The 72,089-nt window shown below is 28.0% G+C and overlaps 2 protein-coding genes across 4 annotated transcripts in view; both read right to left on the minus strand.

The window, feature by feature from the left end:
• Positions 1-7,986: 7,986 nt before the first annotated feature.
• Positions 7,987-54,972, minus strand: LOC107436709 (serine/threonine-protein phosphatase 2B catalytic subunit 2). 3 transcript variants are annotated; one of them, XM_016048509.4, is made up of 13 exons: positions 54,324-54,972; positions 45,124-45,327; positions 32,925-33,049; positions 32,734-32,845; positions 30,785-30,930; positions 29,491-29,630; positions 28,332-28,409; positions 28,153-28,247; positions 26,732-26,857; positions 24,624-24,707; positions 14,492-14,579; positions 13,276-13,373; positions 7,987-9,548 (listed from the first exon to the last, which is right to left on the minus strand). In XM_016048509.4, exons 1-13 carry the CDS (start codon positions 54,370-54,372, stop codon positions 9,385-9,387), a joined length of 1,509 nt encoding a protein of 502 aa, XP_015903995.1. In that variant the 5' UTR covers positions 54,373-54,972; the 3' UTR covers positions 7,987-9,384. The 3 variants fall into 3 exon arrangements, with proteins under 3 accessions (XP_015903995.1, XP_071036018.1, XP_015903994.1); XM_071179917.1 differs by having other exon boundaries at positions 14,492-14,567; positions 24,612-24,707; positions 54,324-54,779; XM_016048508.4 differs by having other exon boundaries at positions 24,612-24,707; positions 54,324-54,779.
• A 9,029-nt stretch (positions 54,973-64,001) lies between these two features.
• Positions 64,002-72,089, minus strand: part of LOC107436707 (RNA polymerase III subunit A) — a 45,212-nt gene continuing 37,124 nt past the window's right edge. The window contains exons 34-39 of the mRNA XM_071179916.1: positions 71,593-71,692; positions 70,548-70,620; positions 69,454-69,553; positions 67,423-67,491; positions 65,780-65,915; positions 64,002-64,184 (exon numbers count right to left, since the gene is read on the minus strand). Coding sequence (XP_071036017.1) covers positions 64,102-64,184; positions 65,780-65,915; positions 67,423-67,491; positions 69,454-69,553; positions 70,548-70,620; positions 71,593-71,692 — 561 coding nt within the window. The 3' untranslated portion in view covers positions 64,002-64,101. The remainder of the gene's footprint in view (positions 64,185-65,779; positions 65,916-67,422; positions 67,492-69,453; positions 69,554-70,547; positions 70,621-71,592; positions 71,693-72,089) is intronic.

A 72,089-nucleotide genomic window follows, 5' to 3' on the forward strand; every position in this document is an offset into this window, starting at 1 on the left:
GTAGAAAAGTTCAATCGAAAACCAACAATTTTTTACCAAAATATTTTTCTAAAAAATAACTGATACACAAGTGAATGAATATTTTTTTTTATTAGAAGCTTTTAATTTCATACAGAAATTTCCAATTATTTAGTAAAAGAACTTTACACGTTAGTAATATAACTGCTTTAAGATAAATTTTTTAAAAAAAATACTTGGAAAGAAAAAATTGCAAACAATGATGTTAATCTACTTTGGCATATAAAAATGATAACTTTTTTTATGTAAAAGGTAAAGGTCACTTTATTAATTTAAATAAACAAAGCTTACATTGCATTTATGATACAAATAAATATTAATTTCAGAAATAACTGCTCAAGATTGCAACAGATTTGTTAAAATAAAGAATATTCTTAACCATCTACAGGATAAACAACATCTTTAACTTTTCCAAAAAATAGACTCTACAAGGGCAAAGTGTGTAATTATTTTTAAAAAAATGTGAAAAAAACATTGTAAATTAATTTACGATCAAATGATACTTTAAATAAAATAGGTCTAGGCAAAACTTTTTAACAGCAGAGTAGTTCAAAACACACCATGCCTTTGTAGTTAATTGAGCAAAAACTTTTCGTTACTATAATGATAACACTACTTTCACAAATTCATTGAATACAGTCAACTCCGGATTGTTTGAGAACCAATGAGACATATCTTATCTTAAAGTTTAAAATATTAAAACAAGATTAAATAATTTTAAAATATGCAGAATGCATATAAATTGAAAAAGAAATAGCAGAAACCTTCATAATACAACAGTTATGCTGGCTTTGTAGCGCACAAAAGAAAAAAAAATTGGAACATTTTTTAGAATATTATACATATTCCAGATTACTTTTAAAAAAGGTAAACTAAAAAGATATATAATTTGCTCTACTTAAGCGTAAGAAAAGAAAATTTTATTAAAAAGAATAATAAAATATGTTATTTTTAATTTCAGAATTACTTAGTTTAGAACAGAAAGTTTTAATTATTTCCAGTATAATTGAATCAACACTTAAAAAACTCATTATACTTTCTAGTCAATTAATGGAAAATTTTTATAGTATTGTCTCATTAAAAAGAAAATCAGTATCAATTAGTTAATGTTCCCTCACATAAATATATAATAGAGCTTCATATTTCCTTAATAAAATAATTTCAAAGTATGGTTTCAACAAAAATCTCTAAAGAAAAAGATATAACTAACTTAATATTTTTGTACAAAACTTATTTTAGTAGAAGATACCTTCAGTAAATATTTAAATATATGAAGTAAGAATGTTGATTGAAATTGATCAATTTTAAAAGTGAAATCAATAATTGCAAAACAATATAAATCTACACTACAGAAGTGTTAATGCATTTGCTTAGAATAAAAAAATAAGTATACGATCCCTGAATTCATCACCATAAAAATTTTATGATGTAAAATTATTGATAAACTTTTTTTTTTTAATATAAAAGACTGAACAAAGGTTGAAACAATGTGCTAAGACTATATGCTTGAACTATAGATATAATTAGTTGACAGTCCCCAAATTGGAACACTCGAATTTTGCTATTATTACACGCATTATTAACTAAAATAAAAAGATATTGGATTAAAAATCAAAATTTTTCTGATTGTTCAAATCTATTTTTTAAAAATATGTGTTTGCTCCAAAATGCTCTGAACACACAAAAATAAAGACAAATTTTTAATCTGGTATATCAGGACAACCATGAACCTCGAGTTAAGTTGCTGAAACATTATTAAGACATTAACATTATCTATGTATAAGCTGAGTATGTTTTTTCTTTGAAAATTTACCCAAAATTAAAAACTTGTGTATAAGCAGACTTAAAAAAGACAGAACATGCTAACTTTCGAATTCATTTTTTAAAGACACAGACATCTTAGCTTACTTATTTGTCCTTGTTCAGAAATAAAAATCTATTGAAATTCCAACCGATACCTTCTTTTGTTTTCCTGTTCTCAAGTCTTTCAACTAACTATCCTATATTGACGTTATCAGCAGTACAACTTGATAAAAAGATACAGCATATCAGTTACTGATAGTGAGAGCTATCTGAATTCTGAAGCTAGCACATTTAATTTTTTTTCTGTTCAAATCGTTTGCTGTTTTATGAAAAAACGAACAATAAAAGAACATTTTATCAAATCAAAAAAAAATTCCTTTCAACACATTTATATGTTTCTTTTTTAGTTATTTTTAGACACTTTCACCTCATTTTATGTATGTGAAATTTTGTGATACTCAGTGATCTATTGCTAATGCTTGGTCAATGGAATAGTGTTTTGGATGGCGATGTTCCATAGCATTATGCGAAATCAAGAGATCACATTCTAATAGCTTCATTTTGGCTTACGAAAAGTTTATGAAAAATCACTGCCTACATTTGGAAATATACAGGATTTAGATAAATTCATTAAGAGAAAATATTAAAAAAAAAAACCTAAGTCTCATTTGCTATTGTATTATATGTTGCTACCTTTAATTTCTCAATATAATTAAATTGCTATGTTAGTTCTCTATTAACTATTCTGGAAAATCAGGAGTTGACTGCAATTTTAGAACAAAAATACAAACAACAATAACAAATATCACGAATACCTTTAGTATTTATTTGATTTAGCTTAGATTTTCTTTCTCCTTTAACAAGGTAAATATACAAAAGTATACTAAGATGTTATTTTTTTTAAAAACTCCAACCTTGGAAAATAAGTTAGCCTAAATACTTCATAAATATTTGAGAACATGAAGGGAGAGAATATCTAAATTTTTAAGAAAGATACTAAATTTATATAAAAATGCATATTTAATCTTCTAATAATATTTTTCTAAAGAGAATGCTTGTTTGTTTTTTCACGTTCAAAAGGCTGCCTATTGTTTTAAATTCAATATATAGTAGTTTTGATTGTTTTATCAAAAATTGCAGGACTACTAAGCAATGGCTGAAAGTAGGTTTCAAGTAGTGTGAGAATATTTTAAAGATAATCTATGATATGCAAACAAACATTTAATTGATTTTTCATGTTCAAATTGGTCTCTTAAAGAGAGAGAAGGCAAGGATTTTTTCTTTTTTACAAGTTATAGAAACCTTAAACAGTACTATATTACAACAAACAATTGTGCTACAATAGGGTTAAAGTCATCACATTTTTTTCACCTTTTAAGTTCTGATATATATATACATATTATAACACATACTGCGTGAAAAATACAATTGTGCAAAAGTCTAATTTAAACAAAATAAAATAAAAAGCTGTACAATTCTGACAAATCGATAGAAGCTATCGAAGTAACTAAAACAAATTCAGTAATATATAATAAAATGATTTCAAGGTTTGATTATAAATTTCTCTCTCATAAAAAAATATTTCAAACACATCAAAACAGAATGAAAATGATTTTCCACTATGCCTTGCAGTTACATAACAAGTGCAATTACATTTTATGAGATCAGTCATTGGTTCAATTTTGTTTAAAACATAATCATGTATGGCTAATAAATAAGGAGAAAATAATTAAATATCAGCCTCAAATCTAGTCAACATTCAATCAATTCAAAACAGGCCGATTGCTTGCAACAAAAATCAGATATTGCACTTGTGTTTAAAAAGTTAAACTATATAAAATGAAGAAAACAAATCATTATTCAACAAGTAAATCTAAAATCATGATACATTTAACTACATCAAAATAAAGAAAAAATTTGAGCAGTTTTCAGTTCTATATAAAGAGAAAGAATAATATCCACAAAAGCTGATTCATATATGTATTTTTAACTTTTTTGCATATATTTCAGTATGAGCCACTTTCATTTAAGAACACATAAAACACTGAATGGCTTTTCTCATTACACATTGAGAGAACATGACATGTGCTGAACTTGTTAGTATACATGTAAGGCGAAATGGACAGGCTGGCTTAATACAAAACAGCTAGCTAAATATGTGCACAACATAAAAATAAATAAAAAAGACTCATACAATTCTGAAAAAATGCACACATTTTCTTTTAACTCATTCTCACAAACAGGTATTTAAGAAGAAAAAAATAGTTAATTGGATTGACTAAATTATTTCAAACTTTTAGAGCAAATCAATGAAAGATTCTAAAGTAAAAATTATATACATTTGGCTTTCAAAATAATGAGAAGATGAATATTATAACAGAATGGTGTAAGACAGAAAATAATAAATTTAGTAGCACACTTTAAGGCACTCAAGGCGAATTTCTTAACTGTTGAATTTAGCCAACCAGTCCATGTGCTAAGATTTTGAAGGACAATCAACAATATGTAACACAAATGATGTGTTATTTATTTTTTTACAAGTTTACACAAATTTATAACTTATATGCCTCGTGAGTATATACGATAAAAATGAATGTTCAGAAAAACAAAAACATTCCAACGCAAACAATAAATAAATGGGGTTAAATTTATATATCATTCCATCACATATAACTTCAATTAAATAGAACAGTCCAACACTTTGACAGCAATTTCAAATCTTCTGTTATTTATTTTAGTTATAAAACCATTTAAATAAGATAAGAGCTATTAATACAAGATTTACTTATGATATTTGTAGGATATTCGTCATGTACATAACACAGGAAAGATTTTAGCAAAACCAAAATTGCAATAAATTATTATCAAAGCAAAACTCTTTTCAAAAAGGAAGGAGGGAATAAAACCTCTTATTTATAAAAAAGTGACTAAAAGTAATTAATTTAATAAACAGCATGCTGAATAATCAATATTTTATCTGAAGATCTTAATTTGATAAAAGTGAAGAATTACTGAGATATAAACCACAACTATGCATAAATTATTGATAAGTAAATACAAATGTCAATTTTCTAGAAATTAATAGAAAGGTATTGCATTAAAAAAAAATGTAAAAATAGAGAGCCAGAAAAGTGCACTGGTTTTAAAGTAAAATCTACAAGTCAATTGAATTAATATTTTAAAAATTGTGCTACGTTTGGTTTTTATATTCTATCCAGAGGAGAGCAGAAATATGTACAAGAATACATGATTAATAATTTTAAGATTAATTCAGCATGAGATTATATATTCCTGAAATTACGGGAGAAGAAATTACAAGAGAGGCAAAAAAGCACACAGCAACATTTTGGATGGGCAAAGCTGTACCATGAAAAATCCACGCACAATTTTTGTTGCTATAAATGTTGCAGTGCAAAAATAATATTTCTTACACACATTTCCAACCTCTTAACTAAAAATAATTCTCTAAATATTTAGTTCAATACATTGCATAGAATATGTACGGCTCTATAAAGAGAGATGAACGGGGGAAAAATTTTCACATAAAATAGCAAACGCATCCGTTGTAAAAAAGAGGTATGAAGTTGCGTAATTCCGCCATTGGTTAAAATATAGACAATCCAAGGTTGAGATAAAGCTGACGAGCACCCATGAAAAACAATCAATGTTTCATATTAAATTAATAATTCTATGATATTTATTTCAAAATTGCACCAGCAGAGTGCAAAATAGCTTAGATATCATATTTCGAATTTACCAATAAAATGCTCTATAAATATATTTACATAATCTTGCACAATAGTGCCTATATAACAATATGGAGAGATCATTTTAATACACATCTTCAAACTTAAAAGGTCTAATTATATAGACATCTTTGATTACACAAACATCAAATAACTGATAAGGCAACAAAAATTTTCCAGGAAAGTGTCTATTGCTGTTGTGCTAAGATACACTGAGTTCCAAGTGCCTATAGCCAACCAGAGACAGAATAACATTAACAACACACAAAATAAAAATATTCACACCCTGCATAAAATTATAATTATTTATACAAACAAAAATACATTAACGCTCCATTAAGTCCATTGTTAAATTACCTACTTGCATTACTAAATTAGTAAAATACTCAAACTAAGGCAAAACAAGAATACAAACAAAAAATATGGCATCGTTTTTCAACAAATACTTTTCGGCAAATTGTGAGAGTATTCAAACACAGTAAATGCCAAATATTTATTTTTAGCAGAAAATTACATCCATCCAATTCTCAAAAAAAAAAAAATTACATAAATAAATAAAAATATTTTCTTTCAATTGTTATACATTGGGGGTTACCATTATCTTCCCCCCCCTTCTCTTTCGACCAACGGTGCTTATCATTTTTATGAGAAACTTTTGTAATAATTAACTAAATTTAAGCATTTATTACTTCTAACATATCCTACCTTAATGTTAAAATTTATACCTGTAAAACAATTTCGATAATCATTTAACAAAAAAATATATAAACTAATTTTACTTTTATTTAATGATTAAATTAGTGGCTGCACACATAATTTTAACTAAAAAACTAGTGAAACCAAATGGAAAAAAAAAAGTTTCATATTTTCAATATAATACTAAAAAAATTCATAGAAATTCATATTCTAAAAATTTATAATTCTAGAATAAATATAATATTTAACAATTTTGAAGCAGACTGACATTTTCTTACATTCTAAAATCCTCAATTTTTCAAATAAAATATGTAGTACAAACTTTTAAATATTTCATAAGGTAGCATGCTTTTTCAACAACAAAAAAAATTAATAAATAAATAAACCAAATTAGAATTACATACATACCTTCTGTTAATTTGTTTTCGAAAAGAATGAAATGGCCATTACAATAAAACCTAGTATGCATTTAAATAAAATTTTGAAATTATTTTATTTCTACAAACATAGAAATCTTATGACTACTAAATTTTTATATTTGGCAAAGTAAGGTGCTATCTCACTCATTTGTCCAAAACAAATAATAAATATAGTCAATACAACTTATTTTGCTATAATTGTTAAAAATAATTTATATTAGATAAAATTCAGAATATAAACTACAAATAAATAAAAATGAGGCACATCTAATAGGGAACATAAAAACAAACAAAATAAAAGGTTAAACAATGAACATATCTAAAGTTTCAGGAATGGCACAGGGAGCTTTGTGAACAGGGCAACTGACTAGATTGCATCATTCTGACCATCTTTAAGCTTAATTCTAACCACTCAATCAAAAGGGCAAGGCAACATTTCTGCATTTCTTTTATATTGGTTGAATTGGGTCATTATTATTATTATTTATTTAAATTTAAGTACTTATTGTTGCAGGTAGAGTGATAAGAAATAATTAGAAATAAAATAAATGTCCGACAGATGAAGAAAGTGTAGGGTAAAAAGTTAACAGATCCTTCATTTTTATTACTTTTGATCAGTTTCTTCCAAAAGTCTTAACACTCTAGGAAAAGATACTTAGCTGATAGCTACATCTAGAGTATCATATTTAAAAAACAAAATAAGCACTATAAGCCTTAAAATAAAATAATTAGACTCGTAAAATTTCACTGCTTAAGACATTTTATACATCAAATAGAAAATAAGCAGAACTCAAGATTAAAAATGGGGTGAAATTGCAAAAAAAAAAAANAAAAAAAAAAAAAAAAAAAAAAAAAAGCTGCAACTGTCAGAACCCCTATAATTTAAAATTATTTTAATTTGATTCATATCAGAGGGATACTGCTCAGCAAATTTATTGATATTAAAATTGCCCCACTACAAAATGTAGAATGAGCAAAAAAGAAAATTAACATCTAAATTTTTTTTTGCACTGCATCGAAAACAGTTATCTTAAACAATATAGTTACAAAATATTTTCATAGATATTTTCAAAGTATTTAATGCTTGAGGCAGATAAATAGCAAGGCTATTATATGTATAATTCTAGTTTAAAAATTTGTTTGTAAGAGTTAAAAAAAATGAAAGGAAAAAAAAACAATTAGATTTTTAAAAATATAACCTAGAGGATAGCTAGCAAACCCGGGCCGAAGATGTAATCTGTACAAAATACTCAATGGCCAGGCTCAAATTTCACAGAAGCCAATGGATGCATGCCCTTTAGAGGGTTTGGCAATATTTGTGCAAGAAAACAAAACTAATCCTTTGAACAATCCGTGATTGAAAATACTTGAAATGGAGGTGTCATGGCAGGGCGAACAAACCATTCACATAAGATGAACTTCTTTTATTTTTAGATATGCTTACATACATTTTTTAAGGATTAAGTCTTCCTCAATGTAAACACAGCCATAAAAGCCATGCTAAAACAAATTATTTAAACAAAACATAAACTTCAAATATCATTAAGCAGAACAAAATATTTTAAATCCAGTTATAAAAACATACAAAACAACAAGTGTAAAATGTAACTTGTGATCACTTTTATTTTCATTATTGTCGCACAAGAGAAAATAAATCAATAATAAAGAATAAAGAGAAATAATAAATACTTTGATTAATTTAAATGATAAACATGAAAGAGATTTCAAAGTTTATTATGTAAATGTCACGGTTGCTGAGAACGGCAAAGTTGTAAACAAAAAATACTGCAAATAAAACATTTTTAATGACTGAATGAATCAACATAAAATAGACAATTAAAGGATAAAACACAATTTCGCAAGCATTATAAGTCATAAAGGTTTATAATCACTTGATATATAATCTTTAATATTTTTTTTCTTCTTAGCCTGAAATTCCTTTCCTTGTCTCCAACTGCTTTTGTTTCATCACAGTTTTGTTTTTGAAAATATTAAGCATTTCTTGAAACAATCAAAACAGTAAATTAAATTCACTTACAAGGCTTTCATGGGAGGTTGAAAGACAAAAACCTGGATCTTACTTAGCTTTGCTCCAAACCATTACACAAAATGACACAGCTTTTGGAGTGTTATAAGATTAATAACTAGAAAGCCATGCTGAAGGGGCACTGGAGCATCAGCCCTGGTGAGAAGTGAAGATGTCAAAACATAAATATCAGTTACTTAACAAGCATTTCAACCCGTTTCACAGAAACAAATGCTGAATCGCGAAAGAGACTTAACGATCAAAAATACAAATATTGTAAAACACAGCAAATTAGAAAAAAAAAGTCATAATGTTCACCAGGATTAACAATTCATTAGATATAAAATCAATGACTTTGCAATTACACAAGTTCCAAAAAAAAAAAAAATGTGTACATATATTAACAAAAGCTTGCGCACCAGGAAGAAAGCATCTCGACAGCTCACCAGGTGCCCCCACAAACACTATGTGTATAAGACACCCGAAGCAAAGAATAGGGTATTTTGTTGAGTTTGTAGGGCATTACACCATATTATTGAGTTCCACAGCAACTGCAAAAAAGCACTCAAATGTATATTTGCTTGAAAGAGTGTCGCGGATGACGTAACTGCCCCACAATGAGCCCTCAGAGCATATAGGGATATTGCTAGAGCTCGAAGGCTTATTACAGCTTTCCTCATGAGCTATTCACACCGTGAGACAACCCACCACGATCCTCGCCAGATCCCTGAGGAGTAGGAGGACCATCTTTTCGAGGTGGCATCCTTTCGTTGATCTTATCGAGACCCTTGGCTTCTTCAAAACTAGTAATCTTGTGATGAGGAGAAAATCCAGCAAGTGCTAAATAAAAAAGAATAAGTCAGCACAAAGTTAGAAATATTCAATATTAAAGGAATTTTATGAAATACTAAACAAACGACTCAATAAAACTGAAGTATATCTAAATAGATAAAAAATAAAATTAAAATAAAATGACTAGGAAATTCACTGGACAAAGTTTTAAAAAAAAAATTTTAAATTATGAGTACGAAGGTGATAAAAAAATATATACATATATATAGATAATCTGTTAATAACTGAAATTAAATAGATTTAATCAATGTAAGAATATTATTAAAAACATAAACCGGATAAACAATTATTACAGGGTTCCCACTCTATGATGAGATTGAAATTCAAGGACTTTCCAGGACTTTTCAAGGACCTCAACAAAATTTTCAAGGACCTTAATCTAAGACCAATTTTAAAAATTATTCTCTTCTATTTTACTAGAAGCAACAATGCTTGTTGTGGCAATAATTAATTTCAAATATAATACCTAAATGCTTTGCCTATATAGAGAGAAGAGAGTATATGTATTATGGACTAAAATTTATATTTTTTTAAAAACAACCCTACTGGTTTTACATATTAATTCACAAAATCATTTTCAGCACAATCTATAACTAATGGTAATGAGGTGTTAATGGTGAAATCCTTTAATCCTGTGTATTTCCATGTGAAGGCTGCATGAAAGACAGAGCTAAATCTTAGGTATTCCATATTCCATGACTATTCCATAACCCCCTCCTCTCCTCTATTAAACATCGTTTCTGAAATTATTCATCCATAATTTACACAACCTTCTCTAAATGTTATGCAGCAACAATTCTTTCTGAAAATAAAAATTAGAAGGAACATATCCCATTTTCACCATGTTTAAAAGCATTATTCGTTATGTGTAATCCACAACTGCCAATGAATATGACCTGGTGGGAATATTTCTCTTTTAATTCACACTGAAGCTTCTAATAGAATTTCCAATTGACATAGGGTCCATCCATGGATAATTGAAGTATTTTAGAGAGCTTTTAACCATCATCCATGCATTTGTAAAAAGAGGACAAAATATTTTCTGCAGTTCCATGACCCATAAATTGGGAGGTAAGATACTTAGTGCAAACTTTATTATCAATTCCTTACCATAATGTCCATCTGCTTAGATTGTAGAGACTGATTTAACGTCTCATCAAAGAGTACAGTGTAGCAATCAACATTCTTCAGCTCATTTATAAGAATCCCTTTGAAGTATAGTGCCAATCCAAAGGAGCCCAAATAGGCTCACTTTGTGGCACTACAAAAAAATTGTCTCGCTATACAGCTATCAGCAAACATTTTGGAGAACAATTTACTAATCCCTTCACAGGAGTTACATGAATAATTACTAGTGATGCACTTCAGACTCCAGAGAATTTCAGCATCAAGCACATTCCTTTTGACCAGATAAGAAGACAATGTTACCTCGGCCACTAAAGTTTCTGTTTCACATGGGGCACACGATGTTGAAGGAGTATTTACACCAGATGAATTAGATGTTGATGTCTTTGGAAAAAGAGAACTCAGGGCATGAGACTGCTTTTTTGTTTTACCTTTCTTTCATGTGTGATTTCAGAGCAGATTCTTCCATTTTCGCGATATCGATCTCCTTCATGCATAATCGGCACTTGGCTCTGAACTTCTTTTCGGGCATCGATAAAATCCATTCTTTATAAGCTTGATTATCCATCCATTGGGGATTAAAATAGCACTTCCCAGGCATAACTAGTCTAAACTACATAACACAAATACGAAGCCGTGCCTTTGCGAATACGCTTTACAATAAAGTTTTGAAATGACGCAAACGTAAGGACAAGTGCGGATGGTAAAACGGCAAATTTATTGAAAACTACAAGGTACATATTGTTACGAAATTCGAGAGTATTCCAGTTTCGATAAGAAAAAAGAAGATCTAAGCATATGCGACAGAAGATGAAGTGGAGTCTCGCCCCGAACGCATTGATTGTCTGCTGTGCTCCGCGCGCTTGGCAGACACCAAGACGCTAGGCCCGGTTAGAAACGGTGGCGTTAAAAACCACGTGAGAGAGCTCGGGAACAAAACAGAAAGAACGAGAAAGATCCGCGGGTGTTTTATAAAAAGGGTCGCCGGCAGTATTGGACAAATTCAAGGACCTATCAAGTTTTTCAAGGACCTAAGACGTTTTTCAAGCACTTTCAAGGACCTAAATTTAGCAACAAAAAAAATTCAAGGACTTTCAAGGACCGTGGGACCCTGTATTAGCATCTATTAAAAAACTTAATCATGGAAAAAATAAGAACCGCTAAGATTGCAAAACTTCATTAAGCAATACTAATTTAAAAAGAAAAAAAAATATTTCAACACCAACAAAACCATCTTAAAAAGAAACCAACAAATATATTAACAATCCATATTTAATTAAAATTAATCCATAATTAATAAATTAAGTCGAATAGAATAAATAACTAAAATATAATGCTTTTTATCAAGACGAGCAAAAAATAAATAAGGGATAAAAACCTATTTTTAATTCTTAGCCATAAAATAAATATATAAATTATCCTAAATTATGAAACAAAGTTATTAATCAATAAAACAAAAGAAAATTTTTTCAACAGTCATCCAAAAAAAATAATTAAAAAAAGAAACTAAATTAATAAAAATATTGTACAAATAATCTGTATTTAATTAAAATAAAATCATATTTAATTAACTGATGAATGTTTCGAAAAATAGATGGGGGGGGGACGAGAAAAAATTCTATTTTAAAAAGTTCTTCATAAATAAGATTGATAATTAGATTTTAAAAAAATTACAATTACGATGGCAAAACAAACCACGAAAATTCATAAACAAAATATTTAAAAAAAACTTTTTTTAATGATTAATACTAAGCCAACAAAAAAAAACTAACAAATATAAATATATAAGTTATTTAATGTTATTCATTTGACTGAAGTTAAGCCAAATTATAATATAATAAAAACTAATTATAATAAAGTAAAGATTTATTAAAATCTCCAAATTAACTAATATAAAAAAAATTTCAAAATTGCAATACATTTTATACCTAATCATAAAGAAAAAAAAAAGAAAATGAAGAAATTACTGACAGAAACATTAGTTAAAAGAAGCACTAACATAAATATTAAAACCAGAGTCAAGGCAAGATATAATGAGATCAACTGAATTAATAAAATAAAAGATCTTTATCTTAAAACTCATGAATAAGAACTAATTTATTGCGTACAAAATTTAATGGGAACAGGGGAAAACAAATAAAAAACTCAAAACATAGTGAAATTAGAAAGGCATCACTTGTAAAAAAAGAAATCTGCAATCTTCTTCATAAAAATCATGAAATCTTGCAATTGATCTCCAAATTTTTTTTTTCAAATCTTGTGTTCCCCGACAATTCTGGGTTTTTCTCATGTTTCAGGTGCTTATGTACACTGATGCTGATGTTACCTCTTCTGATACACGCCTGGCGGTTTTGTAGAGTAGCCAACAATAAACATATTTACAAAATGCCTACACTTAACACTCTACATAAAATCCAACATTCTGTTTTTAAGTCTAATTTTTATGTAATTTTTAAAAAGGAAATCTCTATAATTCGTTATGAAACTACTATATAATATTTTTTCTGACAATAAATTCATTCTTTTTATTCATTGTTATAATTAATAACTAGCAATACAAAAATAATACACAATTTTTAAAAAAATTTACCATTTTTGATAGACGTTTTTCCACCTTGAAGCGTCCCTATCGGCAACTGGCCAGTAGGAGTGAGACCCTTCAGTTGCAGCACACTTTCACTCTCCTCTCTAAAAACAAAACATGCATTATATAAAATAGTAGAATTTCTAAGTTAACTAAATAAACAGTACTATTGAAAGTGAAATTAAAATCGATTTATAGTGATAAAAATTAATTTTATTCCAGAAAAAATATAAATAAAAAAGTTGAGTTACAGATTAACTTTTTAATATCAACCTCAATAAATAACTAATAATCAAATACCTTTTTTCTTGTATAAATTAGGGAACTCTAAATTGTTCATTAAATCAAAAAAACTTATATATTAGTTATTATTTTCTTGAAATACATTGTTTTCAGGTAGTGACAACAAGAAAAAAGATGCATCAAATTTTTAATTTTTTGTTTAGAAGATACAGGAAAAGGTACTAGACAAGAAAAACATAGTCATGCTTAATATTAAAACTTATTAAAATTATAATACGCATTTATTTAAGTGAGGGAATGATAATATGGTAAGAGAATAATAATTTTAGCAATAAACATGTTTAAAATAATAATTTTAATGAATGCATGAAATTTTTACTATGGTTCATAAATAGCTTGTTTGATTGTTGCATTGTGATGTTATTTTATTTTTTTGTTCTTGCACAGTATTATTTTATTGTCTACAGTTTTTTTTCTCTAATTGGATATTACAATCTGCATGGTTATCCTACCCAAAACATTATAGCTTTCTAATAAATAGTAACTTAAGCTCTTTAAATTTACTAAAATTTTGACTTGATTTATTCACTTCATACAGAACTGAGCAAAATTATAAGCGTTTTTTTTTCCTTAATAAAATAAAAGATTAAATTTTTAGCTGTTGTTTTTAATAGCATATTCACTTCAGAAGGGAATGAGATTTCATAGGTTTAAAAATTAATAAAAAGTATTTATTTCAAATAATATTTCAAACTACATACTGAACAAATAAATTATTCATTTTTTAATAGAAGAAAAAAAAAGAAATATCTTTCATTTACACTATTTTACCCTAAATGCAGAGACTATATTATAATTACCTTCATACATAGGAAACTGTAGATGTTAATGAAAAGGCTAAGTTGAGAATGCAATAGCAAAAAACAACCATGAGAGAAATTGGTTTTTGTATAGAGTGCAATAAAGCAGTCACAATTACCTGAGCACTGAGAAGACACGGGCCATTTTTCCAATAGCTCTAATTTTATTACGAATGACCTCCTTTCTAGCAGATGCTGAGGCCGCAGCTAAAAGAAAAGTACAAAAGTATTTATTAAAACAGCTCAAACAAAGTTGAATATATCCATAGTTGATATACATGATATATAACAGATAAAAATGGACGCCCTCCCGCTAATACAGTCAATAAACACCAGTTAAATACATATTTTTTTTTATATAATGCATTGATTAAGTTTCAGATCAGACATTATGTATTTAGCCTGACCCTAAACTATCAATAGTTAACGTATTTGGAGGAAATAAAATAAAAATATAAAGTTTAAATTTTTGAAAAACTTTAAGTATACATTAGCTAGCTTATTAAAAAAATTAAAACTTATGACAATTTTTGCAACTGCAATTTTTAATTAACAAAGCTACATAAGAGATAAAAAATAGGGGGGAAAAAGAGAGGGGAAAAAATATTTCTGAAGAATAATTATATAGTCGATACAACAACAAAAAAAAAAAAATGAAGCTACCCTATCTAAATCTTAACTTCCGTTTTCTCGCATGAAATAAAACTCCTTGGTGTCACTTCAGTAAGGTGTTAATAACCAAATTAATCATTACGCCTTTTAGCAAATAACAGTAGTAAGGTTATTTAGAACTGCCTCTTTTAAGTTAATAATGATAGCCCAAAATTTCCATATGAAAATAAATATTAAATTTATTTGAAAACAAAGTGTTGGTGATGTAAAGAATATTCAAAAAGTTCGTCCATTGATTTAATGAAAAAATTGAACATAGCTCCCTTTTCAGGAGCAAATCTTGGTTTTAGTGAGCAATAATTTTGTGATTCATAATATTTCTCTGTACTTCTAACACTCTAGCTCAGCCAGTTTCTTTTTCGAAAAGTTTGTTTCACATTCCAAAAAACAACTAAAGGTTAGTCATGAGTCATAAATCTAGCAAACATAAATTTTTTTCAAAAGGGGTGCAAATGATGATGTTTATCAGGCCGCGAGTCTTATACAAAAAACAATAACAGTGACAATAAGACAATTCAAAGTAAATTAACTAACTTTTTTAGTATAATGCATAAATTAAAAAAATTTAAATACTATAATTATAATTTAGTAAGTATGTATGAGCTTTTATGATTTCTTTACAAGCACTCAGTTATAACAAGCAAATATTGCAGTCTCTTCACGTTTGTTATGAGCTAGTTAAACTGTATAGCCAAAATTCCGATTTCTTAATTTTAAGGTAGATTTTTGAAGGTTCATTTGTTGTCCTATGAAATAAAGCTTTTCATTGAATAATATACTATTTTTATAGATGTTGAGAATTTATGACTGCAAAATTAAGCTTTGTAGATCTTGAGCCAGAAATTCAAATACTAATTATGAAAATGAAAAGCATTTGTGATCTAATTATTTAAAAATGAAAAATATGCTTTATACTTAGTGAATTAAATCAAATTATCCTTTAATCATCTACCTACACACAATCTTGATGCATAAAAAAAATTTAAAGATTGCAGTACTAATAAGGCAGCTGAAATTACTTTTATGTACAGCCCATCTTGCCAAAGCTCCTCTGAAACTCAGAAGACTACTTTAAAAAATGGCTAATGAAATGCTTTTTTAGGTTTTGTAAATAGGACAATATATAATTGGAAAAAAATTTCAAATTTTAAATAGATTTCATAAAAACGTTTAGGAACTTAAAAACTATCAAACATCACATCTACAGAAAGAAAAAATTAAAAAAAAAGTAATCTTAGAATTCTAAATTATTCATGATTTGATATTTTTTACATAAAGCACAACATGATTTTGTACTTCTAAAAATTATCTCTGATTTCTTGCAAACTATTTTTAGAAACTAACTACAAGTATTATATAAACAAACAAATTGAACAATGCACAAAAAAATACATTTAAATCATACTAGATATACTAAATGCAATTCACAAAATACACAATGAAGCTTAGTCATTAGACCTGTTAAATTGCCATATAGAACATGGAAAATTTAACATATTTGTCATAATAAAACACACTAACATCTATAATTTGCACAATATATTTAATTCTCAATTCTTAATTGCAACTTTTTAGGCTGCAATTAAGAATACATAAAAAAAATAGTTCAAAATCTTAAAAGAAGTCAAAAATCACAAAAAAAGAGACATTTTAACAATTTGTAAACAAGCAAACATTGCTAAAATAATAAATCATAAAACAAGCAAAAAGTACTTCATGCTTATAAGATTCACAACAAGCAGAAAAGATGTTTGAAAATTTGGGTACAAGCTTATCTTCACCACATACTAAATGTTTTCTAAGAATTTTTAATTATTATATTCTTTATATCATCTTAATACCTAAATTAGCCATTAAGGAAAAAATAAAATTATTTCTGTCTTACACATCATTTTAAGCAGGAATTTACACTAAAATATACCAGCCAGGGCAGTGGATTCAAAGTTGAGCATACTGACTAGCTAAAATTAGTTGGGATCTTAGGTTTAAAGAAGGAATTATGTAATTGATTACATGAAAATTATTTTTAAAAAATATTTATAATTATGTGAACAAGAATATTTTCAAATGAACAAGAGGGCATTTAATTCAATTTGTATATGAATAGGGAAAAATACGATTAAAAAAGCATGTGAATCCATGATACGAAAATAAGGCAATAAAATAAATTTCAATATCTATTTTGTAAATTATGTCAATAAAAATCTAGATAAATCTTGATATGCAATTCCCATTGATAATTGAATAAAAATCTGAAAAATTAAATGTTACCAATTACTGATAAAAATTATTCATCGGAAATTGAAACAGAAATGAAAAAAAAAAAAAAAAAAAAAAAAAAAACATTAATCTCATATTTTAATAAAATTAAAATTACAAATAGCTAATTAAGGATAATAAATTCAATGCAAAGAATGAAAGAAAATGAAATCCATAGATAAAAATGATGATTGCGAGAAGTGACACTAGTGAAGGGCATTAATGCAACGAAAGAAAATGTTTTATACAGTGACCATATTGCACAACCCCAAGGAGAATATTTCACTTTCCCTTCTTTTCATACCTTGTTATTCTTTAAAAAATCACCTTATAGAAATAAATAGGTAAAACCAAAGTTTCCTTACAGAAGTTGAATTTGTAATTTTTTCTTAAAATGCTCGTTAGGGCTGAAATTACCAAATTTTCGGTATTGAGATTTTGTGTTTCAATGAAAAGACTGGTGGAGTGCCTTTATAATTTTTCCCTGGCCAGTGAGCCAATTCAGAAACAAAAAATTACCGGACTATTTCCTGTTTTTACGGATCTCTGTTTACTTGCCACCATATATTTATAGAAAAAAAGCCACAAAAAAAAACTGTCATTAATGAAGCATAAAATATTTCACATTTTAATTTTTAAGACTGTGTTTACTCATCATCACCATAGTTGGCTAGATAGCCTAATGTGAGCCAATGCCTTTCTCTGAAGATTTCTCCATGATAAATTCCGATCTATCTTTGATCTCCAAATTTTTTCATTAATTGCTGAGAAAAACAGACTCCACTGAGTCAGCCCATCTCAACCACGGCCTTTCCCGCTTTCTTTTTCCAGTGAATCTAAAATGCTGTATCTTTTTTATTGTGTTGTCGTCACTCATTCGAATCACGTGGGCGATACAATTCATTCTATTTATTTTTATGTATTTAATAATATCAGGTTGTTTATAAATATTGTATAGATCAAAGTTAAATCTCCTTCTCCAGTTATTGCTTTTATTTACACCACGAAGTATACCCCACAAAATCCATGACTGTGTTTACTATCAGTTTAAATAATTTCATTATTTAACACATTGTAAAAGTTGTATTGGTACTTATCCTATTGTAGTTCAAATGTTAATGAAATTTTAATTTGCTTACAAAAAGAAAAAATTAAATCTACCATTAATTATGCATTTATTTACATTACTTATAGGCTATGCTCACCAACCCTTGTAATTTATTCACATTCATCATTGTTCATTTCTTCTTACATATTAAAATCTTTCCCAACAACACCAATCGTTTTGGTTTCAAAGAATGCAATTATTGCAGGGAACATTTTGTTAATGTGTTAATCGGAAAAAATTAACAATTACTCAGATTTGAAAAATAATCTTCTGTATTTGAAATGAAATTAACCTAAGGAAAACAGATAGTGAGACTCAATGAGAGGAAATAAATGAGAAGTTATTTTACAAGTTATCGCATTTCAGTGGATAGTAGATCGATGAACATGTTTTGTTTTTTTTACTACCACTTTCACAGTTAATAGTTCTCAAACTAATAATAAAGTTGTGATTTTTTTTTTATTATTATTCCATTGAACTCCTTGCATTGTTTTCTACTAACCTTCCTAATCTCAGGTTAGCAGCAAAGATAGATTTATATAGATTTAAGTTAGCAAATAAGATAAATCTTAGATTCTGAACAGCAAAACAGAACATATCAATAGCAATAAAAAGCACTTAAAATTGCAATTACTTTCAAACAAATTGGAATTTTGAAGAAAAAAAATATGTCTTAAATTTCTTAACAAATATTTCCTTTTCAGCATGCCAAATTTTAACTCTGAAGCCCATAGAACAGTCCATATGGTATTTTTTTTAAACAAGTTTAACAGTTAATAATTCTCAAACAAATTATCGAATGTTGATTTTTTTTGTATTCATTGTAATCCTTATACACGTTTCTACACACCTCAGTGAATTCAAGTTTCTAAGACTAACAGTTTTTGCATAGCAAGAACACACAAAACAGTGGCAGCAGTCATAATTTTTTAATATAGATTTTTTTTTAAAAAAAAGTCATGTTAAACAGACAAAGTACTTCACAGTGGTTGAATCGCAATTTTTTACTTTTTACGTATAGTTTCTTTAGACCATAACAACAGGTTTTTTTTATTCATACTATTTAATGAAAATGTGTTGAGGGAAATATTTAGAAGGTTAAAAATGAATCCTTTATTCTATTAAGTTATTAACTAATTTTTAAATATTGAAATTACAAAATATTAAAAATTATATTCACAGCTTTAATGACTTTGCTTCAGACACGACAAAACACCAAACAAATGACACCACAAAGCACCACTAAATATATATATAAGCACATCCACAATTGAACAGTGCACACCAATACTACCTACAGCACACATACAGGAGGAATTAAGTGCACTTACACATTGCAGTGGATGAAAAATGAAAGAGAAAAAATTACATGTCAGTTTATTCAAGTAACAAAATAGCAAAAAATTCATTATATCAAATTCTCATAAAATCAATAAACACAACACAAGCTCTATACATTGACTCTGCCTACCTATTAGCAAAGTAATGCTTGGTTTCTGCAAGCAGAAAGAAGCAAGCTAAATAATATCTGAAAAAGAATGCTTAAAAATATTTCAATTTTCAGGCAAAAAATTGGCTTTAAATAGGCAGCATTTGCATTACTCTTTAGAGCTGCACATTCTCCAGCAAAAGTATCAAAACTAAATGCTTATATAAAACTCAAAATATATATTTTTTTTGCATAATTCAAATAACAGTATACTTATTAAAAAGGTAATGGATGCAAATTGTTCATCAATATATAAACATAAATATATTCTTTTTTTTTAAACTTTAGCTTAACTATTAAACAAATTTTAGTAATTTATTCATTTTTCTTTTTTTTATATAAAATAATGCTAAATAGAATTTTAGATTTTGTAAACAAACACAGAAAAAAGTGTAACATAAAAAAATAATTTTTACATCTATTCACTATTAGTTTGATGTTCTTATTAAATATTAGTATGATAGCAATATAAAGTTTGAGAAATAGCAATTAAATAAAAGAAATCTATTAATTAATTCATTCATCAAAAAAAAAAACTTTACAGGAAAAATAATATGTAGCAATGAATTTCTTTAAAAGACAACAATTAGTAATACAAAACAATTTAAAATAACAGATTAAAGTTTGATTTAGAATTTAAATGTAGAAATAAAATTATAAAATTTCACATTGTTTATTTGAACCAAGTTTTATTCACTTTTACACTACAGCCTTCTTTATCATAATTAGTTTGATGCAAAAAAGTAGAATCATTATTTTTTCCCCTTTTCATTGCTAAGCTAAAATTAAGAGTTAAATGCTTTCATAAAAAAGTCTCTTTTTTTATTAAATGTTAAATAATTTTATTCACTTGATTTTTTAAAAATGATCAATGATTTAACTCAGAATACTATTTAATACATAAATATATAATCCACAGATTGCAATACTTTTTCGCCTAATGCACAAAATTTTACTCAGTGAAATGAAGGTTATAATCAGAGAATTAGTAGAGGCAGCAAGTGACTAAATGTAGTTTAATTATTAATAATTATATAAATTATTTTCTTTAAATTATACATTTGCATCAATTGTATGCAAATTGATTATTGGTAACTGTTACAGCGTAAGTAATATTGAAACATCAATTTAAATAATTAATTAAAACATATTAAAGAAAGAAAGAGAAAAAAATAAAGAAATTTTTCAGTCTTAAAAAATGTAATAACTTATAATAAATATCACTTATCTTTTAAATAAATGTAAAAGAAATTTACTAAATGATAAGAAAATGAAATTTATAAATTCTCACATAAAGATCCTATAAAGAAATGATAAAGAAAAATCTAAATACTTAGTTTTTAACTTTAAATGCCAGTTTGACTTATTAATATGACTAAAATAAAAGGTTAAAAGTAAGCGGGGGGGGGGGGAGAAGACTTGAAAATACTTTCGATACATACCATTTTTTAATTTTGAGATTAGGCATTTTAAATGAATAAAGGAATTAAACGACAAAGTGATTATAAAGTTTATACACATTTATTGTATGTCATTAATAGTTTCATTCTTTATAATCTGAATGAATACTAACCAGGGTTTGCCCACCTTAAAAAAAACCACTAGGAATGCTAAGTGTTTTGTTTTTTTAAATGTTTTTATTAAAACTAATTAATGCACATTTAATTTCATATAATTTGTTGTGTAGCATAAATTTGCCAGATAGAGTTTCATGTTTTACGTGATTAAGTTTTTAATATTTGTGAAGTAAAAGAAACACTATCTATAATTTGATATTACTATTGAAAACTTAAAGCGGGTTTCTTCAAAAAGTAATATTTTAATGAAATTAAATCACATAGAAAGTTAAATAATATAGTCTGTAAAGATCAATTTTTCAAATGCAGTTGCAGGCTTTATATGATTAATAAACAGGTTTTTAATAAATAAAAACAGTTGATGATATTTTTTTACCCATTTTAGCACTAAACAAGTTTTTTCAAGGAAATATCTTTAATAAAAAAATATTAACACACATTTAACTTTAAATAATTTAATATAAAGGCATAAGTTTTAAAAATGCAGTTGCATTGTTATACATGTATTACAATAAACAAATTTGAAGAGTAAACAAATTTTTACAGACATTAAGAGAAGCTGAAATCTTATGACTTTTTAGCATAATTGCTCTTTTTTCTTGCTTAAGCAAATTTTATCAAACCAAGATCAGACGTATCTAATGAGGTAATAAAAATTGATGGAGATTCAAAATGTCAATGTGCACTGTAAAATTGAAAGAATCAAAGCTCATTTGCTAAAATGTGCAGCTAGAAAAGCTGAACAAAGAGAAAATGATAAACCAAACCAATTTGAAATTGCTTTAATGGAAGATTTTTTTAACAAGTAATGAAATTTCTTCAGTCACCAGCTCAATACCAAGCACTTCTTCTTGCAACACCTATTAAAGAGATATTTCGAATTTTCTTTGCTAAACAACTGCTGAACATAAGAGAGGATTAGACAAAGCTGCATCAACTTTTTTATGCAGGAAATATACTTTTCAATGTTGTTGCACTAGATTATTTTAAGCAAATGATAGAAAAATTAAGGCCTGGCTAAAAATATAAGAGGAAATCTTTTATAGAATGAACCATTTCTACCATTCCCATTTTTGAACCATTTCTACAACTTATAGAAATGGTTCAAAGCTATAGTCCCCAACATTTGACGGTTGGTCTAGTGTGAAAAATGATCCTATTCAATCAATTGCCATTCATACATGAACCTGCAGCCATCTTTTGAAAGTATATGATGTAGACTCAGTAAAGAAGATATCTCAATAATGTGATTCAGTTGTGGAAGCTGCTATTAAAGAATGTCAAAAGAAATTATACAGCACAGTATTTGTTATAGTAACCAATAATGAAAATAAAATGGGGAAGATGTGGGAAATTTTAAAAGAAACACATCCAAAACTTATAACTTATGGATGTTCTGTCCATCTTTTAAATTTGGTTGAAAAAGAAGTATGTCCTAATACTGTCATTGGACACATCATGGAAGTTAACAAATATTTTAGAAATGTGCATCAAGCATATGGATGGGCAAATGAAAAAAACTGTTTAATGCCCCTATTACCAAATGATATTAAGTGGAGTTCATATTGTGAGATTGCTCCTGAACATCAAAATGAATTCAATAAAAATATATCAAAAATATTAAATAATTTTTGGCTTTACCAAAAGGCTATTAATTTGGAAAAAGAGTTATAAATTTTTTCTGAAGCTTTAAATAAGCTTCAATCAGAAAAAACTTCAATTTCAGAAGCTGCTGAAATATGGATTAACTTCCTGTTGTGCAATGAATAAGAATCCCATAATCAACATTTTGTAAAAAGATTCCATCAGGCTATTCAGCCACCTCATTTATTAGTGTACTTCATAAATCGCAAAACGAGAGGACAACTTTCAAATGATGAACAAGAGCAATTAGCAGATGACTGGGTTTCTAAGCATCTTCCAGAATTTCTGCCAGGTGTTATGGCATTCAAAATTTCCGATCCTGAATACTGTGCAAAATCAATGATGCATGACACTGTTATTCAAGTTTTCATCACAAAAACGGTGTAAAATTATGGCAAAAAAGTGAACAAAATTCCAAAATTCCCCTACCATATTAAGCCAAAATGATTTATATAAAAATGTAGTCCTTTTTTCTAAGGTTAAGTATTTGAAAAAATGGGTAGAGTAACTGATACTCTTTATAATTGTACGTAATTTTAATTTCACTTTCTATTAATCCTATTATAAAACCAAGGAAGACCATTAAATATTTATTTCAGTTTTATTTTATTAAAGTTAGAAGTCTGATTAAATTTTAGTTTGTACTGATAATAAATATTTACTAATTATAAATTTATAATAGGCAATATATAAACATAAATGCTTACTAAATTTAGTAAATAGATAAGGGTGAAAACAAAAAGATCAACAAACTTGTTTCTTTTATATTACTGCTGCATTTATATTTCAAAATATTTTAAATATAGAATAACTAACTGAGCTTTGTTTCAGGAAATACATTTCTAATTGTGCGAGTATTTTTCAGTTTGTGACTAACTGGACAAGTACATTTTGCATTTGTCCTTTCTTTTGTTTTCATAAAGTAAATATTCTGTCAAATTACATATGATTTAAGTTAACAGGTATATCAAGAAAACAGAAATAATATTTATAATGCCCTGGTATAACAATAGCAAGAGTTCTTAGATGAGAGACAGATGAGTTGCATAAGTATATTCAATTAATTATGAAGAGTGTTACCATAAATGAACCTTTTAAAATTCATCAAAAAACAACTTTTCTCAATACATTCTATAATGATGTAGCTATTTTTCCAGTAGGATTCATTTGAAAAATGATTACTCTCATTTACATTATATTGGCAGTTGCTTTATATTCAAAAATAAAAATGTGCGCTAACACTTAAATTTATCAGCAAATATTGGCTGATTTCATCATTGCTTTTTAGTAAAATAATTTTAAATTTAAAAGAAAAAAATTAAATACATAAACATACAAGCTCTAGCAATTCTAAGGTTTGAAAATTACACAACTAAACTATATTTTTTAACATGCACCATACTGTTGAATGAAATGTAAATGTTTAAAAGCTATTTCTAATATCCTACAATCTATAGCTACATCAGGCTTAGAATTTAGTTTATAATCACCTTCTTCCTTACCTTCCCCTTCAAAGGTCTCCTCACCCTCAGACATTAATTCATCATCAGAACATATATTCAGGACATTTACTAACATTTCTGTCACTAAAAAAAAAAAAACTAAATTATTCAACTGGCATTTTTATTATTGTATTAAACTGACTGAATAAAGATTTATCTTTAACTGCCAGAAACAAATTATTTCATAAAATGTTTTAAGAACAGAAAGGTGGGCAAAGAAATGTTTTTTTAATTATTTAATTTTTAGTTAATAAATACACTATATATTTGACTTATGGGGCACCAAAATAGTGGGTATTTTGTCATCTAGCTTGACAACAAATACTGTTACTAGTCTGAAAGCATACACTCTCTATTTTTAATAGCAATCATTATAACAGAAAGAAATTAACAAGAATTTTTTTTTAAAAATGATATTGTCATATCGTATTTTGCATCGAACCATTATTTTATGCAAATTATGATACAAATATCTAAACATGAAATAAAAATTTTTAAATCATCAATATGAATCGTAGTAAGGAGCGATCCTACGCTTTAAAAATATTTTTAAAGTACTAAAATATGCTACAATTAGTTACCAGTTTGAATATATTTTACTAAGGTAATGTGGGGAAAAAAACTTGGAAAACTGTGGAAAGAACGCAGTTATTATACACTGGTTATTATGAATTAAGAAAAATTTCAAAAAAGCAACAAGTTCCACAAAAATATGTTAATCCCAATGAAATTTTAATATGTTGTCAAATAAGAGCTGCCAAGTAAAATTGCAACCTGTAAATTAGCATCTGCAATGAGCATAAAATTGTATGTTTGATTGCAAGTCTGCAAATTTTGCTGTGTTTCTGCATTAGAAATTTAAGATAGCCAATTTGTAACAATGACTGCCAGGCATTTGTTCGAAGAATGGCGATGGAGATCTATTGGAAAATGAGAGAGGACAAAAGCAGATAAAAGAGGTCAGGTGGAGTAATGTAACTCCTTCCGTGGTTCATCGATTTTGGCAATAGTTTTTAACCACAGGTAAGGTATTCGGAAGGTTAAGCCAAGGAGGGCCAAATGCTTATGATGAGCATCGATGACCAATATTTATCGTTATGTGCACAAAGAAATAGAACAACTCCAAGTCAGCTCAGATCCTCTCTTAGTACAGCCACCTGAAGAATGGTGTCAATGTCTACCTTGCATAGGTAGCTTTAAGAAATCTGGTTTGTTTGCTAGACGATCAGCCATTGATAGAAAAGAACCTTTGAGGTGGATGCAGCAACATATCCACTAAACGACTGACTAGTGGAGGGCTGTTCTCTTTACAGATGAATGCAGGTTTAGTCCTCAAAGCGATCTGATATCCATCAAACATCCGTGAAAGAGATGCATGCCAAGGAGGTAGAATCTGCGTGTGGGGCAGTATATCTTTGGGTGGATGCACAGAACTGCATGTCTTCCATGTTAAACTGTGAATGCTCACGTATATATAGACAACATTCTTGATGTTTTTGTGAGCCCATATACTGCTGCAGTAGGTGATGAATTCATGTCACAGCAACCAATTCAGCACATGGAGTAGCCAGCTTGATCACCGGACTTTAATCCTACCAAGCACGTTTGGGATGCTTTAAGAAGACGTGTAACTGCTCTAAGTCTTTCTCCTCAGACTCTTGCAATTGCTTTTCAAGAACACTTTCTTACGCTTCCAACGGAACTGGCAGACCATATAATTGAAAGCATCACACTGTATATGCTCTATTGCTACTAACGATAATTATACTCCATATTGAAGGTACTTTTTCTATTCCAAATTGACACCTCTGATTTATTCATTTCATACATATACTAATTTCTGTAATACCACAATAGTCAAGTAAATACTTTTTATATTATTTTATACATTATGTGCACTATAATTTGAACCAGTTTCATTAAACTGATTATTTCCTTCATTGAAGTTTTTTTAGATTTTTTCTTAATTTATGATAAACAGTGTAAAAATATAGCTCTTTGACTAATTAACCATTAATCTTGAATATTAACAAGTAGACATTTCATAAATGTGCACAGTTTAAGCAAAAAGAAAGTGGTACCTATTTGAAACAATAAAAATCATTTACCTTTCTCCCCAACAAACGGTAGAGACCAAGTGAAAACGTCCATAAAATTTGGCAACCAATAAGGATGTGGAGAGCAATTGAACTGTCTAATATTCATAACGTTGTTTTCATATTTCAAAACAGCAGCTATTATACAAAATATACATCAAAAGAGCTATTTTTTAAAAAAATTTTATGCTTTATCAAACAAAAACTGATTAATGATTATATAAAGAACAGAATAAAGTCTGAAACATTAAAACTTAAACTCATTAAATGGTTTAAGAAATTAGTCTTGATCATTACATTTTAATTAACTCTCTCCTTTAAAAAAAAAAAAAAAAACTATATCAGATTGTTTTATATATATATATTACTCAGCATTATATTAGAACACATACGAACGTAAAAACTTTAAAACAAAATTTTAATAACCGTTTAATATGAGACAAAGGACAATGAAGTGCATTACTAAGTGACAAAAATAGGAGGGGTCCAAAAAATTTGCAATAAAAATGTCAGTTTTCTACCAGTATTATTAATTGTTTTGACATAAAAAAGTGAATAACAAGCAGATCTTGCTTTTTCCAACAATTCCAAACAGAGAAACATCTTAAAGGATCGCTTAAAAAAATAACTAAGTTTGGTTTTATAAAAAATTCATCAGGTATAACTTCTCCGTACATTTTATGGAAAAAAACTCAAAGTTTGAAATGACTGAAATTAAAGCTGGTTAATTTTTATGAATTGAACGTTTTGTTAATTTGGAAAGCTTCATGATGTCATCTATGGCATTGATTTCAATTAAACTAAATTTCTCTGATAATATTTGGAAGAAAAAAAAAGACATCTTTTACATTAATGCTGATAAAAAGGGACTTTTAGGACATCTCAGATACAAAATACTTTTAGGGACCAACTTAAAAAATAGAAAACAATGACTAAAAAGGGGTTGTACGAGGTAAGCCAATTAATCTTAATTCAAGTCTAGTAAAGAAAACAGAGAATAAGAATAAGCAAATCAATAATACTTATAAGAGATAAGTTACAAGCAATAAATAATTTGTAGATAATTAAAATGACTAAAATGTAAATAAAATAATTTGTTGAGGCTAGGATTATACCAATTTGCAGAACAAAATTATCCATTAAACATTTAGATCTCTTAAAAGCAGTATTCAGGGGTCAGTCCAGGTTTTTCAGAGAGGAACCTATTTTTTGAAAATTTAGACTTAATTTGTGAAAATAAAATATATTAAAAAATCAATACAAAAATAAGGTAAAAATATGGATTTATTGTTTCGTGCAGGATACAAAAATAAAATTTTTAAAAAAAGTATTTTGTGAAATTTTTCCTAAAGTTGAATTTGTGAAGGTATCGCTAAACGGTAGTAAATTTGGCCTGGGCAGACCCCTGGTATTAAAATAAGATACTTTTTTACCTTTATTATTATAAACATCTAAATAATTAGGAGCAGAAAATATAGTAATTAGAGATGGGAAACCAGTTGTCTGACTTTTCCTGTACATTCGATACCTAAAATATGGAATTACATTTAATGTATCATCCAATTCATTCAATGTGAAAGCAAATGAAAAACTATGAACAATAAATTTTTACCCAGCATCTTGTGCTTCGTGAGCTCTAATGATTGATAGCAAGTTATTTTGTTGTAGAAACTCGCAACAAGCAGCATAACTGGAAGAAAAAAAATTAACACTTCAAAATAGATAACAGTTCTTTCTTGATCTCGATCCATGTTTTATAATTTAGAGCAGTATTTGTGAGACAAAATATTTCTGCAAAGATATGTATGCGTAAAACAAAAGTTATTGTGAAATATTAAAAATTCTTATGAATATTTCCCAATTAAGCAAAAAAATCTATTTTAGAAGTCACTAAATTTTACATTTAATATCTAAATACTTAAAAACAAGTGTGTACAGTAATTTAATAAAATACGGAAAGTAATAATACTTTTATAAAATGAAACTTTGTGAGAAGCCATTTTTACGAAATTTAATTTTGCAACAGGGTGCGTAGCCAAACTTTTCAAGAAAAAATTAGCACCTTTTAAGCACTCAAAAAATATTTCTAATATTAGACGTGCGCACTTATAAGAAAATTTTCTTCCTGTTGTTGAAAGTTCTTCATAGATACCATTAACAAAATGCAAAATAATTTTCAAAGATTTTACATGATCATGATAATTTAACTAATAGTAATATTAGCCACAATAAATCAACTTATACAAAATTTTAAATATATTCAATATTGAGTGGTTCATTCTATTTTTTAAATTAATAACTACTTTATTTAATTATGTAAAAAAAAATTCAAAATTATAAATTATTTAAGTACTATTTAAAAAGGTTACTGAGTGTATTTTTTAGATATAAATTAAAGTTCTAAAATAAATCATATTCAACAAAACTAACTAGATTAATGTTAATGATCACACCAAATTTTTAAAGATATGTAAAGAATTAAGCAAACTAAGAAAACATTAATAAATTGATATTACAAATATAAATTAGCGAATGACTCCTAATAAGTTTTTATTAAAATCTGTTACTTGGTTTGCACCCTAAAAATGAGCACCCTCAAGAACTTTTAAAAAATGCTATGCACCCTTTTTCTGCATGAATTGGCACTTGCATTCATTAAAATATAAATATATTGTAAGAAAATTAAACAGAAGTATATTTTAATAAAAAGTAAGGAAAACATTTGGTAAATATGGGTTTAGGTTTATAGTGATACGAAAGCAATATTTTACCTGTAGAAATATGAGCAACCTCGGACACTATTGTGAGTAAAATGTTCAGTCGTTTTCTCATTTCCAAAATCTTCTAAAGGATCTGACCAAAGAAGATCACACATTGGACCAAAGGCAGGTGGCTCTTTAAATCGATCCAACTGATTATAAAAATAAATATACCAGAAAAATTTTAGCAACTAAAGTCATTTACTATTCAAGTAATTATGAAGATAGAGAAAGGAAGAAAAACAGTTTAGGTAGGACACATCAAGAAGAATAAAGAAAGCAAATACACACTATAAATTAAAATGCAGCAAGCAAATAATTTTAACTAAACGGGGCTCTTACTGTTTTCTCAAAGCAAGAATTAAAAATTCCTGGAGACTTTTCTTGAAAAAATTAAGGATCTTAAAAATTAGTACAGTTGTTTATCATCAAATATACATATACCCACAGTGACAATGCCAATTATTTACCCTTTCTAAAAAATAATAAAATCACTAATGTGACTACTAATATAATTGCATTTATTACAGAACTATTAACTTTTTCGTACAATTAAATTTTTTTAAAAATGTTAATGCTTTTTAAAAACTTACAGTTACTTATTACACACTAAAATATCATACACATTTATTTAATTCTTCAGGTTTTCTAGAAATAGTATCTGTTACGGACTCAAATAAATAAAAAAATTCTGTTACTTCTTTTTTATAAACACATGCACAAGAATTGAATTTCTTGAACTCTGTTGATGTTAAAGGTCAATGTGGGTTTTCGGCTTAGGTACCTCAGAACTATCCAAAAAATAATTTTAAAAAAATAAATAAAAAATGGCATTATCTTTTACAGTATCCTACTCCCTCCAACTGCCTCTCTAAATGATCTACCAATGATGAAAAGCCTCATTCTATGCGAAAGAAAGACTGACTTCTTGTTTTAAATACTTTTGAAATAAAAAAATTGCTACAATCATCTAGTGATACTTCAAACCAAGAACTTTTAGAAACTTTGACCCAAAATTAAGAACAAAAAAAGCATTTTTTAAAAGACTTTTAAAATAAAGCAGAATTTTTAAACAAAAGTTCACAATAACAATTCAAAAAGCTGTTGAGTACAACAGTTTGTTAATTAGAAACTGCTTAATAGGATTAATGACGTATACATGAAACACATCATTACTTGAACACATCCAAATATTAATACTTCACTTTGAGAAATTTTATAAGATACAAAAACTTAGAATTGTTTCAAAAAATTAATTTAAATGACATAAATCTTCACAAAAGGAATTTATTAATTTTTGACATACTTTTTTAATATCATCTAAAGTATGTACTTCTGGAGATAGGCCACCATGAACACATAAAAACTGCTGATTCATTAATGCGGCTAAAGGTAAACAATCAAATGCTTCCATACAGGCATCATACACTCTTTCAGAATATTTTATTTTACCTAAAGAAAATTTTAAAAAAAACTTTTAAAATCAATGTAATGCATGTAAGCTGTAAGTATAAGTGGGAAAAGAACAAAAAGTCTGAAAATAATCTACTCAAATCACGAAAAAAAGAGAATGAAACTATTTTTCACAAAAAGAAAACATTTAAATTATTAACATGCTGATTTAAGGTCTGTTTTATTATTTGTGCACATTTGACAATCCAACAAATTCATAAGCTTTAAATATAAATCATGATCATTCAACCATAATAAAGTAAAAACAAAATAATTTAAAAATATTAAGAAAAAATAGACATTTATCATAGTAATTTCTTTTAATATTCTCTTTTATTAATTTTCTTCTGAAGTTTAGAAAGTCGTTAATTCCATCAATAGTAAAAAGAATCTCATACCTGTATATAGGTTATAATGTGTCATTCTTTTCTTTTCTTTTTTTTTTAACAACGTTTTCAAAACTATTTTTCAGCAAAAAATAATGAACATATTCAGTTAGAGGGACAACTTGTAAATGGAAATAAGCATAAGATAAAAGCTAAGAGTAATGTCTTAGGGTTTAAGAAATGAAGCAAAAAGATATTGAATTCGCAATCTTAGCCCTATTTTTAGAAGGTCAGAAGTCAAAGACTGCAGGGAGTCAAAAGCCATTCAACTGCAATAATCATATCTGAATACTGTAAAAATGTACTTCCATAATATTTTTAAATGTATGCAGTTAAAAGATTCTTCTATTGTTAAAGATGTAATTTAAATAAATAATTAATACTTTGTATTAAATAATAAATATTACTTTGATATTATATTGATATTAAATGATTGCTAGACAAAAAATTGATACTGTATTATTTGTTTTGATACCTTTGATTTTTAAAACCAGCATTTTTCTAAAAAATCTGAAAATTCATGCAAATAAATATATTGCTTATGCAAATAAATATATTGCTTATGCAAATAAATATATTGCTTATTCAAATAAATATATCTCTTATAAAAAAAAATTTGCTTACTGGTATTTGAATTGGGCCCATTGCTTTTATAAAGAAACATTTAGGTGGAGGGAAAAATCAATCTAATTTATGTTATCTAGCTATGTTTAGTCAGAAAAATAATTATCTAAAAAAGAAGCATATTTTTTTAAGTTAGAAATTATTTGAAATTAAAATCTAAGAAAAAAAAAACACCTAGGGCAACCAAAAAAAAAAAAAAAATAGAAAGAACGTGGATTAAAGATAGTTTTGAGAAATTATATAAAATAGTTTCAAAATTTCTAAAGCACAGAGAAGTTTTAAAAAAAAATGGTTGCAGAATTTTAAGTTCTTGGAAGGTGAATTTAAATGAGAACTGAATTTGCATGCAATTTAATTTTTGTGCAAAATTAATTTAAGCAAGGCATATTAACTATATATATATATATATGTATGCATAAAAGACAACCATACATTTCCCAAATTCATAGACAATAAAAAAAAATTTACTATGAGATAGAAATGCTTTTCATATCCCAGCAAATATTCTAGTAGAGTTTTTTTTTTCTTCATTAATTTAGATTTAATTGCATTTTATATCATTGCCTGACATAAATACAGGAGGTGGCAAAGAACTTTCTAGATTTCATATCAAACTTTCATTTCGTACAATGAAAATGAATGGCTTCGTTGGCAACCTGAACTGATAAGTTTGATCATGATCTTAATTTTTAATGCTTCTTCCAACAAACGAGGTTCAGTAAAAATTCGTAACAAAATTATTTTCTACCAATTAGACTTTATTATGCCATTAATATTATGAATTAAGACTTACACTCTGTTTTGAAGGTGAAATACTCTGTTAAATGCCTACATTCGTGGTTACCACGGAGAAGAAATAATGTCGTAGGATAGCAGATCTTCAATGACCATAAGTAGAGCACACACTAATAAAAAGGATGTTGATAAGTTACAAAAGAACTCTTAAATATTTTTATTTTAAAATAAATTAAATTAATAACTCACTTCAATGCTGAAATACCCCCGATCAACATAGTCTCCAAGGAAAAGATATTTTGTTGAAGAAGGTGAACCCCCAACCTCGAAAAGCTTCATGAGGTCAAAGAACTGGCCATGAATATCACCACACACTGCAAATTTAAATAGAAATTATAAAATATTTTAGATATCAAACTCAATTCACAAATAGTACTTTCTATACAACAAAAAAAAAATAATACAAAAAAAAAAAACTTCCAATATCTTTTGATTTAGCAAACAAAAAAAAATGTAAAAAAAATAATACTTTCTAGATAGCTACTTCAGTTTCATTAAATAGGTCAAGTATGTTACTTTTTGTTCCTAAATTCTTCATAGCTAACAAAACAATTAGTGCTTTAGTCTTGGGTTTAGTCTCATTCATTACAAAAAAAGGAAGAAAAAAGACTACATTGGAAACAATTGTCTAAATAGCATTGTTTAATTTTCTCTCCTTTCCTCCACTCCCTAAAACCCAGTGCAACATTTTATCACTTACCAAAGGAGAAGAGAGCATACTAAGAGGAGAGCACTTAACAATTTGATGCATAGAAGAACTTTTTTTCCTATTAGATATCCTTGGATATCCAGTTCTTACTTTTTTTTAACTGCATTATAACCTAACTTTGAGTAACCAAGAAGGACTGAGAACCAAAAGTGAAAAATAAGCACTTAAAAGCTCTTATAAGGCACTATCAATTAACCTTTTGAATAAAACAAAACAAAATTGTTGCCATTGATATATCAATATTACTTGTCATTAGACAAGGTGCTAAGCCAAATTTTTCAACAAAAAAATACTTATTAATTTAATATATATATACATACATGTAACATAAAAAGCTTCTAATAATCTTTTTATGTTATCCTAATTAATTATTCTAATTGAATACTTTCTCACACTTTTAAAAGCCACATCCTGTTCTTAAATCTATTTTTGGCTCAAGTATGCATTTAATTAAAAGCACAACATTTTGCCCTTTGCTCTCTGCGGGAAACGCTCGATATATTTCTTAAACCAATAGCAACTACTAAGATTTCCCTCTTTCCCTAAATTGAAACATTTTACGGATTTACTTTGCAAGATTCTCCCTAACATATAACCGAGGAACACAACTTTTCGTACACACTTTCATGACTGCTCTGTCTAATAAATAATAAATAAATTTTGTACCCTCCTTCCCAGCCTAAGACCTGTTTTAATCCTTCCACTCGGTAACGACATTATATACATAGTTGTGTTACAATGTTGGATAAAATAATGGAAACATTTCTATACTAACACATTTTTTTATATTTCCCAAGAAATACTTAAAAAATCATTTTATAACTAAATACTTAAAGAATCATTTTATAAACGTTTAGGTTATGCGATTTCTCATACTTATCAATTAAATATACAGCTTTAAGATGTTTGAGGGACCAACAAAAAATTACTAATGGAAAATGTTTTTGATCACCCTATGGCAAAAAATGTAGCGATAAATTTGTAACAATTACTTTGGTTATTTTATGCAAAAGGTTTACAAAATTTAGTTAAACCTTGCTTAAATATTTATGAAAAATTTATAAAAAACAAACTTTTTTGTCTTATGCTTTTTTTGCTATAAGTTTACAAAAAATTCTATAAAATTAAAATATTTTCAGCAATTTAAAATGAATTTCAAAATATTAGTTTTTAAAATAGAGAAAAATTTGTTCTGAGAGTATTGATTTTCTGAGATTATTGATTTTCTTATTTTAATCGTTTGTACATTACATCAAATCGTTTAATTTAAAGTTTTTATGAATGACAAATCTAAATAACATAAGATTTTTTTTCTGTACTTGCTATATGTTAAAATAGTGAAAAGTCCCTCACGTTATATGTTTATTAAAATCTTGCATTTAAATAATAAAGTGTTTTCATAAAAGAACTCTTAATTACACACTGAAAATTTTTCTGTTGTTACTAATTTCCCTTGCCAATACCAGCCAGCCTGCTTGAAATCAAGGGAATTTTTAAGGCACAGGGTGCGTTTCGTGTTTTTTCCGTGGCGCCATCTAGGTCCAAAAACACGACTTCTGCTACACAAATATCACAGCCCCTTTTACAGGGAGGACCCAATAATATTCCATCCTTTCATCCCCGCCCAGATCGTAATTTTAAACTGAACCAGAGAACGATCAATCCCCAATTCAGTACTTCCAGAGGTATTGATTTGTTATAGAAACTTGGAGGACTTTGTGATCCTGACAGACTAAACATGCCCAGTCACTATTTAATACAAGGATTTCTTCCGGTCGGCGGGGTCCGAATTCAGGTTTACACAAACAAGAGTCCAACATCCTACCAACCAAGTTATCCCGGGTGAAAATTTTAAAAGTAATAATACAATAATAAAAGTAATTAAGAACAATAAAGAGTTTAAAAAACTTTATGCAAATAGTGGACAGTCTCTCGGATAAAAAAAAAAAAACCTACGATTAAAAATCTCAATTCTTTATAGATTTAATTAAACGAATCAAAGAAAAATGGAAATTTTGAGGTGATGAAGCTTTGTGATTGTTGATCGCTCTGAATCCCCATGAAAATACGTAATTAGTGAATAATTCCCATATCAAGTTCAAGGATTATGGTACTGATCTATAAATAGTACAGCGAGAGAAAGTCATAGGCTTGCCAGTGACGAAGACGATGGCGCTTCATCAGCGATGAAATTAACAAGAAAGATAAAATTTTATTTTACTATTAGGGAAAAAATTCGCAATGTTTGGTTGGTCCCCATGATCGGTAAAAAATCGCGAAATTTTTCGGTTCGATTTCAGAGGGCGGAAAATGAAGCCTGAAGCCAAGAATCTCTAGCAAATTGCAACAGGGTTGAGCACAGAGTGTAATGAATGCAGCTCAGTGCACGGACGATACGCCGAAATGGATTGTGGTTGAATGGAAAACCACTCTTTTTTGCGAATTCGTAACGAAACTCGATTTAGTAAAGAAAAACAAATCTCATTTTGGAAAAGGGAAATTTAAGCACAAAACCACCCATTGAAAAAAAAGCACTTTTATAAGTTTTTTTTTTTTTAATTAAAAAATAAGCAAATTTAAGCACTTTATAAACGGTACGCACCCAGTAAGATTAAGTATACAAATGTGAAACTTGAAGTAAAGTACGAGTAATTTAAAAAAGAAAAATTAATTATTAGGTATGCATGCAGTAGTATAATGGTGGGCAATGTTATCTTCAAATAAATGGTAATTTTTCACATTCTTCTTGAATTTTCAATGCATGTTTTTTTTAAAACAAAATCCTAATTCATTTACATAAAAGTTGCATAAATATTATTTAACTAATCTTTTAAATCGATCCCTTTTAAAAAAATAAATAAAGCGTATGTTATGTACGTAGTTTTTTATTTGGACCATTTGAATTTGCTATCACCCAAACAAAAATTAGGGGAATTTGGAAGCACAGCTTGCCAACTGATTACAGCCACAATCTACTAAATTATGGAACATGTAAAGTGTACGCTTGCCAAAACTGTTTTTGAATCTTAGACCATTGTTTAGAGCTCAATTGTGACTCAAAGGCGCTCAGATTATGAGAAAGATTAAATTTTATTGGATTAATGTCACTTCTTACGTATTAATAATTTAAAACTAGTAGCTTAAAAAAAAAAGCAATCTAGCCCGAATTGTGCTAGATTATTAACCAAATAAAAAGTATGCACTAATTTTTAACACTTAACATTTTGAAAGAAGTTTCAGGAAATAAGTTTACGTAGACCTAAGATCAAAAATTTTCTGAAAACATAAAAACTGATAAATAAAATTTTCATTTTCCAGAAAGTAAGAAACAACATAAAACTGTTGTTATAGACTTATTTTTTTTCCTAAGATAAATGAAGGAAAAAAAACTCGTAATTCTAAAAATTAGAAATAAAAAACATGTATAAAAAAAAGGGGTATGTCTAACATTGATATTTCAATAATCCATTTTGTTTTGTTAAATAAAAACAATTCCAATCATCAAAAACTATTTACTTATTAAATTGACTTGATTCAAAGAAAAAAACAGTAATCAAAGCATAAACGGTTTTTTAATGCACGAGGACCCATTTTCATTAATCATGACTTGCTGCATTCTAGGCTGTAACTTAAAAGCATTAGCATTCCCTACACCACACCCATGCAATGGACACACCCAACAGTTTCTACTAAACATTTACAAGCATAGCATAATACAGAAAGTATAAAGAAAAACAGTTAAGAAAGTAAATGAATCCCCAAACGAGGGTAAAAGACTCAGCAGAAAATATTTTTAAAAAAATGGAAAGCAAACTTATTTAAAATTACAAATACACATAAGTAGTAGTTTTAATACGCATATTAACGATGGCAATTATTTTGGTCCGAATTCAAAATCAGATCATTTAAGATATAGAAAATATAACTATACTAAGTGGATTTGCAAACTTTAGGATCAATCGATATTATATACATTTTTTTTTCAATATTCTTTATATATATATTATGAATCATTATACACTCAAGAACATTATTATTTAAAAAAATTAAGTAAAAATAATTTAATTTCAATATTATAAATTGTTTTCTGATTATTATTATTTTTATTAAAATATCACAAATATTCTTATTACACATTTTTAGAATTTATTATTTTATTTATGAATTCTATTTATAATTATTTTATTACAATAAATTAATATAAATTAATTTACTATATAATCATTAATTTCTCAAACAAGTAATTTGTTAAGAAATTATAAATTAAATAGTGTAACAAAAAAAAAATAGTAAATAAATAAATGATAACATTAAAAACTTGACAAGATAATGCTAAGAATGCTGTTTTAAGAATAGTGTTGAATGAAAGTGAGTAAGATGAGTAACAACAATACTAGCAGAAGAGAGAGAGAAAGAGGAAAAGTAGCTAAAGATAGAAGATTGTGAAGGTGATTTTTTTCATTTGCTAAGATCAGAAAGCAAGTTTTTCGAATGAGTGGGACTGCACCAATAAAAAAATAAGAAATGTTTTGGAACGACATCATGGAAAATATTTCCAAAAATAAACAGGCATTCAAATAAAACGAGAATTCGAAAAATACCTCTAGACGTTCTTACAATCTTTTTTACCCTCGAGCATTTAAAAATGTTTTACATTTTTAACAATGATCAACACACGAAATATAGGGATAGAATACACTGTAAAACCAATAACAACAGCGCAACATATATATTTTTTATTACTTGTTTACTAGTATAAGTGTAGAAAGAAATACTATAAAACAAAAATGCTAACATAAAAATTAAATTATGGCTCTAAATAAACCAGGGAAGACTATTTTCCTTTAAATATCCAAGGTGGATTCTTTATAAATAACTCAAATATAAAAATAAAATAAGAAAAAAAATAGCAGTGTTTTTTAATTCACTGTTTTGGGAACACTTTTTAAAAGAGAAAAACTGGAAAATTTAATTTCTTCTTAATATAATTATGCTGTATTTTAGTAATATTTATACATCTTTTTAACGACATATATTTTAAATATATTTATAAATAAATAATATTTAAATTATTTATAATAATTTAAATAAATATTTTTGAGCTGTTTAACTTGACACTATAAGATTCAAAAGAAAACTATATTTTAACCTAGTTAAAATGTTGTGCTTGCAGATTATTTCCCTTTCCTCTAAAGATATCCAAAAATTGTAATCAAAATTAAATATAGAACAAGAGGAAAGAAATATAAGCCAATGAATTCCTTATTTAGTCCAATTCATATAAAAAATAATGAAGATTTATCATAAGCTAATTAAACTTATTACACTTTAAATAATATTAAGGGGAAGGGATAATACTTTTTTTTTTTCACAAATAAGTAGTTTATCTTAAAATGACTTCTGAATAATTTTCATTTCCAAGGCAAACTTATACCATGATAATAAGTGTTTGGCTAGAGCAGTGATCTACGATCATGGACACAATTTATTTCAAGACTGGCAGACACCAACTAACTTATTAAGTGGTTTATTAACCTGTCATTGATTTCAAAAGGGTTACGGTTATTTGCCATTTAACTGCACAAAAGCCAGAGTAGTAGCACTTAATTTATGTTACACTAGAGCTGCATAATGTAATGGGATAGATTTAACGTCTGATGTTTCCCAAGCGAGAAACATTTTTGCCAGAAACATCACAATTTTAATTCTGTGCCGAGAGGATGGCTCCCCAATTCGATAGCTACACAAACTGCATGAAAAGTTTAGCACTTAACGATATAACAGTTTAATTACAATAATATCAAAATAAAAACGCAGTAAACCTGCCACTTCAGATTTTTCTACTAAATTTAATTTAGTGGAAGATACCTGGATTCTCCATTTAAAAACTCTATATAACTGTTTGTTTTTCAGGATTTTTTCTTTAAAAAAATAATAAAAAATCAGATCAAAGAGACAAATCAATAATAGCAGACTAAAAAAAAACTTCATCCTACAAGTTATGTTACTGCATGTGCAGAAAATAACAAATAAGGTGTACCCCGAATTCATCACAATAAAAATTTTATAAAATTGTTAATTGAGTTTCTTTTTCATGAAATGATTTAATTTCCAAAATGTGTTGAATCAATAAATCCTGTGAGTAAGACTATAAGCCTGAATAATGTAAATTGCTGGAAAGTCCCTAAGTTTGAACAATTGAATTTTAAGGAGAGAAAAAAACATTAATTAAAACAGAAAAGAAGTTGAATTGAAAATTTAATTACTTCAATACGATTATTTTAATTTATTTGTATTAGTAGAAAATGGAATATTAGATCTGGAATATCAGAACGAAAACGCAACATCAGAAAAAATCAGGGCAACTACAAACCTTGCTAAAATCAATGCAACCAACAAGTAAATAGCAAATTCAATTTCTTACTCAACAACCAAAAATTGCTTTCAAAAAGTTTGAACGCAGTAAAAATCAGTGCCCTAAAAAATTAGCAACTTTTTCCCTCTAAAAAGAAAAAAAAAATGCCTGAACTTGTGAGAAATTTGCAGAAGGACTTCTCATATAATTAGCATCTGGCATATAATGGCTTAGTAGAGAAAATAAGAGTTTGGGTAAAATACGTATCTGACCTAGTTTTTCCATAATTAAATAAAATTATAGTTGTTTCAAACGAATTCTCAATTGATTTTGCCAGATACCAATTCTACTTTAATGTATTTAATCTCTTCTAACAAGAGGCTTTGCATCAGAAAAATTGCTGAGCAACTTGCCAAAACTCTCTATATTAAAGAAACACATCTATAATAATGAAGAGTTTGTCTGTATTAGACCATTTAATGTGAGCATCCTGAAATATGAACAATCGGTGAAAGGAGCAAATTTAATTCCTAATCTCAAAAATACTTCAAAAGTGTCATTCAGATCATAAAGGAGGAATCTTTGAAAAATGGAATTCTTTCATTGGCTTAGAACAAGCTGCCATTATAAACTTAACTGCTTTATTCTGCTTTTTCAAAAGTTCTAAAGAAAATTAAGGCTCCTATACTATCAGGGAAAATCTATCAGTCTAATTCAGGGGCTCTAACTAAAATGAATTTGAAAGAATAGGCAAACTATATCAACAAATTAGTATTCCTTTAGTTTTTAAAACCACGTGTTTATTTTGCTTGTAGTTATCTTTTTAAAACATGTTTTGTATAAAATTAAGTAATTTAAAATCAACTGTAATTAAAATAAAAGAAATGCCAATGATAATTAAGTTATTTAGCAGATACTATTGGAGACAAAAAAAAATAAGCAGAGTACTGAAAAGTAATCAGTATATTTGTTACTTATTAAAACTGTCAATACTGTTCAGTTTTAATAAAAATAGTGCAGAAAGAAATTTTCGGCAGACCCTCGAAAGGGATAAGTTCAGGAGAAAATTGCTTAAATATGGTAAATTTTGACTATCACAAGTTGGCCTAGAACAACAGATTATATTGAATGCAGTTAATCTTTATTTTGATGGAAACTACTAAAAAATTAAATAAATAAATAATGGTAGCCAAGAAGCTTAGATAATTTCTCTAAAATGTTAGTTAGTTGTAAACAACCTTTTGGGAAATTAAGGGAAACCATATAGGAAACTGAAACACCAAATTTATTTTCAAATTTAGGATAGAATAGCATTGAAGGTTACAATTGCTTTTAAAGTTCTCTCATGTAATATACCTTACTCATTGTTGCACTTCACATTAGTGATAAATGGTTAAGAAAACTTCAAATCAATCTAAGTTAAAATGGAAAAGCATTGAATAGTGAGTTTTGTCAAATACCAAACAATTTAGTTTAGATGAATGTGAAAATCAGGGTTGGGTTTTTGACACCACTAATCGCAACGACACGGCATTGTTGCAGAACATTACAGAATTCCTGGAAAAAGATTTTTCCATTGAAAAGTAAAAAAATTAAGTTTTCTTTTTTACAGAAACTTACACGTAATATTTGAATCATGCATTTAGATATTCACTTTTTGACTCGCTCAATATATGCTGATAGTATCGTAAACCAGGGTTGGGTTTTTGATGTCAAAAAGTGGTTTTTGACATGACAAGGGTATAATACTGGTTTAAACCGTCAAAAACCCGTCAAAAATGTCAAAAACTGAAGTTTGCCAAGAGAATATATAAACTTCAAAACTACCAACAGTTGCCATGCATTATATTGAAATTTAATTATACTATAGGTAATCAGCAGGCTTTAAAATATTTTTTAATTAAAATTAAGGTAAAATAACAGATTTAAAATCTCAGAAATTTATATTCAAATGCATGTGCAGAAAAATTTTGCACAAAAATTGTTTAAATATTTATATTTAAAAAAAAATTTTTTTTTTTTTTGATACTTAAGAAAATTAAAAGTTTATTACTATGCATTTTTGACATATAAGGAACATATAACTAATATTTATAAGGAACTTACAAGTTATGTTGTATAAATACAAACTTGATACAAGTGTATGAAAAAAAATTTTAATGTTATACCGAATATCTTTATTATCCAGTATGTTAATTTGAATTTAAAAGTAGTTATATTTGTGAATAATGATAAATATAATTCATATTGTTTATTATATTTATTTATAATTATTACACTTATCATTTTAAAACAATTTTTACCTCTTAATTTTTTTCCCCCACTTGTATTAAGAATACAAATAATGCATATCTTGAAAGCAAGAAGTAATTATTCAACAGCTGAATATTTAGATATTCAACAAAACTATATAGTATTCAGCAAAATGAAATTCACAAGTATTTGGATAAACTAAATTTTCAGCATAGTAAATGAATAGGCTGAATATACTGTAAATCGACACTAACTACTCTGTGTATTTAACAGAAAGCACTTAAATTTGTATTGTCTTATGTTAAAAAGATTATTAAGAAGATTTAAAAGAATATTAAAAAGATTTTTCTTTAAAAGATGTCTAATGTACAAAACTGCTAATGTTTATCTTTAAAAATGTCTAATTTTTAGTATAATCTATACTATACACTAAATTTGGTTATAAATAAATTTCTTAATAATATCACTGCAGATTTTCAATAACACATGAAAATGAATACATAATATTACAAAAGATGTGAGCTTTCAAAAGTACAAGATTTTGGTTACTATTCAAAATATAAGTGTTTCTTCAAAATTTTAAATTTATTTTTTCTAGAACATATTTAGAAACACTATCCTTTATAAAAAATATATAAATTTTATGTATTAATTAAATTTCACATATGAATATAGGTTTTTGACATTTTCGACATTTTTGACAGTGAGGTTTTTGACGTGACGGTTTAAACCATGGTTTAAACTGTCAAAAACTGTCACATGTCAAAAACCTGCCAACCCTGTCGTAAACCGATGTAATGTTTTGATTGTATTTTCGGCAGTTATTGACATTGATTTTCACATGGATTTTAAATATCCCAACATATTTCAAACAATTTAGAAAATTCAAATTGTGCATTTGAGTATTTACATTTTAAGGAAATGGAATTTTTGGAAGTTATTGCTATTGATTTCTCCATAGTTTTTAAATCTGGTATCTTTTATACGATATTATTAATTACAACAACCTGATCTCTAATGATTTTTAATAATTTTTTAATTGCAATGATTATTTACAAAATGCAAAAAAGGAAATAATTTGTGTGCTCCTCCCCATCAAAATGTAAGAATATCCCCCATAATATTAAAATAAAAAATTATTACATGTTCAATTAAAAATATATATATATATAATATTTTTTTTCGTAAACACAGCGCTTTTGTTATTTTAAATCAGTTACATATATGTTTGTTATTATTAAAAGTATCTTGCAGAAAGATTTGTTGCAGATAGCTCGAAAAAATTCTGCCTATGGGCGCCAACAATTGCTTGATCTCAACATATAATTTTTTTTATTGATTCTGAATATTTATTATTAATTATATTTAGGAGAGCAGAATATATGCAAACTAGGCTTTGGAGGAAATTCAGACAACAATGGGAAAATCTTTGGTCTAAAAAATTCCCACAAAATGTTTTATTACAAAATGTGTTGCTTTGCAAAACTTTTCTTGTTATAAAAAAACAAATGCCAATCTGTGTATTTAGTAGTTTAAATTCCTAAAGTTAATAAGTGGGACCTTAGTTAACAAGTGCAAGTGACAGCAATCAAGATGGTGAAACAGAACCATAACAATAGCCACCTTTTGTGAAAGACCTGCAAGCCTTTGAAACAATGAGAATATTTCTGTATTCATAATAATTTACAGAAAAAATAGCAATCTGTCACAAATGTTGAAAATTTATTGTTTGCATAGAGAAGAAAATGGTATGTTCAAACTAAAATTTACGTACGATATATTAAAGAAATAGATTTTTTTATTCACCTTTCGTTTGCAACGTGAATATTTTTGTGGAAATATAATTTGTTTAATTAAAAAAATTTATGCTTACGATAAATTTATAAGTTTTTTATTATCAGGTCATTGTTTGAGATTTTATATTGACCCGCATTTGTCAATTTCCAGACTCCATCATTCACAATAAATGGTCCTATGAAACGACCAATCAAAGTTCTATTCATTATTTTATCGCACGTAAAATATAAGATTGTCCAAATTATGCAACGTAATATGTTTTAAACAAATATATATTTAAAATTTACTCCTTCACTGTTATGTTATAATAATTATGTTATATAAAATATGAGCTTGTACTTCAACAATTCATAAAAGAAAAGAAATACTTAGTTTTAAATTGATAATTACTAAATAATAAGTAATATTAATATTTTCCTGGGATTTGGTGTTATTACTTCATTTTGTATAAGTCAGAGTCGGCATAGAGTTTCAAGTGAGTCTGCAATCAGAGTCGAACATTTCAACTGCATACTTTGCAACACTGAAGTAATTGTAAGAAAGATGCTTTTGTCTTTTTTTCATCAAATATTTGAATGGATATATTTTGTGATCAGGTAAGATTTAAAATCTATCCACTAAAATTAATAAAAAAACAACAAAAAAAGCTCATTTTTTATTTGCTCTAATATTATGTTTCTGCCGGCCAAGTGGATTAGTGGTTAGCATGCCTGACTACGAAGACAATGGCTGCGGGTTCGAATCCTCCGCCTTAATATTTTTCTGTATGTTTCCCCTGTTGTGTGATGCGTGAATGTGGCCCATCCTGTGAATGGGTATCTGCAGCAATATGACGAGCGTAATGTTACTCGCCTCCATGGCTTTGGTTCACGGAAGCCCACCAGGTAATTATGAATGAGCAACACTTCCAGCATCTTCTAAGGCGACGAATGAAAGTTCAGTGCTTGCCGTTATTTAAAATAAATAAATAAAATATTATGCTTTTAAAAATATTTTAAAATTGTAGTTCATTCTTCAAATAACGATATGCAGTTTATTTTAAAATCACCTCATTTAAATGCTTTCGGTTGAATCTCTCTGTTATAGCATTTAAAGTATCTTAAAAAAGATAATAAAAATGGGATATTTTTTCATAATTGAATAAAATTAAAATCTAAAGAAACAAGAAAAAATTCAAACAATTAATATAATAATAATACAACCAAATAATCTGAAATATGAGACTAACTGAAGAAAGGGAATATTTGGTGCATGTAAAATATAAAATCAATTACCAGTCACAGGAGCTTCAATATCTAATATAGTTTTCTCTTGTCGCAAAAGGGCTGCTCCTTCATCAATTATTTTGAGCGCTGCAGCCTCTTCAATGCGGCCTTCTAACACAAAATGCTGCTTTAGGAGATCTGTGCGAGGTTTTGTGGTCTTTGGGTCAAAAACTTCGGCTAGTGTAAGTTTATGACTAGGAGGGAATGGAACACCTGAAAGAATTATTTAAAAACTGTAGCAAAAGGATTTAAAAAAAAAAATTCAGAAGATTAATGAAAAATCATTTAAAATCAAAACTATTACTTCATTACAACTGAGATAGGGAAAATATACTACAACTAGGAAAAATATATAATTAAATTTACTTTTGATTTTATAGATATGAATTTTAAGTTACAAATAATAAGAATTTCAGGATTGATAAAAATAGCAAGAGTATCAGGCAAGAAACAAAAGAATATGCATGAATATAAGAAGGAAAAAAATTTTACTTAATAATTAACTGAAGTATGTCAATGAATTGAAATTGATAAATGGAGATATTTGCTTATGGTTTTTGAAATTAACAAATAATCAAAAATTAAGGGTAGCAATAAATCACAAAAAGTGAAGATGAAAATATTTATAAGAGTGTATTACAAAGAAATGTAACTGACTGGGGATATTCAAGCATTTAAAATATATTACAGTTTAACTTCTCAATTTTATAAGTTTCTTTTTTAAATAAATTTAACGTAAATTACAAATTATTTTTATAACACTTTTCCAAATAAAAGCTTTAAAAAGAAATTAAATTATAAAATTACTTCTTGAGTATATAATGCTTACAGTAGGGCTGCACAACATTTTTAAATGAAGGGTTAGTTACACTACATGTTGACCAATGAAGAGCCTCATACCCAAATATTTAAACATGTTGTTGGCAATTATGGTATTTTTATATAAACAATGTTCTAGGAATTAAATCCTTTTTATCAGTCAACTTATATCAGTCAATGCATATTTGAAAAAAATTATTCATTTCTGAATATTAGAATTCATTCAAAACGGAAGAGAGCCAAACTGACACTCCTTAAAACAATATTCTTTTCTTATCAAAGAAACAGATTATATTTATGGAAACATATGTTAACATCTGGAAAAAGTAATACCTTTATTATCACATAATATGAAAGTTAATATAAAAACAATTTCTAACAATAAAGAGCTTTGATAATCAAAGAAAAAAAAATATTTTAAAATAAATTAATACAATTAAATAAATACAATAAATGCATATAATTAAAGAAATTTTATGTTTAAAAATTACTAGAACAAAACCGTTACAGCATAATACAAGATTCAACACTTAGATGGGAATAGTAGTTCACCTTTAGAATGTTTCTATTTAGTTAATTTTGAGAGGTTTTATGAATGTTAGTACTGTTATTAACTGTCTCTTTAAGTACTTTTTATGCCAAAAAACTATTAAAAAAAAATTACAAACAGTAAAGAGTTAAAATTTTGTGCATTTCTCCATTTTTCAAATTGATAATAGAGCTTCAATTACAAACCAATGGGAACTAGAGTTGAAGGTAGGCCTAAGATCAGATGGCTTGACTGTGTACAAGAGAATTTCAAAATCCTGAGAATTACTAACTGGGGGACAATCACAAAGAATAGAGCAGAATGGAGGAAGTTTCAGGAAAGGCCCATAAAGGGCTGTCATGCCAATAGAAGAAATAATTTGTAGCCAGAGTCGGTTAGTGTAAAACAGGGTTGGGTTTTTGCCGTCAAAAACTGGTTTTTGACATGACAGTGGTAAAAACCGTGTTTTTACCGGTAAAAACCGTCAAAAACCTACTATTTTCTTTAATTTATGGCATATAGCAGACAATATATTATTTTCACTTAATTGCCTTTATAAATGAATGTTGTAAATGATTGCTATTGATTTTGCAACTATATACACGTATTCTTATAGAAGGATATACATTCATACAGAAATATTGTAATATACTTATTGAAAATAGTGATACTTAACTTTTATCATTATAGCTTGATTTGCAAAGGATTCAAAATTTTGCACTTCTTAATTGTTAGAAATAAACAAACAAACAAAAAAACTTGGAACTATTAATAAATTCAAGAACTAAAAAGAAGAATTTAAAATTTGGCATTTCTTAAATATTAGAAATAAGCTAAACAAAACTTTCAAAACTTGTAACTACTAACAAACTCTAAGTCAGGAATGACTTGACATTCTTCAGTAATGTAATATGCCAAACAAAATGATGCTTGGAAATGTTGAAAATTTTGTTTAGTATCCTAATATTTTACTTCAAATAGTATGATTTGATATAATCATGTTGGGAAAATGCAAAAATCTGTTCTTAAATATCTTTTAACAACTTTTTTTCTAATTTTATTGCCTAAAAAAGAATTAATTTTAAATCATAAGCAGTTAAACTCAAATTAAAATACAGTTTTATCGAAACTATGAGTTTTTGACAGAGGCGTTTTTGACATGGCGGTAAAAACCATGGTATAAACCGGTAAAAACCGTCATGTGTCAAAAACTTGCCAACCCTGGTGTAAAATATAACTGGATTTTCAATACCATAAGGAAATGTGTCAAAAAATCAAGGGAATCGAAAAATCAAGGGAAAAATCGAAAAATCAGCTATGTTATTGGTATGAGGTAACGCAAAACAAAAATATAATAAAAATATTTAAGATAACAAAGATAATTAAATATTAAGATAATTAGAAATATTTAAGATAAATAAAAAAACTGAGTAACTACTATTAAGAATAAAAAAACTAAAGTGGTAAAGTTGAAAAAAAAAAAAGGGAAATCGAAAAAAATATCTTATTTCTGAAAACAAAACTTCAATGTTAAAAATAATATTTTCGGATAAAAAATAATCCATAAAACGTTGAGATAATCTATAAGAATACAGTGCTATCATAAAAAAGATTATGTTCAAAAGCAAAACAGAAAAGAAAAAAAAATCCTAATTTTTGAAAAAAAATATTAGAGCAGTTTTCCAATTATAGTATTTTCAAAAAAATATCTGAAGTACAAGGTCTAATAGAAACCCTCTTAATTGCAGCATCATGATAAAAACATTTATACAAACAAATGTTTTTAAAAAAGAGAGAAACCAAAACAAAAAATCATTCTGAATTTTGAACACAAAAAAACTTGACATTAGTAATCTCAAATTAACTTTTTCACATTGCCATATTTTTTGAAAAAACATTCTCAATATACTGAAAAATTCATACTCAAAAAGTAGAACTTTTTTCCATGACTTTTCCAGATATTTCAGGTGTGTATGAACCCTACTTTCATTAGAAACGCTCTTTAAAAAATGCTGCCATTATAAAAACGCTGATAAAAAATGAAGATTAATAAAAATAGCAAAAGAAAAATATAATTTTTTTCTCAGTTCTGAAATGTAACTTTAACAATGAAAAATCAGAATTTTTCAAGGTTACCTGTTATCTGTCTTACCCTACAGGAAAAAGTGACAATAAAAAATAAAGTCTATAAGAAACGCTCCGTTATAATTAGGACTGCAAGTTTGTCGCAGGAAAAAAAAAACCCAAATTAGCGGGAAATTTTGAAAATTACACAAATTCTAAACATAAAAAAATTTATTATATAAATGATGCAAAGACAGAAATTGCGCAAATAATAAAAAAAGCTTTAAAAAAAACAACAAGAGTATTTCTTTGAATTTGAAGCAATATTAATATTTTTATTTAAATGAACAGAATTTTGGTACAAAGTATTGTACATTGTCAGATTATTCTCATTTATCCTTCGTCTTTCATCACTTAATACATTTTTATACTTAGAAAACGATCTTTCTGTATCAACGCCACTTTTGCCAATTTTGGAGCGTTCGGTCTTTAATTTCCAAAACTCTAGCAATTTTCCTTCACCAACGTGCAATTCCTTGACCATTGCTTTGTAAGAAGTAATTGCTGTGAAAACTCAAACATTCTACATTCAAACTACTAGTCCCCCCCCCCTTCATCTAAGAAACTGATCCATATTTAAGAAATCACAAGAAACCACCTAGGAAAAATTAACTGGGTATGTAGAAAGGCAGTAGAAATTTCATTGCCCAGTGCAATAACATGTATAACAATTTTTCTGTCAAAGATTTGATTTATAACATTTTCCTTCTTTTGTGATTCCACTTTCTTTTGTACTCTTACTGACTTCAGGAAGGTAATTACCCTCCCTAAGTGTAGAAAGACCACCTTAGTTGACAAAATTGTGATTATCTCTATCTCTGAACTATTAATTTTCATGTCATTTTGCTATTGATTCAGTCCCCTAAATATCTGATCAATTTTACATGTTCAATTTAAGGTTCAGGAAAATAAAAAATTCTGTTTAATAAAAATAATAAATAAAAAATGAAAAAAAAAAATCAAATTTTAAGCAATTTTCGCACAAGTCAAGACATATTGAGAAATGTGCAGATTTTAGGAAAAAAGATGACAATTTCGCAGAAATCATCGCGGAAATTCGCGCCGCAACAAACCTACAGCCCTAGTTATAATGCTGTGCTATAATTCGAACAGAAAAACAGCAAATACGAAACTAATTTTAAAAAATTCTCAATTTTTGAAGAAAAAATTAAAAAATGACAAAACAGACTTGCTTGAATATAACTAAAAAAATCAGCAGTACCTAACTTAAGGTTCAGTATAAACTAATCTAGTTTCCATTTCTCCAAGTTTTGTTTTGCCAAAGGTCTTTCAAAACATAACTAACAAGTTTTAGAACTTAACAAATACGTGTAAAAACTATTTCTATAATAATGTGTTGTAAAAAATACTATTTTAAATTATTTTTCATTAAATCTACTCAAATTTTTTAAAAAAAACTTTGTTGAAAAATATTTTTTTTTAAAAATACTTTGCTGAATATTTGGCTGAATAACTGGCCAACTAAATATTCGGCAAAAGAGCCCAAATATTTGTTACATCCCTATAATTAAACCATTAGCACCAAAACTTAACAACTTTTACTATTTTATATGCAATCTATGTCATGTTTCTATGTTACCTACTATGTCATGTTTCCATGTTTCTATGTATCATATGTTACATTGCCTTACATATATTAAAATTTGTATTAATTCAATACATTTTTAATAAAAACTTAATACTAATGTTATAAATTGCACATTGCTAAATACTAATATTAAATAAATAATAATGAAGTATTACATTTTATAATACAGATAAATAAAGGGAGAAATCTCTCTTTACACTACAAATAATGGTAAATGTTAAGTATTTATTCAAATGTTGTGTGGTGTTGTAAAGAAACATAAAAGCATAGTTAAAGTATTCAGTTATTTTTCATTTTTTATTATTATGGCAGCATTAATGACAAAAATGGATATTTTGGAATTGTTATCTTAAAACATTAATTAATAATTAAAATGGAATAGTTTAATACTATTAAATACTTCGGAATGATTAAGTTACACTTTCATTTAAGGGCTATGGGTATTACTAGACATTGTTTTGAAAAAAAATATATATATATATATATATATATTTCTAACCTTGGTTATATTTGTTAAATTCTGAGTTAATTTATAAATCTCTGGGGAAAAAGTAAAATTTACTTATATTTTTTTTCTTTTATGACTTCATTTTTTAGACTACATTTATTCAACACTCAGTGCTGAAATCATAATTGTTTCAAATTTTTTCACTGAATATTTTTTTCTTGTATTAGCAGAGTTCTTCCCAATAATAAATAAAGCATTACCACCATAAGAATTTATCAAAATTTCTATTATGTAATAATAGAATTTGATCATGAATTGATTTTTAAAATATTGTATACAATTTGATGTGTTAAATTTAAGAAGTAATTCTCTTTCATTATCAAAATCAAAGAAAAATTTGCAGTTAATAAAAATAAAAAAATTAAAGGCATGCTATTACAGAGGGGTGCGCAACCTGCAGCCAACAGATTGTTGTTGTGCGGCCAGCAGGAGCTTCAGAACTAGTTTATTTTTTTAAATAACATTAGAGTAAGAACACTAATGTTTATATAAAAATTATTCAGATGTTGCCAATATGACTAAAAACGTGTGCGGCCCTTCATTAATCAACTTGTTGTGCAAGTGGCTCTTCACTCAAAAAGGTTGTGCACCCTGTTAATTATAATAATTTCTAATACTCAATAGATGGCACTCTGCGCAGTAATGTAAAATCATTAGTTTCTAATCAGTTTCCTCCATAACACTGTACCATCATCATCATCCTTCTTGTTATTAAATATATTTTATGTTAAAAGGCGTTTGTTATGATTGAAAACCCCGAGATCAGAGATCATATCACCGTATTTAATATTGGCGCACCAACCTGGAGCTAAGAATTTGATTAAAGGTGAGTGCACTTGATTTAAATAATGGATTCATAGGATGATTTGAAAAATAAAAGAAAAACAATTCGCTCTTTAACAACTTGATTAATAACAAGAAGGATGATGATGATGGTACAGTGTTATGGAGGAAACTGATTAGAAACTAATGATTTTACATTACTGCGCAGAGCGCCATCTATTGAGTATTAGAAATTATTATAATTAACACACCCCAACATAAGATACGTGCATAATTTTGTTTCAAAAAAGTAAACTAAATAAAAAAACTTATTCATTGATAGACAACTTATAACTTGAGAGCTTTTTTCCATAATTTAAACTAAAACAAATGAGAAAATAAGCATTTAAAAGTTGCATTTTTTTTTAAAGGTGTATATTTATATTTTAAAAGTAATTTTAAAATTTAAAATCATTAAAAATATATATATTAATATACCCCCCTCCCCCCCAAAAAAAGATAAAGGATACTCATAAAAGTTTAACCACTTGAGAATAAGCCTACAAAGTAAGCTCTAACAAAGTAAATATTTATAATATTTGCAGAATTAAACTTATAAACACAGATAATTTTTTAACCAGTGTGTAATTATTCAAAAAAAATTTTTTTTTACTAAATGGAATGAAAAGTGTTAAGGGTTGACATGGGTGGAAGAGGTTGCATTTATAGAGATCAAAGTACGGACAGGCAATTTTAAGAATGATAAACATAAAAATAGAATAATATAATAAAGAAAATCAATATCTAAGTCAACAAAGGTGTCATGCGTATTGTAATGCATTATTCAGACTAAGCAAAAATCATTTGGTCAAAATATTTACAAAATAGGCCTGCAATAAGTGCTCTAAAAAGGATTTTTAACAAAATCAGGTACAAAATTTTTCCAATTAAAACAAGTTTAAAGCGAAAGGAATGTGAGTAATAAAAAATATATCTTTTTATTCTCCAAATAAAAGAATATCATTTATCAATAACTCCATTTATCCTTGTAGGAAATTTAGGTTCATTGAAAATGCTTAAAAAGTATTATATTTATATATTTGCTTGTCCTAAAAGTACTACACATATTTTAAATGTCCCATATTTAACATCTAATGCACCGTAAACTGCTATCATTTTAAGATGTTCTATTTATGAATATAAATATCAATTCATAAAATGTTTTTAAATCATAAAATATATTTGTTTTAATTCAATAACTTAATAAACGATTAAGTACAATGTTATATTATACAACACAATGTCAAATACTCTTTCAGAGAGGTCTTTTGTTGAAGTTCATTCTCTTTAAGGAGATAGGGAAAAATATTTCATTATGCATATTATTGGCAGTCTTGTCTTTTAAGAAAAATATGAAATACCTTTCGGACATGGTTAAGATTTTTTACGGAAGTAACTTTCTTCCATTACACGGAAAGAAAAAGGAATTAAAAAGGTGAACCTGATCAAAAAGGAAAAAACTAAAATGGATCATAACTATTTAGAAATCTGTATTTTAAGAAAAGCTTACATTTATACAAATTTAACTTAATACAGTGTAACAGAAAGTTAAAAAGATTCCATATCTACTTCATTAAAAAAAATTAACTATTTCATTTTAATTAGTTTAATTTTATATAGAATTTTAAAATCTATACATATTATCTAAGGATTAAATTGAGTATTAGAATTGAAATTAGAGTAAAAATTATTAACCCAATAAATGATTTGTAGTAGTAACATTTAAGTTTAGTATTTATTTTATTAATACCACTGCAATTAAACTTGATCTGATGTTGTAACAACATATACAATAAAAAAAATTGTGTTTAACTACACTCTTTTGCATAAAAAATATTGAAAGAAACTAGTTTGAGAAATTCATTCCACTTTTTTTTCCAATTGTTACTTTTAATTTATTTAAAAATTATGAGTAAATTAATTTGAAAATACAATTATTAAAACTAGACTATAACTATAAGCTGTTTAAGAAATTGTTTTAACATTTAATATTTCTGAAAAGAAGCTTGTTCCACTTGTTTTGGAAAAAAAAGAACCCCTTTCTTTCAGGGTAGATTTTTTTGTTTATTGTAGAAGAAACTTCTCTGATTTGGGATAATTTTACTGAAATTTTGTTACAATATTCTCTTGTTATAGCATACAAAAACATATCTACTTTCTTAAAGAACTCATGTATCTTAATTATAAAAGCTTATATGTTAAACATATCATCTTAAGGTTAAATTGAAATTAAAGTCTGAAAAAAAACAATGATTATGAATTTGATTTATGTGTTTTGTGAAGTCTTACTATACTAAGGATGTCCCAATTTCAATTAAATAATTATGATGGTCATCCCGTATTGTTAAACAGAGTTTGACTAACAGACTATTTCTTTTCCCATTCTATCAAACACACCCACAAAATAATTAACACGTGCATAAATCAGCTGATTATATGCATAATAGACGTTGAATTAATTTGAAAATCATTAATTACAGAGCATATGTGTTTGGAATAGAATAAATGGATTTGTATCATATATTTAGCCGCATGGTTGCGAGAGAAGTGCACGACCTATATTTGAGAAGCGATTTGAATGTACGAATCTGATTTGTCAAGGCCAATGATACACTCCCACCGGTACGGCCCGTGTATGGGAGGAAAGCTTTACTCAAAATTACAAAGATCAATAGAATGGAATGACTCTAGTTAAATTATGGTTCGACAAAGGGGAAATAATCTTAAATAACCAATACATGCACCACAACATGACGAGATATACATTAAACTAAGCCTAAGGTAGGTCTATCACTTACTTTTTACTACACGTTCCGAAGGGCAGTATTTTGTACTATTCGCCGACATATTCGATCTATCCTTTGATTTTCACGTTACCAAAGACATAAACAACACGTAATGCTTACACGTAGCCACTAAGATGTAATACAATACCGCTAACGGTACCACAAACGTCGTAAACAACAAATTTCTTCTTGCATTTCTGCAATGCGCATAATTATTCGCGCAAGCAATCTAATCCAATCTCAAGACATCGCCTAACGAGGAGAGCCGAAAGATTTTACTATTCCACAACTTACAAAGAGTATAAGATAATAAAAGTGGAGTTTTTTGAATTTGTAACACTCTAACTATACTAATTCTCAATCACAAGAAGATTATTAATCGGGATATTCTATTTTCCCATATAACTGTCAAGAATTTGTTTAGAAACACCAGTCCATGGGTGGACCGATGCCAGTATCAACACTATCATCAAAAATAAGTCTAAAATAAAGAAACCGAAACTAATTTTCATAAATGAAATGAAATCATAAACCCTGAGCAAAATATATTCTTATATATAAAAAAACAACTTTTTCATAACAAAATTTTAAGATAACTGAAGTTTTTACTATGATTTTCGTGGTATGTTTGTTTTTCAAAAGTTGCAGGTTCGTGCTATTTATATTGGTTGCTAACGAGAACCTGATTAGCGAGCTTTTCGCTAGTATACATAGTTTAGGCCAATCTGGTTCTCGTTAGTAATGAAAATTGTTCTCGCATGTGAAAAAATTGTTTTTAATGTGAATGGTCTTTTAGAATCAAATTGGAGCTTCACTAAAGAGTCATTCTTACTGATTGCGATTTTTTGATGTAGAAATGAGAACCTAATTTAATTTTTTCGCGGGAAAATATTTTTGAACAGCGCGAAAAATCGCAAGCAATGAAAATGGTCGTATTTATGACGGTTTTGAGTTCTTAATAATGTTCCGAAAACAATACCGACACACGCTCACACTTCATTACCAAAATTTCACCGCAATCCTATCACAATAATCACTCGGATACCGTCCAATACATCCAAAACTTTTCCGGTTGTACTTTCCGCTTGTTCTGAAATCACTGTAAAGATCATGAGGATTCTAAACCACTAATTAGACAAGGTAGGAGGAAGCGCAATTTGATCAAGTATAACTTTTGACACAGGAAATCAAACCATGATACAAGTAGAAAAAGGCGAAGACTATCCACCACACCTGTTGGTCGTTGCTTGCATTATCTAGCGATCATAAACTTGAAGTGCTGCAAGTGGGGTGACAAAAACGAGTGTATTTTGAGGTATACCTAGAGACCTTCAATTTGGATTAGTTTTTACAAAAAATAAATTCCATTTCCGCCCGTGTTTTAAATTTTCCGGCCACTAACAGAATTACTAGAGGTGCAATTCGAGATTCTGGGATTCGGTTCGAAGCATATTATGTCCAAGTAGTCGTTTGTATGTTGCTTTCCCATCCTCTAAAAAATATTTTATTTGAAACGTTGCTCCTATAGTAGTAGTGTGGGGAGAGTAGTTACAGACCATGTCAACCTTCATCTATGAAAAGCAGTGCCGTAACTTCACCCTTTGGGGCCCTGGGGCTCAAATTTTTGCCGGGGCCCTTTTCTATAACTTTGTGTACTCCATCTCTAATCGCCATTTTAGCTACTTATGTATCATGTTGATTAATATATTTATGAAAATAAGTCATTTGTTCACATAGAAATGGGATTACAAAATATTGCAAGTTGTAAATTTAACACTAGAATGTAAAATGTTATAGTATTTAAAAAAATTAATTTTTAATTACAAAACACAAATAAGACATCTAAAAATAATTACAAAACACATACTAAATACAGATTTTAAATGTANTCACCAATGTGGGGAGAGTAGTTACAGACCATGTCAACTTTCATCTATGCAGATACGCTACAGTAGCAATGTTTTTTTCTTGCATCCGCCACTGGGTAAAACAAAGCACTCTCTTTACAGTAAAGAACTTATATTGTCTGTCTATATCCAAGTAACGAATCGCCTTTTTTCTCTTAACTTTTAATCAATTGTATAAACTAGTAACAGATTTAGCCCGGTACTTGAGTACTGTTTCATTTTTCCAGTCCTTAAAATTCTATTCTATAAATTAGGCCTACATCTTTCCAATAACACAAACAATTATTGCGAAAAGAGTTTGATTAATTCTAAAAGACCAATCCAAATTTATTCTATACCCAAACTTAATAAGAAAACTTTTCATAAAATTTTCTTAATCAAATAAGATCAAGATCTTAATAAAATTTTCTTAATCAAATAATATATGTAAAGAAAAATCCTCTTGATATTCAATAGGCAAGTAACCAAAATATTAAAAAAGAAAAAAAAAAAAAAAAAAAAAAAAAAAAAAAAAAAAAANAAAAAAAAAAAAAAAAAAAAAAAAGACTTTCAAAGTTTTACTTTTACTGTGCTTAATAAGAAAAATATTATCTTATACTTATTAATGCAGTTATAGTTATTGTCTTATGGTTATTGTCACCGTTAAAAAATACTGGCGATATTTTTACGATCTGATCGGGCCTTACGAATTTCGATTTATTGGAAGTCTTAATGATGTTCACAGCGTAGAAAGGTTTTCAATAACCTGTGCCTGTCTAGTAAGAGTAAATTTAGTCTTATGATACAAAAAACGTACTTTGGAACACCAACCAGGATCCTTACAACTACCCACTCTTCAAATTCATTGCCAATATCTTGATAAATTTAAGAATCATTCGATGTCAGTGATTAGCGTATTAAAATGAAAACAATTTCTTCTTTGTTTAATTTGGTACAAAGGAGCAAAAATAAATAAAAGACAGCATCATAAATGTATGTACTCCGGATTCTACGTACTAAGTGCCAATTTTAATGGTTCAAAGAGCGTAAACATCAAATATGCTCAAATATTAAGGGATGTACTAAAGATGAGTTCGGGCTCGCTTTTAGAGAACTGGGCCCTCACTAACCATAAGAATTTTTATCCGTACCCAAAGCAACTTTAAAGCAATTAAGTTTTGCGGTTTTGAGTAAATAATTTATAACTACACGTTTTTCAGTTTTTTATATATTTTTTTTAAAATTTATTTTATTGCTGTTTAAATTGATAAAAACCGATTTGGAGCAGACTTCCTTGCACACTATTTCAGGGGGTGTTATGGCTAACGAAATTAGTACAGTGTAAAAGTATTTTCTTTTTTTTTTAAATATTATTTTGATAAGTCACTCATAGCTAAACAGAATAGTTAAGAATAATCTCGTGAACAAACATTACGGCGCAAATAAACGACCAGAAATAATTCTTAGTATTAAATAAACTATGCAGCTTGAAATAAATAGAGCAACGTATTACGTGAATGGGGAGGAGCCTCATAACTATTTCAGTGTGAATGTTTGTTTGCCTCATAGCTAGGAAAGAGGATCAACCAGTTTACGTAACGAGTTTCGTTTTGTGTATTTATCAGGAGTTTCGTTTTGTATATGTATCCTCTTCGAACAATTCAGAATCAATTTTTTGTTTTTATTCAGAACAAAGAACATGCTTTTGATAAGTTAGGAACTTAGCTACTCCACAAAGATAAAAATTTTACTAATTGTCCATTGCACACGCAGAGACCGATCAAGAGAAATTCAGGCCCAAGGCCCACTAAATTTTCCGGGTCCCTTACAAAATATTTTGATATTAAATTACTGAAGAGTAGTCCTGACAATAAAAAAAATCTATCGAACTGCATGATTCAAGTGAAATATTCTAAGAAATTTTGACTAAAATTTAAAACAACAAAACAACGTTATGTCAAAATAAAAATAGTTTGGTGACCACAAACAATTGAAATCAGAGATTTTTGCTAAAAGTCACTGAACCAACACAAAGCTAGTCCACCTTTCATTCGACTCATTACTAATTTTTGAGGACCCTCAGAAATTGTGGGCCCTAGGTCCATGCCTATCAGACCTAGGCGATAATTAGGCCCTAGACGCACGCATCAGACCATAAGGAATTGTGCTCTAGGAGCCAACGGACCTTGGCAAACAAAAATATACAAAAATATATTCTGGTGGCCAAGCAACGGACAATCGCAGGACCAGAGAAGAAAAACGTTTCCACACCAAATTAATTGAATCGGACTCGTACTTTAAATACGTCTTAGTTGAAAATATTTTCGCAATAGGTATCTAAGGAAAGAAATATAACAGATATTGGCTGAGTTAAAATAACTTTTAAAGTAGTAAAAATGCTTTGATAAGGTTGTGATAAAAATTGAGCATTTTCCAAAAATTTTTTGGTAATGGGTAAAACTCAGCAGCAAATTGAAATCTTACAAAAAAATTCCCAATCTACAAAGCAGTAGCGTGACTCTGAGAGGCCTTGGGCAAAGCAATTTGGAGGGCCCCTACTAGGAAAATGAAAATCTTAGGATCACCCATAGATTTCCACCATTTCATGAAGGTAGATTGCACCTTTTTTCTTCTTTTTTTAAGAATTTACAACTAGAATTTTTTCTATTACAATTATCTTTTATTTTATTTTTAAATTTCGGATTATAGTTGATTGTTATATATCAGGTGAGAGGCCTGTAGAAGTGAAAAAGTTTCAGCTTTTAAGAGCCCCGCATTTTGTAATCATGAGAAAATTTTAAAAATATCATTTTTTTATTTTGATTTCCATGAGCTGAAATGTGGAGAAGAATGCTCTCAAGCGTTCTGCTATGTCCCAGGTTACTGCTTTTATCTATATAAATATAATATAAAACAATGACTTCTAATTTTCAATACCCTAAATACTTTTTTTTATTATTAAAAAAAAGTTCTTAATGGATATCACAGACATGGAGAGTTATAGAAATGCTCGATCCTGTATAAATGCGTTCTTTTCCTTATTACATATACTACATTTATCTTTTAGCTAAAAGTTTTACAGTGCATGTCCATTAAATTGTATAAAGCTCTTCATCTTCACTGGACCTGAATAAATTAATGTCCAAATAGATAAAATTATTACATAAGAAGTTACTGCTTTGATTTCTGATTGCTAAAGATATATTGCTTGAAACTTCGATTTTCATTTAATTTTTCTAAACAATATCAGTGAAAAAGGGACCCTGAAATTTACCCTCATAATTCATAGAAAATATATTTATTACAAAGAATTTTAACAAAAAAAAAAAATAATAATTGACGAAAAAAACAAACAATACAAAATAATTACAGAACAATTGGAAAAAATCAGACGTTTCTAACACGAACTCGGCCCTTCGATACTACTTGAAAATCAAGATAAAAACGAACGTTCTTTTCCTTCTCCTGTGATCCGATAATGAGGAAAGTAAGCGAAGTTTTGCCACACGTAGAGAGTTCTGCCCCGCGCCTCCTTCAGCTCATTTCGATAGCCAGTAGAGTAGTGATAATATGAGAGAGCTGGCGCACTGCTAAAATTTAGACAGAGTTAAATTCGTTGCGCAAATTTAAAAAGAAAAAACGTACCTAAAAAGGCAGCGTACACAACTCTTAATCAAAAGCTCCATATCCGTGAGAATATGCTGCCATTGGATTTCTGTGCAACATTTTAAATGCATGAATTTTGATTGACATCCTTTCTGTAAGGTTGAGAAAGGCGGTTCGTTCCCTTATTATATAGAGACATGACAACCTTGCGGGTAGAAGAGGAAAAAAATTGATAAGACCACTGCTAAGAGAGAACAGGTAGGAAAGACCGTGGAGAAAAAGAGTGTAAAGGGTAAATGTGCTACCCTCCCTTGAGAAATCAAAGGATAGCGATGATGTGGCTAACGCCAAAAGCAGAAAATGGTAGAGGTTGAAAGCTCAGATAGTGAATGTGAAGAGATTGGAAAGAGAATTACAACTACAAAAGAACAAGAAAAGGAAAGCCCCTCCTATAATCATTAAGAACTATGATCAGACATGGACCCCAATAAATAAATTCCTAAAGGATTTTAAAATCCAAGGTTTCACTGGGAAAGTTTTCGGAGACGAGATGAAGCTGTCGCTTTCATACTAAGATGATTACCGACATGTTACACGGTACTTACTTAACATCAAGTTCCACACTTTTAAACTTCAAGTAGAAAAACCACTTGGAGTGGTTTTAAAGGATATACCGGCGAATATTGAAACGGAAGAAATAGAAAGAGCTCTGATGGCTAAAAGTTACATCATTACTTAAAGTGAAACAGATGAAGAGTTTCAGAGACTGAGTTCTGAAGAAACTGCCACTCTTCATAGTAACCCTACCTAAGAATGATCAGAATAAGGAGACCTATGATTTCACTTATTTACTGAATTTAAAGATTAGAGTGGAGACCTACAAAGGCAGAACGAATCACGTAACACAGTGCTATAGATACCATGGATTTAGTCATATGCATGATTCCTGAAACCATAAAGTGAAATGCTTGAAGTGTGGAGAGGGGCACTTCACTCAAAGTTGTGACAAGAGCAGGAGCAGCCCTTCAAAATGTGAGAACTGGGGGGGGGGCGGTGTGAGCATCCGTTAAACTTTTTGAACTGTCCTAAATACCCAAGGACTCAGTTTAAAGAACACATACTAAAATGACCTTAATTAAGGATCCTAAGGAGCAAAAAGTGAGAGCTCAATAATAATTGCCGTAGATGACGCTAGATCAGTTATGACTGAGCTTAAATATCTAGTTAATGCTATTAAACAGGAAGGTCTAATTGACCAATTAAAAGTTCTAAACTTCATTGCTCATGATGAGTAATACAGCTAAAAGAAATGCCCAATTGAACTTGTTCAATGGGAACGCAAACGGCATAGTGAATAAGACAGATGAGTTGAAAGATTCTGTGACGAACTATGACCCAGATGTGTTCATAATAACGGAAACACACTTAAATAAACAGTATAACAAAGTTTCTAATTGCACAATTTATCGATGTGACAGAAGATATAGAGGATGAGGAGTGGCGATATCCCGGCGTAAAAGAGTCCGAGTCATGGCGAGTTTGACTATTCAAACAATAATGGTATGGAATATGTTTTTATTCTTTTAAACTACAACAATGAATCAGTCAAAATTGTTGGCCTCTATAATGCACCAACACATACCATTTCAGAAACTCAACTAGAAGGACTATTCGCTGGTGGTTATGACACCATCATAGCTGGAGACTACAATCTAAAGCACATAATATGGGACTGTAATAAATCGAATGTAAATGGTAAAATTTTGAAAAAATTGGTTAATAGATTCTCTCTCACAGTGGTAGCACCTTTAGAACCTACATTCTATCCTAACATGAGAAATCACATTCCTGATATATTGGACTTTATTAGAAATATGTAAATTCCTATGGCAATAAATAATCTGTCATCTGATCATCATCCTGTGCATATCTCTGTTAGCATAACAATGGTTGAAAATCCTAAAATGATTAATAATACAAACTGGAATCTATATGAAAATATTCTTAGACAATAGTAGAAGAAAACTTAGATACCTCAGACTGCAATGATAAAGAAATTAAGAAATTTCAATCACTGATACAAGAGGCGCATACGGAAGCAGCAACTTCTAAAGTGTATAAGACAAACTTCCTAAGGTTCTCACCAGAAATCACTTACCTTATCAAACAAAGAAACTGGTGCAGGAAGAAATATCGGTCCTCAATATAGAGAGGAATATTTAAACTTGAACAAACAAATTCACAAGCAGTGCAAGAGATTTAAGAACAGGCAGTGGAATGAGAAGGTCGAGAGCTTCTGTGTGAAAGACAATTCGATCTGGAGAATGGCAAGAGCTTTACGCACGGATCCACAGAAAAATTAGCCATTAAGAACTGAAAGCGGCTTTGTTTGTACCAAGAAAATAAAAGCAGAGGTGTTTGCTGACTGTATGGAAGAGCAGTTCTCTCTGAATCAGAATTATAATCCTCATAATAATAGATTGGTAAATGAAAGCGTAGAGAATTTTCTGAGATAATATAGTTATATAGTGAGATAATATAGTGAGCTTTGTTAATGCTTGATATAAGTAAAGCGTTTGATAGAGTATTACGTATCAAGAGGTTTCACAAAATATTATAATGCTGAAATCATTAGAAAAGCAAAAAAGAAACTAATTGAACTGGATATAAAAAAGCGAAAGTGGGAATTGATTGGTCATGTTCTATGTAAACCTGGAAAATTTAAAGTAAACGAAGTTTTTGATTGGAACCCTCAGGGCAATAGAAAAAGAGGATACTTAAACATACTTGGCTCAGGACAATTGTAAGCAAATAGAAAACAATAGGAAAGACACGGAGATAGGCAAAACATTTGGCCACAAATAAAGTGAGAGGGAAAGCTATATTAGAAACCCTATGCTCTAATTCAGAGTAAAAAGGAATGTGTATATTGCATTGATTAATTAATATTTCTGCTACAAATCGGGATTGACGGCAAAATTGCTACGCATTAAAATATTAAAAAATGAGAAAAAACACAATTTTTTTTAGCGAATTTCATTTCGGGATTACTTTTTAGATTATAAATTTTACACTTTGCGTTTGCTTCAATAGTTCATTAATTCAAACCGAAGTTATTGTATTTTTTTTACAGTCTTCGTTCTTGAAGATTATCAGAAGTTGCTTTTTCTCTAATAAATTTGTGAAAAAAAAGTTGTTACCGTGCGTGATATAGACTTAGAGAAGGAAAAAAAAAAAAGAAAAAAGAAAGAGGATGCTGGTTAGGGCGGAATAAATGTCTCGTTAAAGAGATTTTGAGTAATTAACGAAATGAAAAGTTTAGATAAGCGGAACACCGGGAAAATTTCGTTGGAATATAAATTATTAATTCGCAGAAGTCTACGAATCGATGGTCTTGGAATTCCGTTATTTAGCGGAAGATTACTAAAATATTTTATATCATTTTGTCAAAAGAAAAAAACACCCTCAAAGCATCCAGGCAAACTAGAAGAAAAAAAAAGAAAAGCTCTTGCTTTTATAAACAGGATCAAATATTCTAACTCCTTGTTCCACCCCACTACAATCTTTGCATTGCTTTTTGTAAACTGCATAGTCTCCAAAGAGGTCAAAGGTTTTTCCATTCATTCAGTAACTATGCAACAGTTTCATATGGCATTCTTATCTAGTTTGACAAATTTAATCGCGCAAGCTGTTTTACAAGCAAAGTATTGCTAAGATGATGATATTTCGACCGTTAGGCGATAAATTTCCATATAAAAGTGGGTATAATAGATGGTAAAAAAACAAAAAATTGAGGGGAAAAATACAACTTTTCTTTAAAATTCCCGATGGATGACCATCCTAATAAAGCAATAATACAAGCTTTAAAAGCCAGAAGATCCATTGGCAGTAAACTCAGAAATAGTATTATAAAATAAAACTTACCTGCATGCACAAATTTTACTAAGCATGAAATTTACAAATATTCGGAACCAATGAAGTTTATATATGCACCCAAAGTATCTACAGTGACGCTATTAAGTCCCATGGGACAATTCCACATTTTCTCTCTCTCTAAACATTTAATCTGGTCCCACCCCTCCTGAAAAGCTACTGACATCTTACGGACTATCGCTAAATATGCAGACATTTAAACCAAATTGAATTGTAACATTTATCAGCTTTTATGCCGTGATTTATGACATAAAGTAAAGACAGGTTCTCTTCTTGTTTCGTTTATTTTTTACAAAACTTTTTACAGATATTATACAATCCAGTTTATATAAATATAACTGTTCTCTAAATAGCAGATTTCAACTTCATGTAGAAACATATTCTGGAAGATGAAATTCAGGATTGTCAAACAGCAATTTTTTCTTCGGTGGTAAAGGTGCAATGGAGGATGTAAAGCGAGTTAAAGAAAATTCTGCACACATAAATAAAAGATTTTTTACAAAAGAAAAAAAAATAACGAAAGTATCACACATTAATAAAATTATTGAAGGATAATAGGTCACTGAGCTTTTTATTCTGCGCTAAATAAACAATGCAATATTTGCGCTAAATTAACAATGTAAACGAGGAATTTCATACTTACTTTTTTTAAAAACACTCTGCATGATTATTATGGGTAAAGCCCCAGATTTTGAGATTGGGGAGGCTAGGTATAATACAGATATAACTTTTCATGTAACTCTTCATATTTAATAACAGTAAATGATACAGTGGTTTTGAAAAAAAAAATCTAAATTTGCACAACATTAATTTAATACAACTATTTTAAATGTATAGAACCCATGACAACCTTGTCAAAACAACTGTTGAAGATTAATACCTTTTAAAAAAAAAAGACTAACTTGAAAAAAGTGCTAACAAGGTAAGTAAATGCTTGGAAATTCCTACTATAACAAAGTTAAGCTTAAATTAAGGAGCTATAGTTCTTTCACAAGGAATTAGCACTTGGCTCCGCCTTCATCACATGGTATCCGATGATGCAATTTTGTTATTTTTGGGAGAAGGATGTGAACAATCCTGAACAATGATGCTATTTGGCAATTGTATGAGAAAAATATTTATTTCGCAATCCCTGTGCATTTTTAAAAAATTAAATGTTTATAAATTTGATGATATTTCTCCCTCTTGAATGAATAGTTTGTGCTTTTTGAGATATTATGATGGGAAAACAGCGGTTTTAACTATAAAATATATTTAATTAGCTAGCATAACGAAAGGTATAATAGCAGATGATAAGCGAAGGGACTGAAAAAAATTCACTGTTTGCGTTTGGCAGGCATTAAGGCCTGTCTCATTTTCAAGTGCGGTGATGTTTTTTCTTTCCCGCGCTGAAATGAACTCTACGTCCGGGGAGGTGGAGCCAAGTGCCAAGTCCTGGTGAATGAACTATACGTAATCTGCCCTTAGGGTAAAATATGTCCCATTTTAATTTCAGTTCATTTACTTTAAAACTAACAAAAACTTTTCCCAACTTATTTGTATTCGCGGTTTGGCTAGTAGCAGATTAAGCAGCTTGTTTATATTTCATCCAAGGTTTTCAAACATGCTCATCAATTGAAGATTAGGTTTGCTTTAATGAGAATTTTCGAGTCGCGTACTTCTTTGTAAGTGATGTAGGAAAAAGGGGTGACATCACATTGCAAATTAATTTCTATCCATTATAAAAGAATAAATTTTCATAAGAGTAGTTCATAAGAAACAAAATCAAACGATAAATTCATTTTCTAAAATGGACATTCTGAGGTTTGTCAAAAGGAGTCCCCCCCCCCAATTCATTGATAAGAAGTGTTTTTTTTGTTGGCAATGCAATCAAAATATCGATTTAGGCAGAAGAAAATAAAAATACTAACACATGCATTGGCCATTAGCTTTTTCTAAAAAGTTACCCCTGAAAATTGGGGTTTAAGTATCTGCAAGATCTTTTTAATACTAATTCCAAATTACTGAATAGTTAAATATAAAATATGTCAAAAATGAAAGGATATTTATGAAGGAGTTTGAAGAAACCAGTTCCTAGAGTCATGGGTATTCCTAAAATAATACTTTCACTCACTCCAACAATAGAATCTTCCTGGCCGAAATAGGCAGCATCAAATAAATGATCAGCAGTCTTTTCAAACTAAAATTTATGAAGAAAATTTTGGATAAGATAGTATTGAAGCAGTATAATATTTGTTAAAGCATACAAATGACCAAAACATACAGGATGGCTCCGAATTCACGATACAAACTTAAGGGTAGGTACAAGACATTGTAACAATAATTTATTGTATAGGAATGAATGGGTGTAAGTAATGTGATCGTACAAATTATGTTAGCTGGAAGATACCAATTTATGTTAAACTCACCCCAACTAATAATCAAGTTATTGAAACAAAGGATTAAAAAACGATTTTCAGTTTGAAAATTATTTCAATGTCAAGTAATATCGGATTCAATATTTCATAAAAAAGAAAAATGACCAAAAAGTGGAAATCATTTGAAATAATTATAGTCGTTGCTTTGCGGTGCAAATCTAAAATACATCATCTTTAAGACTTAACATAAACAAACAGTCTTAGAAAGAAATACTACTAAAACACAAATTAAACAGAGGCTCAGGTTTTACAACATAACCTAGTACAACAAAAGGAGTAAACAAATTAAAATTAAATTTTTTTTTCCTGACAATTGCAACAAAGTACACAAAGTTTGCTTTAAGCAATGTTTAAAAACTATAACTTATTTAAGCAATGTTTGTTGTCTAGACACGTAAAAATATACTAAATTACGAAGAAATGCAAATGACATTGTTGACAAAATGACCCTGTAGATGAAATAACTTGTGGACAAAACAACTCTGACCACAAGAAAACCCTGTCAACGAAATTACCTTCTCAATAAAATCATCTGTAGAAGAGGTGGAGTTGACAAAATGAACCGGACCCTATACAATTATACAGCACTGCATATCTTAATCTACACACAGAAACATATATGCATGTTTAACACACAAAAATACAATTTTCAAAATAACTTTATCCAAAAATTGACTCTGATAGCAAAAATAAATATGTTGGGGAAATTATAATATGTTGGGGGAATAATTATTGACACACTAATTTTATTTGCATACAATCTTGTAACTCAAAGTTAAATGCAATCATTACATCTATCTTTTTCTACATAAGTTTTTGAAATTTTATTGTACTATCAACATTATTAGCTCATTTTAAAAGCTCAAAATTAATGTTCCAGAATTACTGTTATTTTTATACTTAAGTTATTTTAAAGTTAATATTAATTTTAATATGTAGTTACAACAAGAATTTTGTAATAAATAGAAATAAATGTTTAAGCAATAATAAAAATAACAATATAGACTTGAAAATTTACATAATAAAACAACAAAAAACACAAAAAAGCAAACTTTTAAAATAGTAATTAGTTTATAAAAATTCTAGATAACATTCGCTAAAACTTTAGAGCACAAACTTTCAAAATGTGCTAAAAATTTTGTCATGTGAAAAATTTTACTACAATATTTCTGCATAGAAAGAAAAAAGGATTTAATATGAGTTCTTCAATATTAATAAAGAATTGTACTCGTATGAAGATATTTTAATTATGGTTAATATAGAACTTACTGAGGCAAGCATAAGAGCACTTTCCTTCATTTTTGCTAGACCATAACGAGTAATTCCATGTACATCACCCTAAAAACATTCAAGCATACTTTAAAAAATCAATAATAATTTCATTAATAACTTTTCACATTGAACATGTAAATTCCAATTATAATATTTATGAAATATGCAAATCTAATAGAAGCCTTAGTTATGTCAATATTATATATGTATAGGCCAGGGATGGCGAACCAATGGCACGTGTGCCATTTATGGCACGAGACACAATATTTTGGGCACGCCACCGATCACAATTGTTTTTACACTATGAATTGTTATTCCACAAATGTTATTACATTATGAAGAACATGTAACAATTAAATTAAATTTCACAAAAAACAAAGAAAATAATAAACAATTATTAATAAAAAAATTAAAAATTAATGCTAAAAAAAACAATTAATAACCATAAAAGGCAAGCTAACAATAAATAACTAGCAAAAAAAAATTAACAGTCCTGCTTAAACTAACATCTTACAACCTAATATAAGTTATTTGTCATCGAATCTGCAGCATCGGAAGTCACACTGATGTTACTTTAAGTTGTTTTAAGACTTGGCAAAAAAATTTTTTTTTTAAATGTAAGTAACGAGTTTCTTGAGTTGATAGTATTTAGTATTATTATTTTCCCAATAATCACGAAGTCAAAATTATTTGACGGCACGTCTATGACCTCATTAAACAATTGTTTTAGAAAAAATGGCACGTTGGTGTATAAAGGTTCGCCACCCCTGGTATAGGCTATAAATGAAAAAAAAATACAATTAAAAAAAAAAAGCAATGAGTTACTGTTACATGAATTGACTGCGTCAAATGAATGCATCATAATGGATAATGAATGCATCAAAAAAAAAAAAAGTTCGATCAATTATCACAAAACTCTAACTTAAATTTTTAGTTTAATTCACATACCAAACATAAAAACAATTTCTGTATATTTTTATTTCAGCTAAAACTATAGCCAATTTAATTGTATACTAGTGACACTACATTTTAAAACCTCAAAATATTCAGCATCTGGATAAATATAAACTGAAATTTTCTTGCAGCATAATTCATTTGCATAGAATAACATGGAGCATTTTTTCATACAGGAAAGCCAGCAGCTGAAATTTTGGAAAAAGCTTTGACTTATGCTCAGAGGGTGAAATCCTATGTTTCAGCTTTCATGCATTTAGCGCACTCTGATTAATCAAAAGAACATGGATAAATGTTCAAGAGAAGGCCAAGGAACATCTCGGGCTGTCATACCAATGATGATGACGAATCAGAAAGCTTTATGAATTGAGCTAGAAAACCAATTCAATTGCTTTTAGTTTAACTTTGTTTTATTGTATTTAATCCAATCTTATCTTGCAGCTGCAAAATGGTCTAAAGCTTTTGTTATTTGTTACATTACAAAGATCTGAAATTAAAATAGATAGTGACCAGATCTTAGTTTCTCTGAGTATGTATTTCAACATTCTTAATATTTAATGAAGAATTTTAGTAATTATAGTTTAGTATTCATGTTGTACTTCCAAAGAAGCAACCAAAAGTTTGAATTAAGTTTTTTTTCAATAACAGTTTCAAAGACATACTACATAACAATACCAGAAAATATCTTGTTCATGCAAAGTAAAATTTTAAAATTGTTTAAAGGACTTCTTGGATTGGCAGACCATAGTTTCAAAAAACTCTGTTTAATATCCAAATAAGTTAAATAAATAACTGTCGAATGATCAGTTAAACTAGACAATGTTTATACACATTATTAATGTGTACGGATCTTAATAAGAAAAAATGAAAAGATATATATAGTTATTTTTGTTTATCGAACTACCTTCAAAAACTGAAAAACTATAATCCTTTATTATCAATATTTTTAAAAAAGTTGTAACACAATTGAAAATAATATTAAAACAGGAAATAGAAAAATTCTTAATAAAAAAAGTATTATGCATAATATTGAGAACATAAGATTAGAAAATGCATTTTTGTTGAGAATATTACCTTAAATGTCATGAGATCAGCTAGTAAAGTTAAATGTCTTCTATCTACATCAATGGAATGATGCTTCATAGTTGTCTGAATTTCACTGATGATAGTTGATCTATAACAAATGAAAGTTGTAGTTAATTGTCAGAAATAGTAAATTATTTGCGATTCTACTTAGGTATACAAAATTATAATGTAGGGCCACAATATATTTTTTTAAGTTGCATAGTATAAAAAATAAATAAAACATTTTAAAGCAGCATACGAATACTTGCACAATCATTAAATTGCTAAGTTATTTCATAACTGTGTGAAGCAATGCAACTGTAGCTTGAAATTAATAAAAATTATAATTAAGACATATATGTACAATTTAAAATATTAAAACTGACTATTTGTGTGATAGGAATTAGTATAAAAAGTCTGGACAAAGTTATAAATACATACAAAGCTAATGAATGGAAAAAATTATGAATTATAATTAAAAAAAAGCTTAATACACATTCAGTAATTATGGATATAAAAAATAAGGTATTGTGAAAAAATGTATAAACAGAACACAAAATGTACGACAGAATAAAAAAAATTGTGATTGGATTTTTAGTTCAAGAATCATCAACAATTAATCTTGCAAAAAATACTACATCAACCGCTCTACTGCTTGCAGAAATGTGTACTACAGAGTTGAAATTTGACACCCTGATATTGTTGTATACAAACAAACTTGACCTAAGTTTTTTTCTTTTTTTTTTTAAATTCCAATTTTTTCGAAAATTAGAGCATTAAGTGGTTCTTTTTTTTGTGTGAACATTTTGTCACTTTGCTTTAAATAATGATTATTTATCTACTGGTGTAGAAAAATACATATGTCATTCTCGAGATTTTCATTTTATGAGCTTGCACGCTTGACTTAATGTCAAAAAAAAAAAAAAAAAGGCACAATAAGGTAACAAAAAAAATAGACTTAATAATAATTAGACTGAAGAGAAAGAAAAACCTAAGACTAACTTAAACTATTATGTAGCATAAGGTTATCATTTTATATTGTTTATATATATATACANTTTTTATGAAAAATTAATAATATCCAAGTTTTTAAAGTGACTTACTTTGCAGCTTCAATGCCAAGATATTTCTTTACTTCAATAATATTATTTGAAGTTGTTGACTTCCACTGGACGCCTAAAATATTTGTTTATATCATTTGTTTAATTATTTCATTTTAAAGAACTTTTTTATCATTGCTAATTTTTCTATTTTTTAACATACATAATCTATATTTTTATAAACTCATATACAAAGAAAAAAATTATACAAAAAATTAGCAAACACATTGATACATTCATGAATTTTTTTAGAATAATAAATTCACTAAAATTTAAATAATTTCTAAATTAATAATAATATTGTTCGATATATTTACATCTAAACACTCATCTAACAACTTTACACCTATCTACACAATTAAAGTTATGATCAAATTAAATTACAAAAGCCTATGTACTGACATGCTCTTTGGAAAGATAAATTCAAAATTTTCTAGTTTTGTTCTTGTTAATTTGTAATACCAATTTAAAAAGTTTATGAAAATTTAACAAGTTACACAAATGTAACAAGTTTTTTTTTTGTAATATAATTTTAATGACACATAAAAAATAATTTGTATAAATTAAGTGCTCAATTATCTTTTGTATGAAAAAGAGTTTTAAATATTTTTGATCAATGTTGAGAAAAAATACCTTACAAAAATTATTAAAAGTCACTATTAAAAGTCAATAAATAAAAATATGTTTGCTCAAGAGGATACTCAATAATTTTTTCCCACTTTTTTGATATAAGAAAAATGAAAGTGCATTCAGAAAATAACTCATTTAATTATTTTATTTTAAACAGTTTCAATTTAGAATTTTTTTTTTTTAACCATTTTAGAATCATCTCCTAGAAAGAGTTTACATTTTAACTAGTTGCACTTTAAAAAAAAATCATATATATATATTAACGATAAATAGTTTTATTACTAGTATTGTTTCCCAGTTTTTCTAAAAAAGAAAAATTAACCGTTTTGTCTTATTCTTTTAGATTTGAGAGCATGTCTGGACGATACACAATAGTTTTAAATGAACAGAAAAAGATGCACAAATGAAATAATTTTACCCTGAGTAGCCATCACTTCGCCCAGGCCATCACCTTCAATTTGTAGGTTATATTTATCTCCCTCTAAATGTATTAATGCTCGGGAAACAGATTTAAATCCCTAAAATAAGAAATATAAAAACAAATGTTATAAAAGCAGATAATGAGAACAGCACCATGTTCAATCAACAATTGCCATAGTATGGCAACAATCAGGATTAATGAAGGATGCATTGTATCTTTACCCAAATTCTTATATGGGTAAGTGAATCAAATATTTTTAAACAGCCAATATAAAATAGTTTGAAGTTTCATTTAAAGAGCTAAAATTTTGCAGTAGAAACAATATTTTTCCTCATATAAAATTATTAGTATTACAATATTAACCATAATATTAAAAAAAAGATGTTAAAACATATAACAAATAATCACACTAAAATTTTAAATGTATGGATTAATATAAAAATGTTTCTCTTTCCATATCTTGGTTTACATTTGTAATGATTTATTTATCTTGT

The sequence above is a fragment of the Parasteatoda tepidariorum genome, chromosome 4 (assembly GCF_043381705.1).
Source record: "Parasteatoda tepidariorum isolate YZ-2023 chromosome 4, CAS_Ptep_4.0, whole genome shotgun sequence".
Lineage (NCBI taxonomy): Eukaryota > Metazoa > Arthropoda > Arachnida > Araneae > Theridiidae > Parasteatoda > Parasteatoda tepidariorum.

What these genes read in the sequence shown, in the direction of transcription:
- LOC107436709 (XM_016048508.4), bottom strand. Translation starts at nt 54,372, where the DNA reads ATGTCGGCGAATAGTACAAAATACTGCCCTTCGGAACGTGTAGTAAAA. An exon ending in TATTGAAGCTCCTGTGACTG is followed by an intron (nt 33,050 to 45,123) that starts GTAATTGATTTT and finishes TTAAATTTGCAG; the next exon opens with TGTGTGGTGATATTCATGGC. An exon ending in AAAAACGTCTATCAAAAATG is followed by an intron (nt 9,549 to 13,275) that starts GTAAATTTTTTT and finishes TTTTTTATTTAG; the next exon opens with CACTTGCTGGATTTTCTCCT.